General features: G+C 55.8%; 1 protein-coding gene across 1 annotated transcript; it reads right to left on the minus strand.

Moving 5' to 3' along the window:
- Positions 1 to 3,115: 3,115 nt before the first annotated feature.
- TMEM132E (transmembrane protein 132E) lies at positions 3,116 to 53,052 on the minus strand. The gene is made up of 9 exons (XM_059906427.1): positions 52,989 to 53,052; positions 13,981 to 14,914; positions 12,348 to 12,494; positions 11,894 to 12,086; positions 11,087 to 11,230; positions 8,432 to 8,637; positions 6,323 to 6,611; positions 5,154 to 5,345; positions 3,116 to 4,228 (listed from the first exon to the last, which is right to left on the minus strand). Exons 1-9 carry the CDS (start codon positions 53,050 to 53,052, stop codon positions 3,173 to 3,175), a joined length of 3,225 nt encoding a protein of 1,074 aa, XP_059762410.1. The 3' UTR covers positions 3,116 to 3,172.
- Between the last annotated feature and the right edge of the window lie 16,949 nt (positions 53,053 to 70,001).

Genomic DNA, 70,001 nt, shown 5'->3' on the forward strand with positions numbered 1-70,001 from the left:
CTCTGAGGTTCATTTGGGAAGGAGATCTTGGTGTCAGCAGCGTCTGATGTCCTCCCCTCGTTCCCACGTGGGATAACGCAGTTGGCAAATCCTGCAGTGAATGCCACTGTGTCCACCAGCTCTCTGTTGCCACTGTCCTTCTGCTGCAACATCCTCCTAACTGGTCCCCTTGCCCCTCGCATCCTTCTTTCCTTCACCCAGCAAGAGGGAAATGATCTGAATCTCAAGTCAAGCCTGATTCCCCAATCCATTTTGAACCCACCATATTCCCTCTGGCCTCCACTCTTTGGCGTATACATTTTGTGTGTTCCTCCATCATCCCTTTGGGCCAGGGACCCAAAGCCCAGGCACGGGGAAAGCACGTGCAGAGACAAGGCAGCCAAAGAAAGCCCCATGGTGTCAAGTATGCAGCCTCTGGGCCTCCGCACCCTGTATTCTCCCTTCCGGGAATGTCCTTGGCCTTGTCCTCAGCAAACTCAGTTTGAGTATGTCTCCCTCTCCCTTCTTTGCGCCCCACCAACCCAGGGCAAAGCTCTATCATCGATCATCCCAGGCGACCGTGGCCAGCCGCTATGTCCATCTTCCCCGTGGGGTTGGGACTCCTTGGCGACAAGCCCACGGTTTTGCCTCCTCTTTCCCTGGCAGGAGCCGGCACATAGTAGGAGCTTAATGCATTGAATAAATGAATTGGATCCACTTTCCAGCTTTCATACCAGCACCCCTCCTGTGCACACACACCCAAGCTGGGATGTTCATCCTTCCTTGACACACACCTATGTTCTCCTCATCTCTCTCTGGAACACTGAGCAGATAAGTGGTGAGGTGGCAGAGTATGGAAAATCACCAAGTGAAGGATAACAGGGAAGCCATTGATAGTTTGCGTCTGAACTTGAGTTAGCAAATATTCATTGAGCACTTGCCAATTCTGGGCACCACGGGTGATGAAAAGTGACTGAGGGCCCCCCTGCCCGCCCCCTAGGACCCTCTAGGAGGGCACCGTCAGGGCACATTTGAACAGCAGGTACCTGATGCCCTGGACACTCCAGGAGAGCCCTCACGCTCTGCCCTGCACGGCTTTCCAGCAGCTCCCGGCTTCCTTGCCGCTGAGCTACACTTATTCTCTGTTGCCAACACATCCTGGGCAGAGCTGGCCCATCTCAAGTCTTTCTTTCAGGCCCACGTCTTACCTGAACATTAAGACCTGGATGCAACAAACTCTATTTATTGAGCATCTCTGTGTGCCAGGGTCTGTGCCAGAAACTTTGTCTGCTTCTGGGCACCGCGCACAGCACTTTACAGACACGATCTCATCTAATCCTCACGGCAGCCCCGGGGCTGCCCCGATCGGTTGAGCAGAGAATCGTGACAGGCAGGCTTCCTTCTCTGTGGGGGCAACAGCTATTTGGGGCAGGTGCCAACGCAGCACTAGTCCTGCCCCTGGTCCCTTCTGGGGCAGATGCTGGCTGCCGTAGCCACCTGTCCAGGGCACTGGAGGCTGGCCGGGCAGCCTTGGCCGGGCTCTTCCTCCCCCCAGGTCTCCTGTGGTCCCTGGGGCTATTGCCTGTGCTGGGGAGAGGTCTCCCAGGGCCATGGGAAGCCATGAGGGGCGAGGGGCCACCCCATGGCCCACCGAGCAGGGAGGAGCCCCCCAACAGCCATTCTCTTTCCTGCCTGGCTTTCTGACTTGGAGACCCCCAGACTGTCTCCATCAATCCCTGGAGAAGAGAGGCCTCCCTGGGAGGTGGTGATGGTGACGAGGAGGGGTGCCCTCTGAGAGGTGGACTGAGGCAGGGGAGGAAACTGGAGTGAGCTCAGGTGTGCACACAACCCTCTCACCTCTCTCCTTTTTCTGTACCCTCCTACCCTTCTCCTAGAGGAGGCATCTCTTTATAAGGGCACATTTCTGGTTCAGCGAGTCCTCTATCCCCAGAGGTGAGCATCCCCCCAGCACCATAGGGTTTAAAGGGACCTGGCTGGATGTCGGAGGAGGAGGAGCAGGACCGCAGGTGGCTCAGCCATGTTTCCATCTCATGTCATTTAGCGTGACCTCCGTGTGTGTGTGTGTGTGTGTGTGTATGTGTGCATGCACGCGCCTGCACGCAAGGAAGAGACACAGAGCCAACCACCACGTACTGCCTGTTCTCCGGGAGCTGATGCCCCCCCGCCCAGTCTGGTCGCCTCCATTTACTTAAGAAAAATCCAACACAGTGGTGGGTAGAACCCGAGAGAGGGGTGGCTGGGGGATGGGGTAGGGGAGCCGCGGGCTCCCTTCTGCCTTGCTCCTCCCAGGGTCCTTCCCAGCACTGCCTGGTGCCCTCTCCCCCGCCCACCGGATTCCGCCTGGCAGGGGGGTGGGTGTCTGCCCCTGCAGAGAGGAAGGCGTGCTCGGCGGAGCGGGAGGGGCGGCTAAGGCGTAGTGTTGATCTTGCTGAGGGGTGGGCGGGAGGCACCCAGGGCTCCCGGGCACCCAGACCACAGTGCTCTGGGGTGGACCAAGGACTCCTCCCCCTTGAGGGCCTGCCCACAGCCCTTGGGGGTACAGGATGGAGTCCTGAGATCTCAGAGAGGCGCCTGGCTTGGCCCCAGACCCCTCTGGAGAGTCAGCTCCCAGGTCCTGGGAAGGAACTGGGGGGCACCCAGAAGCCAGCAGATGCTACAAATATCCCCTGCCCCCCAAATGTTTTGTCCACAGCAAGATCCTTGGCAGGGCAGGCAGCTGCCGCCTCCCCACCCTGCAGGACAGAAATCCCTGAATAGTGGTTTGAGAAGTCTTTGTGCAGCTTGTGACACAAGACCCCCCAGAGCCCCCCACACAGGGGGAAGCAGGGGACGTGGGGGGATGGGGCAGGGCATTGTGTGGCCCCTCGGCCCAAGCTTGGCCTCCTTGCCCCCGTCTTGGGGCAGGGGGGCTGTCTAAGACGGGAGGAGGGTTGGAAAGGGTAGAAGGAAGGCTGGGATTGCTCTCCTCTTAGCAAGCTCCAGGAGGAAGGCACCTCCACCTCTGGGGGTGGAGGAGGGTAAGGTGTGAGGTAAGGAGGTGGCCTTCCGGGAGGAGCAAAGCTGCAGGGGCCGAAGTATAAGATCCACTTCAGCCGGTCCACGTCAAGTGTGAGCTGGGTCCCGGCTGGGTCCCACGCAGCGCCCACGCTGTGGCGGGCAGGGGACGGCGCCCCTACGCAATCTCTTTGATTCTGCGCATGTAATTGTGCAGGTCAGGGGGCGGAGTGGGCTGCGCGGTGCCCGCCACATCTGGGCAGCCCCATCCCAGGTCCTCTTCGTCCTCCTCGTCCTCTTCGCCGGCGGGCACCGAGTCATAGGCCAGCTCCTCCGAGGGCAGCGTCGTGAAGGTGGTAAACTTGACCCGCTTGCGCTTGGAGGTGGGTGAGCTGGCGGGGTCTTCGGCCTGGTCCCGGGCCGAGCCGCCCGAGGAGCCGTCGCCCCGCCCGTGCACCTGGCTCTGGACGCTGGTCTGCGAGCTGCCGCTGCTGTGGTGGTCGCCGTGGCAGCAGGCGGGCACGGTCTCCATCGGGTTGCTGGCGGGTGGCGACAGCTCCCCCTGCCCCCGCAGCGGCTGCCCATTGCCCAGGAACACCCAATGGTGAGAGTGGTCCATGCTGGTCTGACCCTCGGGCGGGATGCGCTTGTGCCGGTAGCGCAGCACGAAGACGATGCAGTTGATGAGGAAGACCAGGATGGCGAGGCAGAAGACGCCCAGCAGCGCGTACATGCCAATCTCCAGGTCCGTCAGCCCCCTCGGCATCTGCAGGAAGCCGGTGGGCAGTGGCAGGAAATCTTCTGTGGGTGGCACCGCCGGGCTGGCGGTGCCCGGGCCCACGGCCTCGGGCGGGGACCCGGCAGTGCCCGGCGGGCCAGCTCCCTGGGCCTCGTCCTCGCCCCCGCCGGGCCCTGGCTGGCTGGGGCCGGGGTAGTCGTAGGTGGGGTCCCCCTCTTCCCGCCCAAAGTGCACCCGCAGGCCTACAGGGGTCGTGGCCAGCACACTCTTGCGCTTGGTTTTCTGGCAGCTCTCGGCGATGGTGAGCTCCGCACGGAGCAGCTCCCCGGCCCCCTCGGCCTCAGCCACCACCAGTGGGAAGGCCCGGTCCTGGGTCACTGTGGCCACGCGCTCGTCCAGACTGCTCACCAGCAGCCCGTAGTCCCGGGGGCTGTAGAGGGAGAGTGGGGCCGTGGTACCGTCGCTGTAGGAGAGCCAGAGGCTCAGGAGGGCTTCCTGGAGGAAGAGGAGGAGAGGACAGGAATCAGAGATCTACTCCTGCTGGCCTCCCTGCAGGGTCCTGAGCTCCGTGAGGGCCGAGGCGCTCTGGCTCCCTGCTGTATTCCCAGTACTGGAACAGTGCCTGGCAGGCGGTGGGTGCTCGGGAATGGTTATCTGAGGGGGAGTTCTCCCACTCAACTCAGTACAGGGAGTTATGGCCCCGTACTGCCCCGAGAACGTCCTTGCCCACTTCGCCCTTCTCCCCCGGATGAGTTGATGGTAAATTCTGCCTTGGGTCTAACTCAGATCCCTTCTGCTGCAGGAGTCACACCGTATCTCCATGCCTGATCACCCCCAGCAGGCACATGGAGACTGAGAACGCACACATACTGAACCCCAGGCCTGTCCTCTGTTTGTTAAACCTTCTGAGAGCTGACCTCCTTGCAGATGAAGAAGCAGGGCTCAGAGACAAGCAACTGGCCTGGGGTCACAAAGCACGTTGGGGCAAAGGAATCCTGTGTCCTGACCTCTGGCTCGGTGCTCAGTGCCCACCTTCTCCCTCCCTGTGCCTCCACCTGTATCATTTCCACCTTTGTCCCATAGCCAGTGCCCTGGTGTATCTGTGGGGGGGCTAGAGCTGGGGGTCCAGAGATGGGTGAGGGTAATTCCGGGGGGTGGAGGCGGAAGTGACGGGCCCTCTGAGAATGCAGGAGTGGGAACCTTCAGCAGGAGCATCTCACCATGGCAGGTGCAGGAAGTGAGACCTTGGCCAGACTCCCGGGCAGATGGTGGGGCATGGCGTAGGGCAGGCGCGCAGGGCACAAAGGGTAGATCGATCTTCCATTATCAAAGCCCTAATCTGGGGGGCTCGTGGCCAGAACCTGCAAGTCCTCCTTCCACACCCCAAGCCCCCAGGCTGGCCCGCTGGGCATCCAGTTACCTGCTTGAGGGAGCTGAGGGTCTGCTGGGCGGCCGTGGTGGCCACGATGGTGTGGCTGCTCCCGGGGCTGGGCCGCAGGGACAGGGCGAGGCTGGCCACCACCTGGGCCTGCAGCTGTGTGATGCTGACCTTCTCCTCTGTCACTGTCAACAGTGTCTCCCCAAGCACGGACTCCGTCAGGGGGGAAACCACCTGAGGCAGGGTGGGGCGGGGATGGGTGAGAGCCAGGAGAGAAGGACACCTCGCCCCCCCCCCCCCCCCCGCCAAATCCCCAAACAGGGAGGAATCTGAGCGCTGCTGGAAGAGAAGCCCAGGGGGCGGGGCAGATTGGGATGCAGGACTCCTGGGCTCTGCCTTAGGTCTGCAACCGGGAACCAGGGTCCAGAGGCCAAGCAAGGGTCAAAGGCTCACAGGAGCCAGGCAGGAAGACAGATGATTTTAAAGAAAACAACAGCCCTGCCGTAGGGTGATAAGTCACAATTGATGGTCAGCCTCAATGTCAGGGAGACAAAAGGGAGTGGTGGGCACTGGGGCAAATGGGAGAACTCGTGCTCAGGTAAAAAAAGGCAGCAGTACTGACTCCAGCTGATGATTGCCAGGCAGGAATGCAGACCCTGTGCTGCCAGATTCATATTTTCTAAAACCAGAAATTTACATCTTTTAAAAAATGAGAAACCTCCCAATTTTTAAACGGTTGGGTCAATCTTTTTACAAACAAAATATGTCTGCAGGCAGATTTCAGCCCCTGGGTCACTATTTATAGTCTCTTAGATGGATGATATCTACCCAGGCACCCAGCTATCAAGGAGGAAGGTCAAAGTTGAGTCCCCAGATCTCCAGATTTCCCTTTTCTGGCCTCTACGCTGGCTGGGCCCTCCCACCTCCTCCCCCCTCAGCCACGGCTCTCTCAGGGGCCACACTGAGCCATGCAAGGTTGATAGAGGCTGGTGAGGCCCGGAGGGAGAAGCTTCGCCAAGGTTCTTGACCTTCGATGGTAGAATTTCAAGCAGAAGGGCAGGTGGGGGAAGAAAGTGTGTTTGGGGGCCCGTCTGGGTTTGCTCCCCGAGGCCGAGGCGCTGGAAATGCTGTCTTAGGAACGTCTGTGTCAAGGCTCCCGGCACGCCGCCCCCGCCCCGCCCCCTCCCCCCCGCCCCCCACCCCGTGCTTACCTTGAAGGGCGTGGTGCCTGGCTCCAGCCCCGCCAGCGTGCTGCCGTCTACCATGCGTGCCACTCGGGGGTCACCCACCCGCATGAAGTCGCTGACCAGGTCGGTGACCTCCACCAGCCAGTCTGGGCCCAGCATGGTGACCACCTGGTCGGTGCCCTCCGACGACGTCGTGTGGAACTGGGTGAAAACCTGCAGGGTGGCGTGCTGGTACTGCAGGGTGCAGCCGCGGCTCGGGCTCTGCCGGCGCTCCTCCTCCTCCTCGTCCTCGTCCTCGCTCTCCCGGGCTGATCTGGGTGGGGGAGGCCTGGAGTCAGGGCTCCCCAGCCCGGCTCTGACCTGCACGAGTCCCTCCCTCCTTCTTGCCCTACCAGCCCCTCCCCGGCTCCCGTGGGTGGAAGGCTTTCCCTGGCCCATCCCTTCTGTCTCTGACAAGCCTGGAGGCTGAAGTCCCAGGCTTTCCTCTCCTAGAAAGGTACCTTCTTGACTCCCCACCCCACCCCGTGTCCCCTGCTTGGCTGCGCCCACACCTGTGAATAGCTGGCATCAAATCTTAGCAAATACTGGCTCTTTCTCAGCACTGAGCACTTGCTGGGCCCTGGGCTCAGCTCTAACTTGGATCAAAGGTGATCCTTGCTCAAGTGCCAGGAGGCTTAGCTACGTCGTGTCCTACAGTGGTGTGGCAGACAGAACTTGGATATTTAGCTGATGAGATTGCCAAGCAGAGTGTGGGAGGTGTGTCCTGGCTTCCTCTGGCTGCTCAGAGTAAAATGCAAGAGGAGACAGATAAATGGAGGGAGGAACTGGCAGGCAAAAGGGAACCAGGACTTGACAATTTGGGGAATTCTCAGCCTATCCAGATTGCCAAAAATGCAAAAATCAGGAGATTCACCCAGGAAAGCGGGCTGTGGAGAGAGAGAAGGGTGTGGCCAGCGCTTGGCTAGTGCTTCAGAAGGATTAACCACCAGAATATTCATTCACATAGAGGGCTCTTTTACCTGTGTTAACTAATTTAATCCTCACAGCAATCTGCTGAGCTAAGTGTTAACGTGCCCATTTTAGAGATGAGGAAACTGAGGCACAGTAGCCTAAGGTTACCCAGCTAGCAAATAGCAGTCAGGATTTCACCCCAAGCCATCTGGCTTCAGAGTTCACTATGTCCTTCACTACTCAAAGCAGCATCAACCTCACGGGGAGCTGGCCTGAAATGCAGACTCACAGGCCCCATCCCAGTTTCACAGAATCAGAATCTGCATTTTAACAGCATCCTTGGGCAAGTCGCGCACAAGTTCAAGAGGCTCTGGTTTATGCTGCCTTGCTTTTCCAAATCTCCGCAGAACTGAACTGATCCCAACTCTCACTAGGCCGCCTGCTTCTTTCTCCAGCTCCGCCCCTCCCGCTCTTAGCTGCCTGTCACTCTGCCTCTCTTCTCTTCCCTGCTGGCTTCTCTCTCCAGCAGCGATGAGTGGGTGAGTGGAGTGTCCTGAGTACACATGGACCTGCCCCACAGATGGGCACCCGGGTGTGTGAACATGTATCCCAGCGAGGGAGCCCAGTGGGGGTCACCGTGTGCCTGGCTGATGTACTCACAAGTGTGCCCCTGGTGTGCCCAGGCTGGGGCACGCGTGTACAGGTGTGTGAGCACCTGTGTTGGTGTTTCTGCTCCATTTTGTCTGCTGCTTGACTGCTCTCACCCTGTCTCCCTAGCCAACTCCTTTCCACTCATCCTTTAAGACTTAGCTCTGGAGTCACCTCTTCCAGGAAGCCTGCTTTGACTTCTTCTGGAGGAAGAGGTGGTTCTTTCCTTTGTGCCACTTGCTTCCCTGTACTCAGGGCTTCCTTCATCCACCACGCTCCATGGTATATATAAGACGGCTTCCTGATGGACCCAGAGCTCAGCTGGGTCAGGCTCTGGCCACACTTACCTGCTCCCCTCCCTGCCCCGATCCGTGCCTGGCACACAGTAGCTGCTCAATAAGTTTGTTGATTGCATAACCGACCTGCAGACTGTGTACACCTAGGGCCTTACACACACATGCAGATCAGACGTTGTGCCAGGGCTGTGTCACCCATGAGTATCCCCAGCATCTGCCGTGTTTGGAGGGGCCATACCTCCGGTCAGGAAGGATAGGTACCCTCCAGCCCTTCACTTGGCTGAGGCGGGCATCCGAGAGCTCAATGTGCAGGGGCAGCTTGGGCACCCAGACTGTCATTTCCAGGGGGGCATTGAGGACGTCGTAGCGGAAGGTGACCCTGGCGTTCATGGAACCGCGAGACTCCTTTCCGCTAACAAACACGTAGTCACAGCTGCTGGATACCTGGGGAGGGGGAGAGAGGTTGGTTGGCCTGTCTTGCCCTACAGGTCATCCTGTGGGGCAGTGCAGAGGACTTCATTCTGACAAGGAAGGCCAGAAGGCCATTGGACAGAGAAAGTGCCAGTCACAGGAGGCTGAAGGGGAAGGGCTGGGTGGGAGAAGGCCCCTAATTTAATTCCTCTGGGAGGTGTCAGCTTCCACTCCATTGCTCCAGAGATCACCTCTTAGTGGCTACCTTGGGAGGATTTTGCTCCCTGGCAAGAAGCCAGTGTGCCAGTATTTTTGTAAGGGGCTGCTTTTGATGTGCCAGGCCACACCGTGGGGGAGTCTTCAGGCTGAGGGTCCCCAGCGCTGGCTCTCCTCCCCAGCATGACCGCCTGGGCTCTGGAGCAGGTGTCTGATGGTAGAGTCCTCCACAGTACACAGGAGTAGCCTGTCCTGAGCAGGACACTGGGGTGCGACTGGGCGGGGAGGAGGTCGAGGTGGAGGGGGTGGGGAGAAGGGGCAGGCCCACAGCTCCTGCAAGGTGCCTCTGGCCCAGTGGTCCCAGGCAGATGGGCAGCTGGTTAATTTCCGGGAGGGGGCTGCTCCAGCCAGGGGTGGAACTGAGGGAAAGGGAGAGGAAATTTCAGGACCAGAGAACCCCAAGCACAGACAGGTGGACAACTGCCACCCACGGGGGCAGCTTTTGCAAATGCATGCCCACCTGGACACCGCCTTGCATTCTTCACGGCTCCCTGGATGAGCATATGCTCACTGAACACATCTTGGTGGGTAGCTGTGCCCACGCACAGCGGTGTCCCTGCTAGTACTTCAGGGCAGATGCAACGGGTGTCCGTGTAAGTGCCCACGCACACGCCTGGCATACCTGGAGTGAATCCTGTGTGCAATGCATTTAGGCGCTCCTACTGGGACACGCCCCCGGGTGCACATCCTTGAGTCTGGAGGAGGGTCTATCAGGCAGCCTATGGGCTGATGACGACCTGAAGGCTCTGGTGGGGCTGGGGAGGGGCTGGGACTGTGGTTCATCTGTGCAGATGAGCCCCTGACGGTCCCAAACTCCTTCGAGCTCTCTTAATCATCTCAGGGGGTGGGTGGAGAGGAGTGGGACGGTGGCTCTGCTAGAAATGCTCATTTCCCACTTGGGAAGGCAGAGAATTCCAGCTGAAGGCTGGCAAATCCCATTTAGAATGCTGGCAAACTCCCGGAAGAACCTGAGAGTATTTCACTGAGAACGGAAACAAATTCCATTTCGAATCTTTGCTAATTCCCTTTGGTATCAAAGCCACGGTGACTGTTCTGGTCTGCTCTGGGGCGGGGGTGTGGGGGTCTGGGTGGTAGAGGAAGGTGCTGGGTGAGGGCTCTCGGGAGCAGGCCCATTTCTCCCGGTCCCAGCCTGTCAGCAGTGGCAAGCCCCAGGGGCCTGGCAAGGCTTCTAGTCCTCAGGAGGCCGTGGGTGTGTGGTACCAAGCCGTCTGCTCTGGCTCACTCGGGTGACATTCTTCCTGGATGGGGGGATGGAGGAGGTGAGCCTCGGGCTCCAGACACCAGAAGGGATCCAGGGCAGAGCAGAGAGAGAGAGAGAGAGAGAGAGCGAGAAAGCACACACTCCCAGGGAGGGAGGAGGACACCGACATCCCCACTCCCCCTGCTGAAGGATTTACAGGAACAGGAAACAGATTCTGTTGCCCAATTATTTGATTTTGGCACCAGCTGGAGGCTGGCAAGGCAGACAGCTCACCCATCCCACAGGGACCAGGGCTGGATGCCCTCCTGCATCACTGCCCGCCCCACTGCCTCCTCCCCGCATCTGACCACTGTCCAAAGCCAGAGGAAATCTGGAGGCCCTCCTGGGGAGGTAGCAAACTGGGCCAATCAAGTCAGATCAACGTCCTGTTTGCTGGGCTGTGGAGGACCCACTGCCCAGAGGGGGCCTCTGGGGAGGAGCTCAGGGCAAGGCCTTTGGGAGGTGGAGGGCTGGGGTGGGTGTTCCTGGAGTGGGTCCTTTTACACAACCTTCACTCCTGGCCTAACTCATGAGCTTCTGGAGGCTTCCTCCCTGGGCTGGATCTCCTCCACCTGGTCACCAGCACCCAGGTTCAGGGCATGTCTCTGAGACCCCCCAGGACGCCCTCCCCTATTGCTTTGCCCGGGGTCTGCCACACAGCAAGGGCTCAGTAATGACTTGGGGATTGAATTCAAGTTGTCAATGCTGCTTTCTCCCTTCAGCCTGCCAAAAGGTCTCTTCCACATGCCTGCAGGAAGCCCTCCAGGACCTCCCCTTGCTCAGGCTGGACATGGGATGCTCTTCCCCTCACCCCCTGCCACTTCCCCTCCTCTTGCCTACCAAGGGGACCTGCCTGGGATGTGAATTCCCCTCTGGTTTGGGGTCCCACTCCCCCGGAAGGCCTGAGGCCTTCTTCCCAGGCTCCCCCACCTCCAGGAAGCTCACCTTGATGATGTCCTCATTGTCAGATTCGCATTCCACCAGGGCAGAGACATCTAGGACAAGGCCGGTCACCTCGATGGCAATGACCTTGACAGGGATGGCCACCGTCCGGCCAGTCAGGATGGCTGTGTTGATGATCTCTGTGTCCTGCAGGGAAGAGAGGAGGGCGGGGCTCTGCTGAGCTGCTTGAGGGCCCCTGCTCTCCCAGGACCACCAGCCAAGCCCCGGCAGCTCCCAGCTGTGCCCACTCCTCAGATGCGTATCCTTCCCGTGGGGACGTGGGCAGACTGATGCATCTAGCCGGTCTCGCGTGCCTTCTCAGACGCTCTGCTCACTTGGACTCCGGTGGTAGCCTTCAGGGTCTACCCCACTCTGCTGCCAGAAAACAATGCTTCCCCAATCCTCCACCATCTCCTCTCAGCATCTTCCATGCTCCTCCAGACTCAGAGTAATGTCCAGTACATTTGCCTGGCTATTCCATGTGCGCCTGGGCTGGTCCCAGGCAATCATTCCACGGCACTCTTCCTAAACCCATTGCTCCTTTGAACAAACTATTCCCATTCCCATCACCTCACCTTTGCCCAGGAGATCCCCTGCTTAAAGCACCTTCCTCATCTTCTCTGACTGTATGATCCCCTCCTCCATGGGACCTTCAAGGCTCCACTGCATGGTCACCTCGTCCAGGAAGCCCCCCCTCCCTCCCAAGTGGCCCCTCCATGGTGACTTCTCCCACCTCCGTGCCCCTCAGCAGCCGCTGTCCCACTCCAGCACCAGGCGCAGAGCTCACCTGCCTCCTGTGAGTGCACTCACCATGGCCAGGGGCAGGATGGCCTGCACATCCCGCTGGATGACCGTCAGCTCGGTGACAGCCCGCTCCAGGTCAGGCAGGGCACCGTGGCCGCGGTAGTCGATGTGCCACATGATCCTCCGCTTGACTGACTGGCTGGTGAAGTTCTCCATCTCAAAGTCCAGCTGCAGGATCTCCAGGGGCCCCTGGTCCTCCCTGCGTGGTGGGGGAAGGGAGGAGAGCCCAGGAGGAAGGGCTGGGAGCAGCTCAGGAGCTCCGAAACCCTCACTGAGGACCCTAGCCCTCCTCAGTGGCCTTTCCCCGGGGCCCTCTGAGCCTTCCCCAGCCTGGCCTCCAGGGTCCCCAGAAAGTACGCCCCAGCCCTTCCGCCGGCCTGGCCTCCTCCGTCAAGAATTCCCCCACCCCTCCCCGGTGCTGTCCTGCAAAGAGGTGGGCAGAGGAGCCACCTTGGCTCACCAGAGGGGCAGCGGTGTGCCCTGGGCCCAGGACACATCCACGGTGGCTGTTGAATGCTTTGCCCCAGTCAGCAGCTCCGAGGTCACGTGCCACTGGCCACTCCGTGACTTGGTTCCTAGAAGGGTCACGCCCTTCTTGGCCTTCACCCTGGGACAAAGCAGGAAGAAGAAGAGGGAGAGGGTCAGCTTGGGGTCCAAGGGCTGCCCACCTGCCTACCATCCTTAGGCTGGGGCTGGGAGAAGGGGGAGCAGGTGAGTAAGTTACCCTGAGTTATAGAGTCAAAGCCTGAAACTAATTTGGGAGATCTGGTCTCATGTAGCTTCAACCTCTGGCCCTAGTGGAAGCTGTAGTCCCTTCTGTTATATCTCTGCCAGATATTTACCTAACCTCTACTTGCATACCTTAGTGACAGGGGACTCACTACTTCTGCACACATCCCATTACATCTTTAGAAAGTCCCTAAAAGGAGAAACTTCTTCCCTGTATGTAGCTGAAATAGAACAGCTGTGGGTTCTGTTGGGGGAAGGGAGGACAACTCTCTTCCACCTGAATAGACACCTGGGGAGGTGAGCAGGAGTTCTCTGAGTCTTCTTTTCTCCAGGCCTAAAATCTTCAGTTCCTCCAATTTGTTGCTCTTTTGCCATAGTTTCAAGTCGCCCATATCCTAGTCACCCTCTTCTGGACATTCTGAATACATAAGGTGTAGTGTCTTATACTAAATACAACACTTCAGCTCTAATTAACACTAACTAAAGCAGATTGATTATCAACTCCTTAATTCTACATACTTTACTCCTATTAATGCAGCCCAAGATCTCTGATGACTGATTTAACCCATATTCACATTCAGGTATTAATCACTGAATTAGGTATGACTCTGTCCAGGAATACTTGAACTTTAAGGTAGTACATTCAGGACAGGAGGCAATACTTAAAGAAGTTGGAGGTTAATGGTGCTGTTTCAGGTCCCATGTATAGTGCTTGGGTTGGTGGGGAGCATTTTGGTGGGGCCTTTCTTATATCCTCAGAATCACCCAACATGGCTCAAACCATGGATTCCTACCGTGAGACATCATTATAGTTTGTGGGGATGTGATATGACTGAAGGCATTTCTGAATTTGTGAACTGTATCCTTCACAAAGAAAGAGCTAGGACTCCTGAAAATATTTCTCCCCACTCCAGGATTAGACAAATGTCCTGACACACGGACACTCTCCTGTTCATCTTTTGGCTCCCAGGCAAGGGGCTGCTCTCTGATCTCCATTTCTCCTCTTAGGCCTCAGTCTCCTCATCTGTAAAATAGGAGAGTCGCACCCGCTAATGTCTAAGGGCCCTTCCAGCCCCGATTCTATCATTCTGGATATCCATGCTTGTGAAAATGGATGTTTCCTCTTCACCATGACACCCCTTCTGTGAGATAGGGAGGACAGGGCAGACATTTTTGTGGCCATTAGGCGGATGAGAACACCGAGGCTCAGGTAAGTGAGCTGTCTTCCTGAAGCTGCTCAAGTGATAACTGGAAGAACGGGGATTAGGAGGCTGGACGGGCAGGTCTGGGCGAGCCGCCTACAAGGGGTCAGGTGCGCAGCTGACCTTGGAAGGGAAGCCAGACCCCCGCCCATGCCCCCCTACCTGAGAGTGAAGTGCTCCACGCGGGGGCTGGAGGGAGAGGAGGAGTTGGGGGCCAGGTAGAGGAGGATGCTGAGCACTTCCCCGGGCTTGAGGGGCCGGTCAGGCAGGCGGATCACCAGGTTGCCGTCCAGCCTGTGCTCCTGCAGGGTCCTTCTGGGGGGCGCGCGGAACAGGCTGATGCTCCCGATGCGCAGCAGGGGGTGCTGGGTCGGTCTCTCGGCCCGGGCCCCGCCCCCGGGCCCGGCACCCCGCCGTGTTCCTCCTCCACAGCCTCCCGACGCGTCCGGGGCGTGGAGAGTGTAGTACAGCTCGGCTTGCTGACTCTCCCCTGCCGCCTCGGGCTCCAGCCCATCTGGAGACTTGCGGCGGGCAGTGGGTGGTGCGGCCGGGGCCGGGGGCCCGAACCAAGCCAGGGGCAGCTCGGCCCGCACGAGACAGGTGGCCAGACCCCCGCTGAGGCGGCAGGAGCTCTTGACCTCCCGGGCATCCCGGAAGGCGTGCAGGCGGACGCAGGGCAGCCGCTCGGTGACGCCGAAGTCATCCCAGTCCCGGCCGGCCACGTAGAACAGCACCTGGGCCACGGGCTGCGAGGCAGGCACGCGGGGGCGGACGATGAAGGCCCGCACCTTCCAGCTGACCGTCAGGCGCTCGGGGATGTCCAGGGTGCTGGACGGCTGCAGGAGCTCCCGGGCCACCACCTGGCTGGTGCTGAAGGGTCCCAGGGAGACATTGAGGACGGGCAGCTCCTTGGTCTGGAACACCACGAAGGGCTCGGAGCGCTGCAGGGAGCCGTTGGTGACCGTGGGGGGCGTGCGCCGCGCCTCCCGCAGGAAGAAGGCCAGCCGCGTGTGTGACAGGCGGTAGCTGATCGGCAGCACCGGGCTGGCCTGCGGCCCCGGAGGACTGGGGCTGGCCGGGTGGGAGCGGCCAGAGGCTGGGGACAGACAGAAGAAAGACCCCAGAGTGGTCAGGAGAGGCTGTGCTGGGGCTCCAGGGCACCCCAGCCTCCCACCCTTACAGAGGGCCGTCCACTCCCAGCCGAGCCGAGCTCAGCCCGGCTCTCCATCCTCAAGGCTCCAGGCCGGGCTCCACCTTTGCTGGCGTGTTCGTTGCCCTCTTGCTGCTGATTCATTTCTTTATCTGCGATGCAGGGGTAAAGCTAATGCCCGTACAAAGAGTTGTGAAGCTTTAAAGAGGTTTTATCCTCTGGCATCTTCATTTGTAAAATGGGTATAAAAATTGTTTCCGCCTCGAAGAACTATTGTGGGGACTTACCAAAGTCATGTGCGTAGAGGGCTAAGAGCAAGGGTGACGCTGAGGCGATAAGTTTTCACTCTTACCATTATTAATGGTACAGTACAGTATGTATTTAACGATTTAACATTGTTTATTAAAATTAAGCTATTATTCATGCATTAGTATGACAGGCAGTGGCTTATTTGATCCTCATCAAGCCTTTGAACCAGATATTATTATGATCTCCATTGATTCACCCAGTTTTCTATCAATAACTTCTCTTTTTGGAGAGCCTATTCTTACCTCTTACAAATGAAGGTGCCGGATGCTTAAATAACTTACCCAAGTCACGTGAGTGAAAGGGGCCAGCAGCTGAAGTTGAACCTGGGGCCACCTGGCTTTCAAACCCAAGCCTCTACTCCTTTACTGCTCCAGCTGCCTCAGATGGTGCAGGGTCCCCAGGGATCCCACATCGCCCCCTACTCCCTATATGTACCACCCCACAAATACACACCGGGAAGTTGATCCTCGTCCCCCAAACCCAAACGTGGGCCTTGGGGTCTCGGGCTTGACGTCTCGCTTCTCGCGGCCACTCACCGCATCCTCGCAGGATCCCGCCAAGCTGTAGCAATTCTACCTCTTGGCTCTCTGGTCTGTCCCCGGCTGCCCCTGACCTCCATCCCCAGGCCCCTGCTCCAGCTTTGGCTTCATTCCTGTCGCTATGACAACATAACATTGTCTAAGTGGGTCTCACCTCTCCCCAGCTCTTCCCTTCCCTGGCATACCCTTCCCCCCTAGAGCAGCCAGAGGGATTTGTTTCTCCCAGACACAGATCGGACCTTGTTGGCTCCTCACTCCCAGCTCAACACCTGTTGGACATTGTTAAGGAACAGGAAGGACCCAGATGGGGAGGTCTGAGGTTTGAGAACCAGTTCTGGATCTGCTGCTTAGAAAGCAGTTGGGTTGGCTGCTGTGCCCTGGCCCAGGTCATTACCCCAGATCCCACATGTGTGCCTGCAGCCAGCCTCCCTGCAGGTGGCAGGGACATGTTCTCAGAGACTCCAGTGGACCCCTGAGCCATGTTTCTCACCTTTGATGTTGTGTTGTCATTTGTTTTCGAGAATCAAGAAATCGCTCTATGATTTGTGTAACACAATGCAAACGTGTATTATTAAAGACTCTCCCTTCTGCTTACAGAACTCACCTTGCACCTGAGCGTGGCATTCAGGGCCCTCTACAATGAGCTCCAGGCTCCCCTTTCCCCAGTATTCCTCTTCCCAGGCTCCTGCTGCCAGCATAACTGGACAACTTCTGGCTTTAGTGCTCGCCGATGCTGCCTTATCGCCCCTCCTATGCTCATGCTGTGCCCTCTGCATTGGATTCTGTCCTATCCTATCTGCACACATCCAAATCCAAATCTTCCTCTAAGGCCCTGCTCAAATGCCACTTCCTCCACGAAGCCCTCCAAGATATGACCTCTACTCCTGGGAATTTCCTCAGAGCTTTGCCCTTCTCTGAGGGAACCTCTCATCCTGCCTTGCGTGAGAGTTATCTACGAGGCCTTGCACTGAACAAGTCTTTAACAAATCACGGTTGATCTACACTGAGTGATTCGCAGAGACCTCCGTCCCAAGGAGACTCCTAATCAGTGCTATGGTGGTTACTTGCCGCTTATGCATAGTATCATGTTACCACCATCAATGAAACCTTGATGGTTCCACAAACGTTCACACCCAATTCCTCATAAATGCGATGAACTAAAAATTCCCTGCCCTTGAGGCTCTGGTGTCTATGTCTGATGTTTTTAAATTTGTGGTTTAATTTTCTCATTTAACAAATGAGGCAATTGGCTTGGGGCACAACAAAGGCCCTGGGTCAAGTGTCCTAAGAGGAGTGGCACCTGGTCTGTGTGGCTCCTTAGGGCCCCGCTTGAGCAGTCCTTAGGACCGGCTGGTCCCTGGTCCTCTAGGCAGCCCACGTTTTAACCATCAGACTGCTCCCTCTGCTCCCAGGAGAACTCCGTTCTCAGGCCACCCTCCTCCACTAGACGTCCTGCAGCCCTGCAAGGTAAGCCAGCTGCCGATGATGGGGCAGAGATGGGCAGCCTGGTCCCAGATGAGAATAGGAGGGCGTTTGGAGAGACGGGAGCCTTCCCTGCTGCTGCATGGAATCCCTGCCCCACGGTTACCACTGGAGTTTCTGAGAAGGTGTCCCTGCTGCCTGGGGCGAAGCTGGCCCAGGCACACATGTGGGGTCTGGGGTAATGACCTGGGCCAGGGCACAGCAGCCAACCAACTGCTTTCTAAGCAGCAGGAAGCAGGCAAACGGAGGCTTCAGGACTCAAGTTCAAGGCTTCTCCCTGCCACGCTCACGAGGCAACTTGCTTCCCATTTTGAGCCTCGGTTTCCATCTCTAAAATTGAGGAGGTGACATCAGCCCCCTCACGGGGATGTTGAGAGTAGCTGAAAGACCAAGGGGAGGAGGGGGTACTGCTACAGGTGGTGGGATGTCCAGGACCTGCAGGTACTGAGCCGAGATGGGGAGAGGCCACCGTGCTTGTCCTGCTGGGGTTGGAGAAGGGCACCGGCTGTCACTGAGCTGTCAGTGCTCAGGCCGGGTGGACAGGGTAGGGATGTGGATGTCAGAACCAGCGGCCCTGTCTCGTTTACCATCCCCGGGAGACCCCAGAGGCTGCTAAGTGGCACTTAGTCCCCTTTGGCCCTCTCACCGTCCCAACCTCAGGCAGGGCCAGCCATCTGGACCCCTTGGAGGCACAGTGGGGCGGGGCCACCAGATAGGCAGCAGACTCAGAGGGGCGCGGAGAAAGGGATTGGAGAAACGTGCTTGCGTGCACCCCTCCGCCCTCAGATTTTTGTTGAATGAATGCAATTGTCTGAATGAGCTGCCCAGCACTGACTTGGATGCCATGGGTAATGAAAGCGCCCTCCATGGGGCATCCCAGAGGGGACCGGATGGCCAGTCAGGGCAGGGTTGCTGGGCTGGGGGTTCTTGATCCCTCTCAGCAACCTTGCAGATAAGGAGACTGAGTTTCTGAAACAGGAAGCAACTTATATTAAGAAGGCAACTAGCATTTAGAAAAGGGAGCCAGAAAAGATGGTATTAGGGTACTACCACTTTTGTACTGATGTCATCGTGACACACAGCACCACCCCCCATCACCACTGATGAATCATTCTATCCTCTGGGGCCCTGAGACCCCTCTGTGGGCTGAGCAGGGGTGGGGGTGTTCCTGAGACCCCAGCACTAATCTCAGCTCTATGGCTCAATTTCTCTGGAGCCTGAAAGAAGTTGCTTGATGTCTCTGGGCCCCAGTTTTCCCAGGGAGGTAGGGGAGGCCCTGGAAGCCGTCTGGTGTGGTGGGGCTGCTGGGAGGAAGGGGAGACTGGGGGAGTTGCCAGCAGATCAAGTTCTTGGAGACACGATGTGTGAATGTGTGTGCACACGTGCGTGTGCTGAGGTGCACGCTGGCCGGCATCTCACAAGGAGCTCTAAGCTCCGGGCATCACGGAGCATGGCATGGGCTTGGGAAGGAAAAGCTGCTAGAAGGTTCCCTGCAGGAAGACGGATGGGGTAAGGGAGGGTCAAGCCAGAGCCGAGCTCGGCCAGTTCCAGAGGTGGAGGAGGAGTGCTGCGGGGGTGCCGCTGGGGTGGACTTGCGGGCCTGGACCCGACCCGCCTTGGAAACACCCAACACAACTCCCTCCAGTCTGAGGGGGGAGCGCACACACACACACACACACACACACACACACTCACACACTCAGGCTCATACACAGCCCGGCACACACCTGCTCGTCAGGCCCCCCACCAGGAAGCCCGTGACAGGTAGTTCTGAACCCCGGCCGCCCCCGGGCCTCTCACCTGCTCCACTCGGCTCCCCGGAGCCCAGGCTCCACCTGCTGACTTCTGTTTCAGCCCATCTCGCCCTGTGGACCAGACTTAGCACTGCCCTCCTGTCAGCAGCCTCCCCTCTCCTGGGAACAGCAGTCGGATTCTCCCTCCGTCTAGGTGGCCTTGGGCCTAAGCAATCATTTGGGTCTGGCTTCCCTGCTTCTGTCTCCCTAGGGAAGGGGCTCTCCCTGTCTCATCATGTCTCATGGTCAGCATTACATGCCCCCCTTCCAAATTCATACGTCGAAGTCCTAACCCCCAGCATCTCCTAATGTGACTGTGTTTGGAGATGGGGGTCTTTAAAGAGGTAATTAAGTTAAAATGAGGTCATACGGGTGGGTCCTAATCCAATATGACTGGTGCCCTTAAATGAGGAGACTGGGACACAGACACACACAAGAGGGAAGACCATGTGAAGACACAGGGAGAAGGCGGCCGTCTACAAGCCAAGGAGAGAGGCCTCAGAAGGAACCCACCCTGCTGTCACCTTGATCTCAGACTCCCAGCCTCCAGAACTATGAGAAAATACATTTCTGTTGTTTTTGTAGAAGTCTCTGGGACTTTGTCATGGCAGCCCCAGCGGGTTAATAATAGATGGGGATGAGCTATTTCTGTCCCTCACAGCCTCAGTTTCCCCAGTAAGATGTGGAGATACCGTATGGGGGTGGAGGAGGAAGACAGGCTGGGATCATGCAGCTTTTGTAGGCAGGGATAATGATGGAGGCTGAGGCGTTCCCAGGCCCTCCGCTGAGTGTACCTGGCATGTGACCCTTCCTAGCTGAGCTGAGCCAGCTCCTTCCTCCCTCAGCCCTGGAGGGCACATCCAGCTCTTAACAGCTTGGTAACTAAGGGTGAGGTGTCTGTGGATGTAAGAGGTCTGAACTCCCATTTCCCCCACCTCCACCCATCCCCTCTGCCACCAGCTCCCCTGGGCCCTGAACCTGCCCACCTCGGGTACCCTTGGGAGCACCATCCTGGGGCCACTTCAAGACTATGCTCAGCTGAGAGCCAGCAACCTTCATCCTTCCCTTCTTGTTCCAGAACGAGACTAAGGCAGGAAGAGAGGCTTCACTGGAGCTAAAGAAGGGCACTGGACCCACCAGCACCCAAGAGAAGATTTGCCCAGGAGGTGGGGTGTGGGGGTCCCCTCATCCTTCCATGCCTAGCTTAGGCATCACCTCCTCCCTGAAGCCTTCCCGGATACCTCCACTGCCACCATTGCTTTGTTCTGTCCAGTTCTGGCTCGGGCTGATCAGGAGCTTGACCCTGGTATAAGTGTGAGATGCAAATAATCAATGATCTGTCTCAGCCACTTCTGTGAATTTTTCCTGGGAGGCAGGATGCTGGGCCATGGGCCCCTTCGTCTCTCAAGCCACCTCCAATCCAACACCAGAAGGCAGGTACTTGTTTATGCTTTTGCTTTTCCAGCTGGCTTGGGATCTGGGCAGACACTGGGTCTGGACCAGCTTTGCATAGTGCCCGGCGTGGCACACTGTAGGTGCTTAACAAATGTCAATTCTACCCTCTTATAAGGCTGGGGGCACCTGCTCAGGGCCATTGGCTGGATAGAGGCCCTCCCTTTTCGTCTGAGGCTGGCCCTAGGTGTCTGGGAGTGCAGCAGGGGCCTTTGCCCAGCCCCAGATAAGCTTCACACCTTCTCCCCAGGCACAGAGGTCAGCCCTTCTCTCCAACCTATAGAACAGAATGAATGAATCTGCGTGGAGGCTAGGGTCAGGCAGGCTGGGGGAGGGGGCGCCTCTGGCCATCTCCCTGCTTCTAATCAAGATCAGATGCCTCCTGCTTCTATCTCTAATTGTCCCCAGATTAAAACTAATCGCTTGTAAATCAGAAAAAATAAAAGATTGTCATCAGCTTTGGTGAGTTTGAGGCTGAGGGGCACAGCAGGGCGTGCCAGCAGGGCCAGAGGGCACGGGGCTGTGCTGGGAGAGGGCTTGGCCTGCTCACCTGTGTGTGTGTGTGTGTGTGTGTGTGTGTATGTGTATGTGTGTGCGTGTGTGTGTGTGTGTGTGTGTGTGTGTGTGTGTGTGTGTGTGAAGAGCCACACCTGATGTCCGGTGTGCTTGGGGATCCTTCTGCTCTTACTCCTGAACTTGCCTGAATCTAAGAATCAGCCAGAGAAAACAAAACGCAATAGCAAACAGATTCTCGGGCTGGATCCAGGCAGACACAATCACAATGTCCAGGGGAGAGACCTGGTAATCTGTGTTTATTAAGGATCCCAGGCGTTGATATTATCATAGGAGTTTGGACCACACAGCGCTAAGCAGGAAGGGTTGGGAGATGCTGAAGGGGTCATGACCTGCACGGCATAACGTGGTGATGCTGACGGTGCAAGATGAAGCACCCAGAGCCCAGAACAGTGCTGGGCACACACTGGTGCCAATTCTACAAAGGGATGAATGAACGGGTGAGAGGAGGCGAGAGCCAGGGTTGATGCAGGTGGTGAGGATCCTGGTGAAATCGAGCAGGACCCTGGAGGGCCCTCCCGGGTACAAAAGCCTTTCCCTGTCCCCCCATTTCTTGTCTGTAGGAAAAAGGCTTCGGTCTCCTAGGCCTTCCCAGAGTTCCACAGAGCAGGCACATGCAGTTAATGATTTGGACAATAGAGTCACAGGGCTCCTAACTCCTCCTGCAGGGATGTAAATAACAATCTGATGCATATCTTTGAGTTGTTCTACTGAAACTAAGACCCCCACCCAGGTGACTACATGCTGACCACAAGCATGTAGACCTCAGAATGGCTGGAACCAGAAGGTTGAGATTCTGGAAACATCGCCCTGTTACCTCACCACCAACCAATCAGAAGAAGGTCCACAAGCTGATCACGCATCCTCTGACCCTCTCCGCTAGCAGCGTCTTAAAAAACCCTCGCCTGAAAGCCATCGGGGAGTTCAGGTCTTTTGAGTACAAGCCGCCCGTTCTCTTTGCTTGGCCCTTGCAGTAAACCTTTCTCTGCTCCACAAACTCCAACGTTTCAGTTTGTTTGGCCTCACTGGGCGTCGGGCACATGGACTTGGGTTTGACAGCACTAGGGGCCGTGCGGTCCAGGATCAAGAGGCCAGGGATGGGCTATGCACAGTGACCCCTCCCAACCCAGACCTCCAGGCCCACAGGAGGGGTGTGACCTAGGGGGTACACTCCCCTGGCCCAGGACAGTGGCAGTGGAGGAAACTCTGCACTGAGGACCCTGGAGAGGTAGAATAGGACTCTCATTGGTAGGAGGGATGCTGTGTTCCAGCCCTGCTCTTCCTTGGCTGATGGGTGGATCTGACCCAGGGCAAGCATGTTATTTCTGCACCCCAAGGCCCTATTTCTCCAACCGCAAAATGGGGAATTAGCAACCAATATACCAGTTACTCCAGAGCGGGGTGCTGAAGTGGAAAAAACCTATGTCTTGAGAAAGGTTTTATTTTTTAAATGAGTGATACCCAGTGTTAGTAAGGGTTTTAAGATATGGGGCGATCACATGACCTACTGTCGGAGGGTAAACTGGGTAAGCTTTCTAGAAAGTAATTTCAAAATATGTTTCAAAGGCCTTGAAACCGTTCATGCTCCTTGCCCCAGTAACTCTGCCTTTGGGAATCTAATAAGCAGAAATCAGCTCAAAGATTTATATGGAAGGATATTCACCAGAATGTTCTGTTTATTAGTAAAAAATTAGAAACAACCTAAATGTCCAAAGGCTGGGTATGGTTAAATACAAGCAAATGGCTAAGCATGGAGGTTTCCAAAAATTTTTTACTCAGGTTGGAAAATGCTCCCAAAATAGTTTGAACTAAACAAAGGATGGTGAGAAACTGGTTATATGGCATGATATCAGTTTTTATGTAGACACTGGGAAGAAATACATCAAAATGCTATTGGTGGTTATCTCTGGGGGGGGTGAGGATTATGCGTGATTGTTATTTTTTACTTTATGCTTTTATGTATTTCTAGTTGTCTGCAAAGAACATGTATTGCTTGTAAAATTAGAAAGAAAACAATAAATGTCATTAAAAATGAAGGAAAGTGTTTGAAGCTATTCCAAGAATTTTTTTTAAAAAAAAGGGAATTAAAATAATAGAAAGAAAGGAAGAAAGAACCTGTGTGGTTTGGGAGCCACACAAATTCATATACAAATCTCAGATCTGACACTTCTTAGCTGTGTGACCTTGGGCCAGTTACATAACCTCATCTGAGCCTCTACGTCCACACTTGTAAAATGAGAATAATAGAATCTATTTCATAGAGTTGTCATGACTAAATGAGCAAATTGCTTGGTGTAGTTCCTGGAACAGAGTCAGTGATCAGTGTTCATTCATTCATTCATTCATTCAGTCATCAATTATTGGTTATTTAGTTCTGAGAGGAGGGAAGCACTGACCTGCTTTTCTCCAGCACTTGGTGCATTGTTTAGCTCATGGTAGGTCCCCTGTCAAAGTCTGTTAAGTTAAAGAGGACAAGTACAGAGGTGACAGGCACATGAAGCAGAATGTCCCAAGGACCTCGAAAGCAGCGCTGAGGCTGGAAGGAGGGCTAGCTGTTGGGGGCTGTGAAGAACCCAGACCAGGAAGCTCTATGTGACCTTGAGAAGTTTCCTCCTCCCTCTGGGCCTCGGTTTCCTCATCTAGGAGAAGAGGCTAGTCCCTGCTCAACCTTCCATATGTGACTTAGGGCTGGGCAGGGGTCATGTCTGCAGGGAAGCCTGGTGGGTTCTGAAGCAGGCAGGGGCGGCTGGATAAAGGGGAGGTGACAGCTGGGCCCAGTGGTCCCAAACATGGCCCTCCCCGCCCCACCCCCCGCTAGGACAGGGCCTCTACGTACCGTTGAGCAGTTTGGATCTTGCACAAAGATGCTAAAACCCAGCCCCAGATCTGCTCACCAAGCCCTGCACCTAGTGTGGGGCTGCTTCTGTCTTTTTCCAAGCTGACAGAGATGCCGTATAGGCTGGTCCATACCGGCGTGTTCCCACCCAAGGCAGGACTGCGGTAATCCACCCCTTGGAGGAGGAATCCAGCCGAGGAGTGGGTGCCTCCCTGACATCCACCCCCTCCCTGAGCGTCACTGCATCTCCCTCCTCCACCTGGCTCTGCCCCTTCCCAAAGCAGCTCCGGGCAGGGCTGCATGTCCCCCATCAACCCGGTCCTCTGGCCCCTGTGTCCCCAACACTGAGGGCCGCTGTGTGCCTGCAGCCTGGGCTGGGCTTCCAGCAGCAGGAGCTGCAGGGGAGGACATCCAGCCAGTGAATACGTAAGAACCCCCTGCAGCGCGGGGGCGGGGTCAGGGCGGGCCACTGAAGGCTCCCACCACCCACAGCCCCCAGTGGCTCCTGCTGTCTCCTCGGAGGCTGTAAATCCTGCGGAGGCAGCTCTCCAATACTGTCCCCATGCCCCACCCGGCTGGAGCACGACATTGGAATGAGTAAGCTGGGGGAGGGGCCAGCGGAGGGGTCCCCTTCCCCCACTTGGCCCTAAATTCCCTCCTGCCTGTTCACTGCCAGCAGCACTGGTGATTGGCCAGGTCATTTCCTCCTATCTGCCTGGGAACTCCCCATGTCTTAGCTAAAGGGATGGCAGGGTCCCTACTCCCACATTTTACCGATAAAGAAACTGAGGGTCTGGAAGGCTCCCGTCAGACTGGCTCTGCCAGTTATTAGCTGTGTGACCTTAGGCAAGTGGCTTAGCATCCTTCTACTGGGTTTCCTAAACTGTAAAATGAGGTGGTAGTGGCCCCTCTTTGAGAAGGTTGCTTTAAGAATGATGCTCATGTTATAAGATTACCTGCAAGGCACTTCAACCATGCCTGACATCCAGTTAGCCCTCTTTAAAGGTTAGCTGATGTTTGGGTGTGATTACCACCATCATGAAACAGATCCCCACACAACCTCCTGAGTCAGGGCTCTCCCGGCCATTCCTTTTGCTTCCTCAGCCTAAAATCCTTCCCTCCACCGGACCAGATGCTACCGCTCAGCTATGCCCCCTTGTCTCGTCTTGTCTTGGAGAACAAAGGAGGAAATCAGAGAGATGTAGGTGGAGGAAGAGAGGAGGGAAGGAGCAGATACTGGCAGATGAAAGAAGGAACCGAGCTCAGCTGACTTGGGAGCTAGGGATGCTTCCCGGGGTTCAAAGGAGGACCAGGGCACTGGAAGATCAGGCTGCCACGGGTCCCCAAGAAGCTACTGCTGGGGCAGCCCCTATGTGCTGGAAATGAGCATCCTGGAGAGCACCTGGAGGGCACCTGAGGCCCCCCCGGGGGGGGTTGGGGGAAGGCCTGCTGGGTACCCAGCAAGGTAGGTCACAACCCACGGGAACAGGGCTCTCAGTTCCCTGGTCGTCCCAGGGGCACCTTCTTACCGTTCCGGAGCCTCGCTGCCAGACAGAAGCAATCCCAAGGGGAGACCGAGGAAAGGTCTTCCGGTCCTGAGAGGCTGTTTGGGCCAGGGATCACGCCCTCCTCCTCCAGTTTCTGCTCTCGTGGGATCCTGTAAGCTACATGTGACACTGGGGTGCAGAGCCTCGGGGCCCATGACACAGAGAGAGGGTGAGGAAGGGTAGCCCGGGAGGCGGTGATATAGACCTCCTGGGGGCGAGGACCTTGAGATGGACAACTCAGATGGTGTCCTTGGGCTGGAGGAGCCTGAGCTCAGAGGTAGGGCTCCTGGCGGGGGTGGGAGCGGGGAGGGGGGGGGCAGGAGAGGAGGGGCATCAGCTCCGGGGATGGAAGCTCTGCCCCTTCCAAGTGCACAGCGACCCTGCCCTTGTAAGTTGTGAGCATGTGTCTGTTAGTCCGTCTGCATTTGTGATCTCAGGATCAGGACCAGAGGCTCAAACCTGAAGACAAGGAGGCCTTGTATTTCCAGGCAAGCAGCCCTCACCCCGGGAACATCTCTTTTATAATTTATTTCTGAAAATCTGGAGGGGCCTCATCCTCACCCCTGCCCCCAGCAACAACCGGCGAGGCCAGGGCACACCCTTGGCCCCAGACCTCAGTCTGCCCAGCCTAATGGGCCAGATATGAGGCCCCTTCTGTTATGCAGAAGGCTCGGTGGGGCTCAGCGGGGGAGGGAGAGGGTCTGGTTCATCTGCTGCCAGGTCTGCCGGTGGCTATGGGACCAGGGGCAGAGGGCAGCTGTGGGAACAGCCCCTTGTCCCTGGTGGACAGAGGGCCCTGCTCCCACAGCCCTCTTGGCCCCACCTTCACCCCCCAAACACACTGGCCTCCCATGGGGCCTGGCGCAAAGCCACCTGATGTGGTCTTTTCGGGAAGGGCCTCTTTGAGACAAAGGCCTGCCTTTGCCAGTCCAGTCCTCAGGCAAACAAGGGCCAGGGACCTGGGGCAGGGAAGAGGGGTGGACAGCAGCGGGGGGCGGGCACCCTCCAAGGGGGCCGGTCTGAGGGAGGTCACCCTGTATAGGAGAACTGGCCCCGCCCCCAAGGACCTGGAAGCCCGGGCTTGACCTACTCGGCTGACCTACCTAACCAGACCGCAGGTCAGGCTGCCAGGGAGGGCTTGGGGAGGGAGAGAAAAAGAGCAGAAATAGGCAAGGATGGGGGCGGGGACTGAGAGGTACAGAGGGAAAGGAAACAGGAGGGGAGAGTCGGGGTGGGGAGAGAGGGAGAGAGAGGAGGTAACCCCGGCCTGGTGGGTGGCCAGTGGGATGAAGAGTCACTGCCCCCGTGGAGGAGGTGAGCAGAGGGAGGCTGGGGGGGTGGCCCAGGCCCCCCCAGGAACCCCTGTAAACCTGTACAGCCCAGCCTGGGAGCTGAGCGAGCTGCAGCGGGAGCAGCGGGGGAGGGGAGCGCGGGGGAGGGGAGCGCGGGAGAGGGGGCTGCTCTCTGAGTTACACTAAATGACTAATGTGCATTATCCTAATTATAGCGGAGCAAGCTGAGCCTTCCCACTGGCACAGCCGCCTGCATCTCCTAATAAACAATTAGCCGCAAACAACAGAAGAAAGTGTGTGTGTGAGAGAGAGAGAGAGATAGAGCGACGGGGTGGGGGTGGGTTTGGAGCTGGGCCTTAAGGAGGGGGGAGCTGGGGAACCACATCACTCTTCCAGCTCATTCCACCAGGTCAGGGGTCAGGGTTGCCGCAAACAGCAGGGCCCCAGAGGTGTAGGGTGGGCCAGCTCATATTTAGAGGCCGCTTATGGAGTGCAGGCACCGGGCTGGATCCCACCTTCCCACCGTCCTCACAGTAACCCCCGGAACTAGCATCCCTGTTTTTGCCAATGAAGGAACCAAAGCTCAGAGAGGTTAAGGAGCTTGCCCAAGGACACACAGCTGGGGTTAGGCCCCATCAGCCCTCCTGAGTTCCCTGAGCTCATTTATAAGGAGCCTGGAAGCTGGGAACTGACTAGGCAATCAACTAAAGTATGCTCCCAGATCGGCCCTGGAGGTGGGCGTGATTATGAAGGTAAGATTTTCTTGCTGGGCCACAGTGCGTTTTATGTGAACCATCTCTGATGTTTTGACAACAGTCCAGAGACGGGAGCCTTCTTCCGATGCCCATTTTAACTGAGGCTTAGAGATGGGCAGATATTTGTTTGAGGTCTTGGAGGTGTAGTGGCAGTTTGAGGTTTGGAAGTGACTCCTGATCCTTGGGGTGGGGTGGGGGGTGTCCCTCAGTCCTGGGCAAACTGGCACAGTTGTTCACCCTAAGAAGGAGGCCAACCATCCCTCTCTCTGACCACAGGGTGCTGATGGGGCCTGAAAGGAAGAACTGAATGTGTGCAGGGGTGACTCTGAGGCCTGGGCCAGTTTACCAGGCAGGGGGTGGGGGATGGGAGCTCCTGGAAGATGAGCTCTGCCTGCCCATTGGGGGAGAGACTCAGAGGATCAAAATCACAGCCCTGGATTCAAGTTGCTTAATCTTTGAGCCTCGACTTCCTCATCCACAAAATGGGGCTAATGAACACAGGCGTCGTGAAGGGTAAACGTGGGAATCCATGCAGAGTGCTTCACACAGACCCTGGCTCACAGGTGCCCCCCATGTCCCCCATGGAGCCCTCCCTGATCAGCTCTGTCCTGCCCTGACCACCCCTCAAAGCCTAGGCCCTGTTGTACCTGGTTTCTCTTGGCATCACATTGATTGTCTAGCTGCTGCTCCGTTGGTATTTCTAACACACTGCTGGACAGAGGTCTTCGAGACTCTGGTTCAAACTACCCACTTTACAGATGAGAAGACTGAGGTTCAGAGAGGAGAAAAGCCCCGCCCAAGGTCTCGCGTCTCCCTCCTGCTCCATTGCAGCCCATTCCTCTTCCCTGTGGGATGCTTCCCTTCCTGCTCCCCCATCCAGCGTTCCCATGAATGTTCCCTTCCTCCCACAGTACTCTGTGTTATCTGCTCTACCTCTTCCCACTCCCCAACCCACACGCCTGGGTCTGGGCAACTCCAGCCACACTCTCCCTGCCTTCCGTGCCTTCACACATGCTGTTCCCTCTGCCTGCTGTGCTGTTCCCCTCACACTCCACCTGGTAGGTGTCACTTGTCCTTTGACTTCTCCCAGGTGTCACCTCCTCCATGAAGCCTTCCTCGACCCTCCCCCAATGCTGGCTTAGGCCCTGACTTCTGAGCTGCTCACATGCATCATTCTGTACTTCTTTTCTCTGTGCCGCCACTGTTGGTTTACAGATTTTGCTTTCTCTTAGACAGAAGCCTTGCTGAGGGCGGGGAGCGGGCCTTTCACTCTGCAGCCTGACGGCCTAGTGCGATAGGAGGGCTTGTAACTAACACTCAATAAAGATTTTCAACAAATAAATATTTATTCAGCCCTTTCTCTGCTCAGGACCCTGCTGGGAACTGCCAGGGAGACAGAGATAGAGAAGATGGTTTCTGCCCTTAAGGAATTTGCTGGCTAACAGGGAGACCAGACAAGTACATAAATAACCACATAAATAAAAGGTAGGAAGTGCTGTAAGACTTTGGAGAAGAGCAGAGCTCCCTGGGTGTTTGAAGAAAAGCCAGATACCTACACAAGAACTGCTTGAAGAAGGTGGAGTGATTTGAGTGTAGGGTGTTGAAGAATGGGTGGAAATTCAACAGCTGCCCGGGTGTGATGGGACCTAGGTGGGGGTCGGGGACCTTTCAGGTAGAGAGAACAGGGTGGCAAAGGGGCCAGGGGTTAAAGGCAGCTTTGGACTGCGTGGCATGTCACAGGGAGAGCTGAGACTGAATGGGCATCAGGGGGCAAAGGGCTTCGAATGCCAGGCGAAGGCATCTGTGGATTTTACCCCAGGGGTTTTCAAACTGTTTTCTGTGGAGCCCTGGGGCTCCATGGAAGTGTCTCAGGCCCAGCAGCAGGAGGGTTCACAGCCATCCTGATCAGCTTTTGTAGTCACCTAGGCTTTTACACGAATAATAGCTCCTATGCCTTTAAAAGTCTGCCCGTCATGCCATGGGCGATGGGGAGCCACTAGGGTTCTTGAGCAGGGGAGTGACGCCAGGATGTGGTACCTGGCCTTGTCTCCCTGCCCCGCCCCAATACACACACACTACATACACTCAAGACAGTGGGGCAAAAGCAGGGGAGATGGATGGAGCTGCCGCTCTGAGGGGCTGACACGTAGCGTGAGAAGCAAGTGCTGTAATTAATTTCCCTGAGCTTATGTTACCTCAACAACCTGGCAGGTCGGCCTGGGCTCTCTGCCCCGGGCTCAGCTCCTGGCATCCTGAGGTGAAGGGGCAGAAACCCCTGTCGGGTACCTCCCCCAGCTAACCCCCGCCCCTCACCTGATAGCCCATTCTGCTCACAGTGGCCTTCCTCTTCCTCCTTCTCCCGTCCCCATCCCACTCCGCTTTAATCCACCCCTTCCTCTGGCCTTGCCCAGCACCTGTGCAGACAGCAGAGCAGCCGTAAGGCTTCTCCTCCAGCCCACGTGCAAAACTGAACACAGGATTCTCCCCAGACATCCCCCAAACTCCACACCTAGATCACGCTTTCCCCACTTCTCACTGTGATTCGCACACCATTTCAAAAGATCCTGAAATTCCACCTCTTCCAGGAAGTCTATCTGGGTTGCTATAAAAAAAATCTGAGCTGAGAATGATTCTGAATCCTCACTCAGGGGAAGAAGAGATCCATAATCGATGAATGATGTCTGCTGTGAGTGCCAGATAGGAACTGTGGCTTCTGTGTCACATCTTTATCGTCTTTACCCTCTTGATTCCCAGCCTCAGATGGGGGTATCCAACTAGACATTTCTGAGGTCGCTACAGCCCTCAGATTCTGGAAGAGGCTGCACAAAAACAGAGAATATCCTCTTCAATGCTGAGGCCACCTCCTCACCCATCTCTGCTAAAAAGGTCTGCATTAACTCTTCTGTGGTCTGACCACCCATAGCTGGGGTCTCGCCGCTGGTCCTCATTTCTGGGAGGAAGCAACGAGAAGACAGATAACAGAGTCGCCTTCCCAACAGTTCTTTGCTCACTCCAGCTTGGGGGCAGTGTAAAGTCCCACTTTGAAGGTCAGAGTTTTAACTTCATGAGTGCAGATATGCCAAATGCTCATTCCGTCTTGGGGTGTGCAATTAACAACAATAACAACTACAATGCCATTCATGGAGCTCTTCCGTGTGCCAAGTGCTTTCTGTCCTTTACCTTCCATTCTTCCATGAGAGCATGTATCCATTATCCCAATTTTATGCAGAAGGATGCTACAGCCTAGCCATGTCCAAGGTCACAGGTAACAGATAACAAATCTGGAGTTCAAACCCACGTCTGACTGGCACCAAGGCATCCTGGGGAAGAGCTGTCTATTGCCCCTGAAAGGTTAGGTGTTGTTCCCAGGACAACCATGGATCCCCTACCTGTCACCTTGCACCCTTGTCTGCCTCCCCTTGTGGTCTGCGGCCCCTTAAGCATGTGGTCGGTGACCCTCATCTCTGTATCTCTAGTCCCCAGCTGACACACAGTAAGGTTTCCCTAAATATTGATTGAATGAAGATCAGTGAACAGAATTACGGCGGAGACAGACTTGGAACTAAGAATGAGTTGGTAATTTCTTGGGATCAGAGCTGCCCAGCAATAGAAGGGGCTGCCTTGGGAGGTATCCCCGTCCCCGAGAGGATCCCAGCCACCTGAGACTGACGATCTCCATCGAGGATGCTGCACAGGGGCTTCTGTACAAGCAGAGGGTTGGCCTGGATGACCTTTCAACTGTGAGATTCTGTGAGGCTGCCGTCCTTAGGAATTGCCGTCTGCTGTGTGGAAGGCACGGGAAGAAAGAAGGAGGCAAGAAAAGGAGGAGAGAGGGCGGGGTGAGTGGGAGATGCCGAGCTGGGGAGAAGAGGGCCCCTGTGCTGTCCTTTGGGCAGGGCAGGTGTAGCCAGGGATGGCAGATGGGACTACAGCTAGAGAAAAATAGCCACATCTCTGCTTATTTGGAGAGGTCATGGGATTGGGGTGGCCCAGTCCCCCCCCCCCCCCTCTTGCCAGGGGACACAAGCACAAGCTAAGGAGGCTGGGTCCCATGGCTTCCCGGGCACACCCTCCCAGGGACCGGGCCTCATAGAAGTTCCTGAGGATGGAGAAGCAGGGCCGAGAGGCAGAACCGATCTAGAACCCTGAGTATCCAGCTCTGCCCGGCCTCTGCTGTGTGACTTGGGCATGTCCTGTCTCCTCCCTGGGCCTCAGCTTCTATGCCTGTGACCGCTCTGGCCCTTTCCACTTCTTACTGTGGACCACTCTCTTCCTGCATGGTAGACGGAATTAGCATCTCCATTCTTCTGGGCCCTGCAGTAGTATGATGCAGCCACACCCCTGCCCTGGCCTGTGGTGGGTGGGGTCTACTTCCCCACTTCCTGATTCGGGGCTTGGTCATGGGGAATTTGTTGAGCCAATGAGATTTTAGCAAATGAAACACACATAGATGCTTGAAAGGTACTTGCAGGATTGGACCTTTTCGCCAGGAGAAGAATAAGCCTCAAGTAGTGCCCGGTCCAAAGAAGATGCAAGAAACATGGACAGAAGGAATCAACCAGCAGCTTGGAGTCTTGCCAGCCAAGCCCAGTCCCGAACAGCCAAACCCCAGACACCCGCAGACTTGCAAGAAATAAATGCGCCGTGTTTTACGCCACTGACTTTTGGGGCAGTATGTTATGCGGCATTATCATGGTAGTAGCTGACTAATAAATCTTTCCTGGATGCATGGAATCCTGTGCTTTGAGGGGTTGTCTCAGCCCTTCTTCTGCCTGGAGATAAGGCCATAGCTTATTGGAGGCACGGGGCGGTTCTCTGCAGCCCAAGGGGGACAGCAGGATGGAGTCTGGCTGCTTTGAGGTTGGGGGTGTCTTTCGGGGAGGCTGGCTCAATGGGGCCTGCTCTGGATAACGAGGGAAGGGCTCCCATTGGCGCCGCTGACCCCACCACCGAGGTCAGGGTGCTGAGTACACCCGGCCTTCTTATTCCAAAAGGAGACACCTTTGCTGGACTGAGCTTTGAAGAGCCACCGTGATTCTGGAGCTGTGCTGAGCCTCACGCATCCTACGGTTCATGTTCTGAGGGCCCCAACTGCCCGTGTGAGAGTCAGGGACGAGGGACCTGAGTCTGCTCACTTAGGACTTCACGGCTGATTACATAAGGAAATACAAGCAGCTCTTTAGGCAGTGGGGGATAAGCACGTCCCTCTCAGTGCTGCCTCGGCATCTGCTGGCCCTCCAGGCTCGCCCTGGGATTCTGGGTAGCTGGGCTGTGGGCATTAGAAGTCTGCGGCTTAGCTTCCAGACTCAGATAAACCTGGCTTTGAATCCCAGGCCTGCTTCTTTCCAGCTGTGTGACCTTGAGCAAGTTGCTCACCCTGACTGAACCTCTGCCACCTCTCCTCTAAAGGGCCCACAACAGTAGTAGACACTCCACGGGGCTGCCATGAGGATGAAAGCAAGTCCTGTGCGTGCCGCCTGGCACAGAAGTGCTTGGTGATACAAGTGAGCAGGGCTATTAATAATAACTCATTCTCATTAGACTCAGGACTTTATCTTCCTCAAGATGCATTCATTCCTTTACTCGGTCCTTCAAAGGCTTTCCATGTGCCAGGCGGGGCACAGAGAGGTCACAGGTAGTCTCTGAGGGGGACGGATCCGCAGGCAGCTGACTCAGATGCGGAGGGTGTGCAGAGACAGCACCACCATCCAGCCCCCTGCAGCTGCTTCCGCTGTTTTGCACCAGCACTTCCAGAAAGATCTCCTGAGAGGTGGCTCTCATTTCTCTGCAGATAGTTCACTTACTTCCCTCCCACTTGGACCTGCTTCCCCATCTTCTGCCCTTGGCGTACATGATTCCAGTCACAAGACAGGTTAAGGCAGCCAACTGGTAGGGTCTGAAAGGGAAGCTCTGCTAATTCCATGGTGGGTGCTGGCCCTGCTGGTGCACGGCTCCCAGACTCTCTTTCCCCACAGACCTCTCCAGAAACCACTGCCCGGGCCGTGCCCTCCCTCTGCCCTGAGTGTTAGGCCCAGATTGGCTCCATGGGGATGAAACCTGAGCTTCAGGGGGCACTAGGGAGCTCTGGATCTCCCTCTTCCCTGCCAGTCTCCCAATGTGACAAGTGTCACCCCTTGGGAATGGAGATAGAGAGGGAGCACTCCGTTTCCCAGCCCCTTCCCCCTCCTCCCCCATCACCTCCAGGAGGACTCGGCAAAGGCGAGATGTAGGGTCCTAGCCTAACTTCTTCGGGCCCTGCAATACGAGAGATGGGAAATTGAGGCCCACAGGAGTGGAGGGGCCTGTCCCAGCTCACACAACTCAGGGTGAACAGAGCTGCGTGCCAGTCTGGGGATCGGGCCTCTGATTCAGTTCTCACCGAAAACGCTGCTGCTTCCGCCCCTTCTCTGGGTGAGGCCAGGCCGGGGCCCAGCCTCACTACCTCTGCTCCAGAGACAGACAGGCCCTTGACTCACAGGGCCCAGCTTCCAGGCAGCACTCCTAGCCCTGCGAGAAGACTGACCTCTGCTTGGCTGGGAGGCCCAGCAGAGGCAGCTGGCTTTTTTCTGGAGACGCCGATTTGGTCCTGCCTCCCTTTTCTTGTGGAAAGTGGAGCCTGATGGGGTAAGGGAGTGCTTTCCAAACTGTGTTCCTTGGAACCCCTTGGGGGCCGTGGCAGCAGGGCTCCCCTGGGGCCAGAGCACAGACTGAGCGCCTGGAGGAGATTGTAGAGTCCAAAGGATGCAGCGAGAGGAGCACTGGCCCAGGGCACCAAGTGCTGGGCTCAGATCACTTCTCTTCCGCTAACCTGGCGCTTCCTCCTCCCTGGAGGACCCTCAACCGCTCATCTGCGGAAGGAGTATTAACCCTGCCAGATCTGCCTTACAGGGCGGCTGCAGGGAGGACAGCTGTGGAGGCCCTCGGGCAGTGCCACGGCGGGGGCCACAGGTCCAGGAATGTCCCTGAACCCAGGGCTTTGGGACGGGGTGGGAGAGAGGCAGCCGTGTAGCCAGGGCACCGCCCCCTCCTTCCTTCCTTCCTTCCTTCCTTCCTTCCTTCCTTCCTTCCTTCCTTCCTTCCTTCCTTCCTTCCTCGGAAGTCCCAGAGGGGCCAGAGCCATTACAGAGAAGGGGCTTCAAGTCAACAAAGACAAATTGGCTTAATTGACCCAAATTAGCAGCAGGGAGGGCCCCAGTGGCCCAGCTGCTGGTACATTTAATCACTGTCACCCCTGTGTGATCAGGGACAGCCGCCCTCCCCCAAGGCTGCTAGGGTCATCTCCCCTGTGAATGCCGCCTCTCTGGAGTCCTCCATCAGCAGGAAGTCAGGCTGGGACTTTGGGGACAAAGACAGCCTTAGGCCAGAGGTCAGAGCACCCTGCGGAGCTAAGCCTGGCTTCAGGAGAGACAGCCTGATCTGGGAGGGGGGCGGCCCCGGGAGCTGGGGGTTCTTCCCAAGCCCCTCATTCTGAGCTCAATGGCCACCCCTTGGAGAAGGAGGGATCCACTGGGGCCAAATGACCAGCAAGCCTTCTCAGAAATGCTGCCCAATCCCTGCGCTTTACAGAGGCTCACGGAAGGGAAGGCGCCCCAGGCTCTGGACCGGCTTCTCTCCTCTCTTTCCGCTTTCCACCGTGATGACTGGGGTGATGCTAGGCTGGTGATCAAATCGGGGTCTCCTGCAAACCCTTAGAAGGTTTAGAGCCAGAGCCCTCCTTGGTCTCTGGTGACACCGTTACCAGGATTACTGTTGGCTGTTACTGCCAAAATCCTGTGCAGTGAGAAGGCAGGAAGGACACTCTTTCCCCCACCCCCCAATCCCCTCCTGGTGTCTGCCTGCTCCTTGGTGGGGTCCATCCCTCTTCCCTTCCCACAACACCCACTGGCAGCTGGGCCTGGGCCCAGGAGCTCCAGGTCAGCGGTCCTGTGACCTCAGGGCCTCCTGCGACCTCAACCCCTCTCCAGTTGCATCTCTATTTTTCCTGCTTGGAATCTTTGATCTGCCAGACCTGTCTTTGCATCCCCGACCAAGACCTGAGGCCATTCGAAAAGTACCCTCGCGCTCTGTGTACTTCACTGATCTGTCCTGGCCCTGGCCACAATCTAGCCCCTGCCCCTCCCACCCATGGCTCTGCTTGCCCTTATGCATCAGCCCTTCTCTGGGCTCTTCCCTCCTGCTTCTCTCCTCATCCGCCACTCAGACCCCCCTCCCTCTGACCACGTTCCTCTCTTTGTCTCCATAAATGCTCCACTGGCTTCAATCTGGGTGCTGATATTACACAGTACAGACCCCCAAGGGTGGAGTCCGTGCTAGGTTCATTGAGAGCAGAACATTCTCTCTCTCTCGCTCCAACTTATAAATGGGCCACTTATCAAAAGTTCATTGAAAATTGGCTGTTAGAACTGGGAAACACATTTCCACACCTTTCTCTATAGAGGCAATAATATCAATAACAGTTACATTCCAGGCCAGCCCACCAAAGAGACGTTACCTATAATTAATTCCATAAATATTTATGGAGCACCTACTATGTGTATAATGAGACTGAATAGTGGTTCTAAGTGTGTTACCTTGAGTTCTGGGTCCTGGGACAGAGGACTAAGTGTCCTCTCTCTGTTTCTCCTTGGGACCCACGCTCGTGTCTCCACGGTGACACTATTTCCATCTGCCTGGACGAGGCAAGGGTCTGTGGGACCTGGGATGGCGAGTCCACATCTTGGGTCAATACAGTTTGGCTGAACGTGAATATCGGAGGCTGGGGGCCCCAGGCTGTGCTCCTGCAGAAGGCGCTGGACCGGCCCGCCCTGCAGCTCTTCCCACTGTGGGGTTAGGAGCTCTGCAGGTCAACACTTCCCCACCCCATGGAAACCCTAAACTGCTGGGCCAGGGCCAGGGCCCACCCTGGGTCTCACAGGCTCACGCTGAGCGCAGGCTCCCATCCCCAAGTTGGTGGAAGGTGATTTCACATTTGTAACAATTATTCACTTAACTGGGTTCCAATTAAATCGGAGAGGAAGTGGAGGGCTGTGTCTGTGTTTGTTCCCCTCCTTCCTCCTTCTGCACATCAAAGAGAGTGCAGGGAGGATGACAAAGGGCTTTGTGGATCTGGAACAATCCCGCCTTCTGTCCTGGGCTGGGCCTCACCTGCCGGCTGCTGAGCGGCTCTCAGGCCTGCCTTTCTACTTGGGGGCTGGACTCATTCAAAGGTCCTAGGGGGTGCTGGCAAGAGCCAGTTCTTTTCACGGGCTTCCCCCGCAACTGGGAAACAGAGTGGGGTCCCAGGGAATCGGTGGCAGAAGTGAAGGGACCACCCCCCATCAACAGCACCACCCAGATTCCCCCAATGGCAGAGTGGCAGGGCCTCAGGGGTGGGCTAAGTGAACCCAGACCTTGCCAGCTAGGCTCTCTGGGGGTCTCCAGGGCTGCCACGGGGTGAGAGGGTGGGGCAGATAACTCAGTGAGACACCGCTGCTCTCCGTTCAACCAGCAGCTCTGCTTTGATCTGCATTATATATCATCTGGATTCTATATAACATATTTTGTATGCTATCATGTATTATATATTACATATATATTATGCATTTCTCTGGCCAAAAAAGAAAAAAAAAACAGAAAATCAATGATTGAGTCCAATCTTATCACATCTCAGAAAGGGAAACTGAGACCCAGAAGGGGAAAGGGACTTGCTCAAGGCCACACCACCATTTTGGGGGCTAGGTTGCTTGGATCAAGGTCTCCTGGCCCTGATCTCAGCCCCCAGTGGCCAGGAGATGGTGGAGCTCCATGGGAAGGAAGTGAGGAGGGGGCTGGATGGAAGGATGAGCCAGGCTGGGGTCTCGTAGGAAGCACCTCCCTCCCACCTCTGGCCTCTGCTCCCCAAGAGGGACCCCTCTCTGGTCCACACTGAAAAGAGGCCAGGAGATCATGATGGTGACCAGGGGCTGAGGCTGGGTTCATGTCCACAGGGCCCTTTGGCTAGATGCCCTATCCCATGGAGAACCAGGCCATGTCTGGGGGCTCTGGTCACAGGGGTGAGTGCCTCAAAGGGGCCAATTCTACAGAAGGACACACATGTCCGGTCAGCATCTGGAACACAGTAGGTATTGAGGAAAGCTGTGTAGAATGAATGAATGAATGAATGAATCAATAAAACAGATCTCAGTTTAGGAATCAGGACCAAGATTTCTAATCCGGGGTGAAGGAAATGAGGGCCTGTAAGGGAACTGGTTGCGGAACAAGGAAAGTTAGAATCAGAGGGGGCTGCCGAGTGCCCCCCGCAGCCCTGCCCAGAGAGAGTCCCCTGACTGATGGGGCAGGCACAGTCTCTCCTGGGGAAGCCCGTAGTCTGATGAGAGAGGCACAGTCTTCTCTGGAGGAGCCCTAGCGTGATGAGGGAGGCCCAGCTTCTCCTGGGAGAGTCTGCAGTCTTGGGGCTAGGGAAAGGAAGGGAAGGATGTTGCTACCCGGGGGAGCTCCCTGTCTCATGGGGGACGCACTTGACTTGGGCAGCCTCTTGCTTGAGAGAGGAGGCAAGGCTGGGTCTCAGAGGCAATGCACCCCTTCCTGGGTGTGTTGCAGAGGGGCATGCGTCTGGGTACCCAGCAGCAAGGACCTGGGAGCTGCGGCCAGGCAGGAGGAGAGCCACCGACATTCCGGTCAGGCAGCCAGTCGCTGAGTTATTATTATTTCTTTTTTTTTGAGCTACTTAGAGCAATTTACAGAAATCATTTAGGGGCCATTTAGGGAGAAGAGAAAAGATGAAGAGTTTTAAAGGCAGGGCCCGGGGATGGTTTTATGCAGATCGGCTTTGCAGGGATATGGAGAAGGAAGGAGACTCTGGATTCTGAAGGTTGTGGGTTGGGGGAGGGTTCTGGTCTGACATATCTGCCTGGGATCCCCCCCCAGGCAGCAGCCAGGGACCGAGGAAAAGGGATGGCTGGGGGGGGGATGTATCTTGGGCAGAGACAGCTGAGACACATGAGGAAGAGGGAAGGGGGCACAGGTGGGTGAGCCAGCCACCCTGCCTTGGTTTCCCCTTCTGTGATCAGGGCACCTGCATGGGTGAGTTGACCATACTGGGATCAAACGGAATGAGTGTGTCACTTCTTCTATGATATTGGGGCCTGGAGGAGGGGCTTTGGGACCCAGAGCTCCAGAGTCAGGAGATTAGGGCCCGGGGGAGTGGAAGACACAGTCTCTCTGCCTCTTCTTCTTCTGTGACCTGAGCCAATCACTTCTCCTCTCTAAGCCTCAGTTTCCTCATCCACATGATGGGCATCACGATTATCAACTTCGCAGTGAGGATTACCTGTAATAAAGTCATAAAGTGTAGCCATTTTTCAACTGCCAATGGCTCCAGATGCCTCGGTCATGGTGGGGAACAGTGGGACACTTCGAGGTTGAGAACCTGACCTTCAAATACTCACATCTCCTGCCTACCCCCCAGACAGAGAAGTCACGTTTCTAGGGCTGGACAAGGACAAAAGTGGCCTTCACTGGGCTGGTATCAGAGGCCCAAACGGGATGGCATGGGGAATGCAGGTGTGTGTGTGTGTGTACATGCGTGCATGATGTGGAAGAGGAGAGGCGGGGGTCCTAGGGAGGGGAATGTAGGGAAAATGAGAAAACCAGTCATACATTTAGCAAAGTCTTCCCCACAGTTCACATTTCGTGCTGTTTGTGATGCGATTATTGGAGATGGAATCTGGTTACTCCATGTAAACATCATGCCTGCTGGGCTCTTCCCCTGGATACGCCCCTGGGGAAGCTAACTGGGGGTTGGGGGGAGCCCCAATCTGTGACCAACCAGCTTCCTCCAGCAATAGTTGACCACGCTGCCCCCAACCTCCAACACCCTCATGCAAAACCTCTGAAAACACAACAGCAAGCCCACTGGCCTGAGAGCAGGGACCTGAGTCTCAGGTCCGGCTCTGCCACGCCTTACTGCTGTGTGCTGGGCTAAGATCGTTCCCCTGTCTGGACTTTAATCTCCCCATCTTTCAGATAAGGATGGTTCCAGGATGAGAGGGGCCTGAAGCTCCCATCTACCTCCCCTAACTTTAAGTATCTCCCCACAGTGAGTGGCCCCTCTGCGCCAAAGTCCAGGGAGAATTTCAGAGTGCAAACCAACAGGCGCTGATGGAGGGCTAGCTGCACGCAGGGCACCACTCAAGGAGGTTCACACCCTCTCTCTTCCCTTTGGCCAGTTCTTTAGCAGGGAGGGTACTGATAGCATCTCCTGTCTATCCAGCCTCTGGGCAGTGCTGGGTACTTTACACATCAGCTCATTGAATCCCCATGATCTGAGATGCAGGTGCTGTTTGTTATTATCCCACTTTACAGATAAGAAGCCTGAGGCTTAGGGAACAGAAGTGACTCCCCCCAGGTCGGTGACAGAGTAGAGGTTTCCTGGCTGCAGTGCTGTAGTCTTTCCACTGCTGTAGTGGGTGGACAAAGGTCACCCCATGTGGCTGCTCCACAAAGGTCACCCCATGTGGAGCTCAACGCACCAGGTCACAGAGATTTTGGCAGTGGTTGCCCCTTTCCGAAATCCAGGTGAGCCAGTCTCTGTTTGCCTTCCCCTCTGCCCACTGCACTGAAATTGTTTGCATCCTCGACCCACATTGGCTGGTAACCGTGTCTTCCTGCTGCATGATCAGTGTTTGTCACAGTGCTTGGCGTGGAGCAGGTGTTCAAAAACAAGAGCTGAATCAACCTGTAGCTACTTTTTACTGAGCACTTACTACAAGCCAGGCTCTGCTCCAAGCACATTCCATGCATTTATTATTTATTCACTACCCCAATCCTGTGAGGAGGGTACTCTTATTATCCCATTTTATAGATGTGGAAACTGAGCCACAGGGCAGTGACGTAATTTTTCCAAGACCGCAGAGCAAGGATATGGCAGCTGATTGTGTGACTGAAGGCAGGCAGGCGGGAAGGAATAAACATCCCCCGGCTCCGGTCCCTGTCACTCATTTAGCGCCCAGATGTTTCTTCTGGGTGGTGCCCCAGGTGGAAATGGTGAGAGGAGGGGAAGGAGCAACGTTTCTATTCATTCATTTCACACAGTAGGTACTGAGCATCTTCTCTGGCGAGGCACCGGTTCAGGAGTTGGGAATACAGCTGTGAACAGAACAGGTGCGGCCCTGCTCGTGGGGCTTCCATTCCAAGGGGAGGAGGTGTCAGTCTATGAACAAGCAGAAACATAACTATACGGTATGTCAGGGGGAGAAAAATGGAGCAGGGTCCGGGCAGAGTGAGGGGCAGGCAGGGCTGTTTTAAGTAGGGCGTGGCTGGGAGGGCCACCCTGGTAAGATGCATTTGAGCGCGAACCTGAAGGAGGTAGGGGGGCGATGAGTCATGCTTATTTGGAGGAAAAGACCAGGCAGAGGGGTTGCAAGGACCTGAGGCTCGGCGCCTGGCATGGGTGAGGACAGCAAAAAGGACAGTGTGGCCGGAGCTGAGTGGGTGACAGGGAAGATACGGCCAGAGAGGTATTGTCAGGAAAAGGGACACTCGTGTGGCCTGTCAGCCCCTGCAGGACTCTGGCTTTCCCTCTCAGTGAAGTTCAAGGTGACTTGATCGGGCCTATGGTCTACAGCACCTCCGGGAAGAGGGGGAGGGAGCGTGGCCTCTGGGGGGCATCTGGGAGCTGCTGCCTGCATGAATGGGAGTCCCCAAGGCCAGCATGAGCCATGCCAGGGCTGGGGAGGAGCTGAGAGGGCTCTAGGCTGGGCAGGGAATCTCCGAGAAGGACCCCAGAGAGTCCCCAGGGCTCACCGGTCCCCAGAGCACTAACTCCAGGGCCCCGAAAATACCTCCAAGGGGAGAATGTGGTAGGGCCCTTGGGGAGCTCCTAGCCCTGCACCTTCCAGGATGGCAGCCATTTGCCACGTGTGGCTATTGAGCAGTTGAAATGGGGCCAGTTGTGACGGAGTTGCGATGTGTTGCTGACAGTGTAAACTGCATGGGGTGTTTCGAAGATGTAACACAAAAGGGAGAAAAAAGAATGCAAAAATCTCATTAACTATTTTTACACTGATTACATGTTGAAATGATCATCTTTTGAATATTTTGGTTGAAACATACTACTAAAATTCATTTCACCTGTTTCGTTTTACTTTCCTCACGTGGTAACTAGAAAAATTGGAATTACACATGTGGCTCGTGGTACGTTTCTGTTGGACGGCACTGATCCAGCACGGCGACCCTGCTCTCGCGGGCAGGGAAACTAAACTGCAGCAGGAGGAAAAGATTTGTCTGAAGGCAAGCCGTTGGCTGAAAGAACACCCGGGACAGAGGAACCCGGTGGGAGGCTGGGGAGACGAGGGTCCTCTGGGTGGACTGGGACATTTGAGCGACTCCTAAGGGCTCACGATGAATTATAAATGGTTACAGAGACCACGCACTGAGTTCTGCCCGTTCTCCTTACCCAGCCCCCCACACCCCTACAGGATGGGCAGCGGGAGGGGTCAGCTCTGGGACCAGGGTGTCCACGAGCTTTCAGGCTGCAGGATGCAGCAGCAGAAGTGCTTCAGAGATGCCTGGGCTCCGTCAGAATCTCCCTGTATCCTTAGACCTGATTTCTGGCAATGGCACAGGCTGCCTGCCCTGATGGTGTACAGGTAGCCTTTATGCCCATCTTGGGGGCTGCCGTAGAGGAGATGCAAATATTGGGAAGCCGTGGCCTCAAGGGCCAGGTACCCACCCTGGCACTGTGTGCTCTGGGTCCAGCTGCATTCCCAGGAAGGCCTCTTCCACCCTGGGATGGAGAGACCCTGGAAAGTGGGGGAGATGCTTGAAGCTGTTTTCCTGGGAAGGGAAGGAGGGAGGCAGGGGGGGAGGGAGAGGGGTCGGCAGCTGGCCACTGCTGTTTTTAAAACAAGCAGCATGTTGCTAGGAGGCATCGAGGGTAAAAAAAAAAAAATAAGACCCCAAACAAAACCAAACCAAAAAACCCAACCACCAGAAAACAGCTCTCCGGGAACTCTTTGGCACTGTCTTAAACATGCTTCCTGGCAGCGACGCCTGGCACCGGGCAAGAAAGGAAGGAAACAAACCTGCTGATTGTTTCCTGAGCCCCTTGGGCAGGCACACAGCTTCTGTTCTGGGCACGTCCATGTACACTGGTTTCGTATCCTTGCGGCAGCACAGCAGAGAGAGGTGATGCTATTATGCCCATTCTGCAGATGGGGAAGCTGAGGCTCAGGGAGACAAGGCAGGCAAGTGCTCCCGGGTAACCTAGCGACACAGCAGCAGGGCTACGATTCCAACCTATGTTTGGTTTTGGGCGACTCGAAAACCACAGTCTGACGTGACTGGCTTCTTCTGAGGCTTTCCTGGAGCCTCAGTCACTGACAGTGACCCTGGATGGATCGGACCCCTGAGCTTCTGGCTGCCAGGGTGAGGGAAGAGGAGGGAGGCTGGGCCTCTATTAAAAATTGTGAGAGACATCCTGTCTGTCTCAGTGCTCTCACTGGGCCACCTTCCCCAGTACTCCTGACCAGACAATAAAGACATTCCCGTCCCCACCCAAGGGGGTCAGAACTGGCTGTGAGCCACAGGCAAGTCCCTTCTGCTCTCTGGGCTTTAGCTGCTAAAATAATAAAAAAGCTCCAAATACTGAGCCGTACGCTACAGGCTCCCCATTCGCCATCCTATCTTACAGAGGCAGAAACCAAGGAGTAGAAATGAGAGGTCAGGCTGCTGCTAAGTGGCAGAGCTGGCGTTCAGATTCGTCTCCCCGGTTGTCTGCCATGTGGTGGTACCTCTGATGACTTCTAATGGTCATTCCCCATCCCAAGATCCCTCACTCCCAGATCAGCTGCTGGAACAGCTTCCTTCAATATTGCTCCAATCTGCAAATTGCCCTCAGCTAAGTCATTGTTGCTAGATCCCTGCTTTGATCAAGCCACTCCCTCACTCCACGATACTCCACAGCTCCCCAGTGCTCCAGGGAGCACAGGGTCAAAGTTCTGAGAGGTCTTAAGAGATCATCCAGGTAACGCTGCATTTAGCCCCCTTGCCTGCTATTCCCTCACAGGCAGCTGTGGCTCTTCCCATGCTGGACTCAGAGCTGGTAGGCTAGGGACCATTTTTGCCCTATGTTTCTGTCTTCCTCAGGGTCTCGGACACAGAGTGGGTGCTGACTGATTAGTCTTAAGAGGCAGAATTCTTGAACCTGGGTTAAGGCCTTCTGCAGTGGCACCTCTTCCATGAAGTCTTCCTTGATTTCTCTAGCAGATACGAGATTTCTCCCTTCATAACTCTGTATCCCTTCCAACGTGTCTATGGCAGAATTTTATCACAATCTGTGGAGAAACAGCTCATCTCCCCAGGACAACGCCTTAGAAGCTCCTCGTGGGACAGGCCCTGTATTTTCTTCATTTTCACACTTAACACAGTGCCTGGCATGTGCTGATAATATTAATAACAATCATACTGAGAGCTATCATTTTCAGACACTCTGTGCCAGGCACTATTCTCAATATCTGACTTGGAATAATGACTCATCACAACAACCCTCTAAGTTGGGTATTTTTATAATCATTTGCAGATGAGGAAACATGCACAGTGGTTAAGTAACTTGCCCAGAAATCACAAGGGGATGGACAAAGCCAGGCAGGTTGGTGTTAGAGCCGAGTGCAGGGAAAAGGTGAGGGTCAAGGAGAACTATGAATGTAAGGAGAGACCGAACAGTCTGCTGGCTCCAAAGGTGCCCAGCACAGGGCATGGCACGTATTAGGTGCTCAGTTAGTAGAAGTGACTATTAAGAGAACTAGAGAGTTCAATAGCTGCTCAGACCCAGGTGGGTGGTCGGCGGGCGCTGGGTGGGGAAGGGCTTCCCAGGCAGGAGCACTGCAGCCAAGTGGGGAGCTCAGTCCTCTGCACCAAGCCAGCCCCACTCCCACCCCGGCTTCTCACCCTGCCACCTCCCCCAGCTCCAGCTCCCTTTCCTCAGCATCTCAGACCTCTCATGCACGGGGCTGGCGGTTGGCAGTTTTTCTCCTGTCGGGAACAGCCACAGAAAACTGAGATCATTTCTCTGCTGTGTTGGCAGCTGAGAAAATGGCAGTTTTTCCTATTTCCAATCCAAGAGTTCCTTCCTATTGGACAAAGGCCCCACATGCCTGTCTCTCCCCAGAAGGGACAGGGCAGGGGAGACTGGGGTGACTTGGGGAGACTCATGACAGGGCAGTGGGTCAGCTCAGGGCAGGTCACCTCGTTGGCTAAGAGGCATGGGCTGCAGTGGTCCTGTGGTGGCAGGGGGCCAGTCGTGGGAGGAAGGGGCCCCCAGCTGAGCACTTGCAGACGTAAAACAGGGACAGGCAGAGAGGTCAAAGCAACAGGTAATCCGGAGTCGCTGTGGGACTTCTCAGAGATCCAGGCAGACTGGATTTTGCTGCAGCCCCGTTTTACGTACAGGAAGCTCGAGTCCATGGAAGAGGTCTGGATGGCCAGATAGCTAATTTGGCTGGGCGGGTCTGGAAGCCAGCCTTGCAAATCCTTGGATGGTCTCTGCAGCAGTCTGCCCCCTGCACAGCCTGGTCCTGCCTCCGATGGGGTGGCCGCGCGGTGGCAGGAAAGACAGCCACAGCCAAGATTGTGCGGGGCAAGGAGCTAAAGAGAGCAGACAGAGGTCCCCTCTGTGGCACAGGGGGTGGGGTCCCTATCCCCACAGGTCTGGAGCTCTGCCAGCCTGCAGCTGCCAGCAGCTCAGGTCACTCTCGCTCCAAACCCTGCCATGGCTCCCCATTTCACTCAGTTTACCAGTTAATCTTCTAGGGCCTCCCTTCCCTACGTAATCTCCCTGCACCCTTCCAAGTCTGCACTGTGTTCCAGCCCCTCTGGCCTCCTTGCTGTCTTGAATGGTCACGCTCACCCCTGCCCTAGGACTGGTCCCAATGTGATATTCAGTTATTTGCTTAGTATGCTCCCTTGCCTCCTTCAAGTCTGCTTAATAACATTTAATGAAGTGAAGATTCATTTTAATACTGCACAACCCCTCCCAACACACACACACACACACACACACACACACACACACACGCTGGAATTCCCAATTCCCATACCCTACCTTTCTTTTATTTTCCTCAGCTCTTGTTGCCTTCTGACATATAGTTTACTTATTGTATGTATTTATTATTTACTGTGGCCTCCTCTCTGCCCCCTGCAAGAATAAAGGCTCCATGAGTGCAGGGCTTTTTGCTGTATTCGTGGATTAAGACCAAGTGCCTGGAACAGTGCCTGGCCCACAGTAGGCAACAACTGAATACTTGCTGAGAGACAGGGAAGCGGTCTGTGCGTACACGTATGTGCACAAGTGTACATTCAGCGACTCGTCTGACAAATTGTTAAATGCCTACTTTATTCCAGAGATCCCAATAGACCCCGGGGGATACAGCACCGGGAAGAGGGCACACAACTTCCAGGTCCATTCAAGTTTAATGCCAGCGAGGGGGCCAGGCAGTGCAGTTTACAAAGAGAGCAAATTGGAAATGAGTGGCAGGGGTTGGTGGGTCTTTGTTTAACTCAGAATCAGGGAAGGCTTCCAGGAGGAAGTGTGGATCCACTTGGGTCTAAAGGCTGAGTAGGAGATGGGGCAGAAGAGTGTTCTGGTCAGAGGGAACAGTACATACAGAGGCTCTGACATGGAAAAGCACGTGACCCATGTAAAGGACTGGAGAGATGAGTGCAGCCAGATGGGTGGGCATCGCTCAGGTATGCGGGCGCGTGGCTGTCAGTCCCCATCTGTGCTTATTCCCTGTGTGCATGAGACAGAGGGGTACGTCAAGGAGACCTCTGTATTCATGGTCAGAAAACCTGACCTCAAGAGCTGGTGTGGCCAGGTCTCCATTGAGCCTCAGCTTTACCCTCTGTAAAATGGGATCCTAGTTGCTGCCTTTACCTGGCGGTCACTGGTCTCCCAGTGACCAAATGAGATCATGGATCTAAACTCCAAAGAACTGCTGGGACCCTCAAGTGTACGGGTGAGTGCCCGTGACCGTGTGGGTGTGCATTTGAGTGCGCTGCACTGCCAGCTCCCACCGACACCTTTCTCCTGCCGTGACAAGTCTGCTGCATCATCTGTACCAAGCCACCAAAAATACATTTGCTCCTGGCCCTGAGCCAGGCTCCCCACCAGTCTTGGGGGCTGAGGGAGGGTGGGTGGAGGCCTGCAAGGTGCGGTCCTACAACCTCTGGGCAAAGGCGGTCATCTTGTCTCTCACCATCGGACCCTCAATGTGCAAGAGGACAAAGGCCACCTCGGAGGGCTGGGGCCGTGCCTCCCTCATCAGATTAGGGCCTCTCTGAGGATGGAAATGACTCCCTTGTCATAGCGATCCCCAAGGACAGGAACCATTTCCCCTCCACCCCTTCTCTCCCGCAGAAAAGCAGAGAGATTGTCACTCAACGTGACTCTGGCTGATTCTGTTTAAGGGCTGACCACCTCTGGGGCTGTGTTCCTGGGGAGGGGTTTGGGCTTGAGGGTGTCCTGGTTGCCTGTTCTCTCCCAGGGTTAAGGGCTCGCCCTGTAAGGTCTGATGCTGTCCAGACCTGGATCCTTGGATGGGGTGCCTCTGAGAACCTGGACCATTTTGAGTGTCATCCATTTATCCAGGTGATCCTGGGCACATCACTCTCCCAGCTCTGAGGATCCTGAGAGGTGGGCTCAGGAAACAGAGAGAAGCTGAGAAATTCCTCCTGCCCACCGCCCTTCAGTTTGAATTGAACAGGAAGTCACTCAAGAGAAGAGAGTAACCAGTTGCCCACTCTCATGGGGCAAAAAAGGTGTGGGTGAGAATGCAGCAGGAAGGATTCAAGTCTGATAAAAAGCAGAACTTTTCAAAGGCAGATAATTATCTAGATAATTTGGACCTAAAAGGGTTTTCTTCAATTACCTTTTCTACCCTTTTTTTCTTCTGCACTGAATTATTCATTCTTGCGTTCATTCATTTGTGCAACAAGCATTGAATAATCCAGGTAATTGCTTCCATTTTCCACTTCATCCTGCTTGGTTGTCTGGCAGCCAGCAGGGCCTGGGGCGGTGGAGTGGAGGGGGGGGACCTGGGGAGGAAGCGGTGGAGGAGGAGCAGAGAGGGGCAAACTTGGCAGAGGAAAGGAGATAATGACTTCTGGACCCTCAGCCTATCTCCCAAGAGTGGCTTGTCCCCTCTGTTACCACACCGGCCTCACCTGTCTTAGTGCGTGCCCCGCCCCCTCCCTGGCAGCCCGTTGGTCCTCCAGAGACTGATGCCGTAGCTGGCAGAGAGTCGGTGCTCCCCGATACACTGCCCCATCCTTGGGGACTGCTGGAGTATGGCACCGCCAGCTGAATTGATGATAAGGAGGCCCACTTTTCATTTAAAACGACAGAGCAGGAAAATAGAAAAATTAATTTATTTTCAAAAAAAAAAAAAAAAAGTCACCCCACAACCGGTTCATTAATCTCGTATTAAAATTCTGTGCTGAGCACTGGCAAGGAAGAAGTAAGGAAGACCCTGGGGAGGAAACGGGGAGGAAGAATCCTATCCATTTGCTAGCATCTGTGGCTGGCCTCTGTGGAAGGAGCATGGGTGTGGGGCGGAGAGACAAGGGAGGTGACAAGAGGCTTCTCTGTGGCAGAACAAGTGAGCTGGAAGGGGGCTTGGTGGGCATCGCCTCCTCTCACTCTGCAGAGGATGAAAACAAGACTTGGAGAGGGAGGTGACTGTCCTGTGGTTACGCAGCAAGTTGATGACAAAGTCAGGATTTGAACCTCTAAATGATGGATCCCAGGGATCCAGAACGCCTTGAATTTCAGAATGGGGGCCTTTTTCTCATCTCCCCAACTGCACTTCAAGCTCATGAAAAGGAGTCGAAGATCAGGTTTTGAGCCCCTCCATGTGCCCTCTGTAGTGCTTGGCAAGGTTTATTAACCCTACTGGTGATTGATTACCTCGACTGCTTGGGACCCGAGGCTAGCTTGAGGCCAGAGATCTTTGTATGAAGCCGAAGCCTCAGACAGAGGGGATGACAGAGGTAGTGGAATCTCTGCCGAGGGGCCTGGAGCAGACTGCCAATCTAGGAAACCCCTTTGGGCTCCGGTGCTAGTCCTGGTTCCAGAATGAACTGACAGGATGACCTTGGCCGGTCCCTTTCCTTCTCCGAGTGTCCATTTCCACATCCGCACAAAGGTAGGATTTGCAGGTTCTGTGATCTCTTTTAGTTTCGGTGTTGTGAATGGCCATCATTGTGGGTAGGGCAACGAAGAGAGACCACCGCGCCCCCCATCCCCTCTGCCCCAGGTTGGAGTTGGTGCCTCTCCAGTTCTCAGATTCTGCAGCATCACAAGCACTCACTACCGATCTCAGGCCTGGGGTCTATCACTTTCAGACAAGCCCCCAGGGAGGGCTTAGGAGATGCCCGGGTCCCGTCCTGGTGTTCCAAAGTGGCCTTACCTCCTTCAGCCAAGCACTATCCTCAGAATGGATTCCAATACAGCTCATTTTCTGCCACCAAGTTTATAACACATCCCCACCTACTGGTCTTAAACATTAACAAGGCTGTGTTGTGGCATAGGGCTCCATGTGGCCAGGAAGATGGGTGTGTGTAGAGGGGGAAGGGGGAAGCATCATTCCTCACTCCCAGTGGTGAGGGAGCCTCCCAAGGCCAGCACTGACCCTGTCCTCCTGCTGTGTCCTCCCTCCATCTCCAAAGGAGCCCAGAACTTGGGTAATCGGTGGGCTGGGGAGAGCACGGACACAACCTGGAAGAGAAGCCAGGCTGGTGACCACAAAGGTGAGGACACATACATTTGAGATCACGTATTTGGAGCAAGATGGGACACTACATTCACATCCGTGTTACAACACGTCACCCCAGACATGTATATCCTGTACGGGCCACTCGAGGGGTATGGCACGGCTCTGCCCCATCCCCTTGCTCTCTTCCTGGTGTCTCCATCTGTCTCCTTCCCCTCCCCTCTTCTGCCTCACACTCCAGAGCTCCCTTTTCAACTGACACTGCGAGGGTCCCCAACAGAGTTATCTTCACACCCCATTCATTTCTTTTGAGTGCCTACTATGTGTCAAGCACTGGAGAGTGGGGCAAAACCGAAGAAGCCATGGCTCTTGCCCTAAATGCAAGTGTGTGGGGATCAGGAGGGGTACATGTATAGATATGCCCATAAATATGCCCACACATACCCTTCACACACACACTGCTGTCCTTGAGGAGTGCTGGGAAGGCAGCATGAAGGGCCAAGGCAGCACAGGAAAGAGACCAATTACTTCTGTTGGGGGTTAGGAGCTGCTGATGAGCAGCCAAGGGGTAATCTAGGCAGACTCCCTGGAGGAGGTGATGTTTCAGTTGGGCTTTGAAGGCAAGGTAAGGATTTCTGGAGGCAAGGTATTCCAGATGAAGGGGCTGGTGGGTGCAAAAGCAGGAAGGCAGGAAGGTGAAAGGAGCAATATCTCATAAGATGCACAGAGGATGGAGAGGGGACAGTACCACAAAAGTGAAGATGTAGATTGAGACAAGATCACAGAGGGCCTTGTATGTTGAGGGGGCAAAGAGTGTATTCTTGATCCTACAGGCAGTGGGGAGCCAGTGAAGGTTACTGAGTAGGAAGCTGACATAATCAGTCCTCTAACAGGTTAAACAACCACCATGCCTTGCTAAACTCCTATCCAAACTAGAAATGGAGCAGAACACCTCCCCAGAGACCAGATGAAGGAAAGTGGCCTTCTCAGATGGTTTCTAGCCGAAGCCTTGAGACTGACAGCAGTGTAGGGCCTGCCACCCCAGAGGCTGAGCTGGGCCCTGAAAGGTAGTGGGGCTCCGTTCACACATGGTATCTGTCCATCAGTCCTGGCAGAGAGTGAGAAGGGGAGGGATGGGCCAGGGGCCACACTGCTTGGGGAAGATGGGGAACATGAGGGAGGCAGCCCGAGGTCACCCTGCCCGATGGCGCCAGAGTCAGAAACCCAGGCTATTTGGCTCCCGGTCTGGCTGTGTGGTCAGAGCCCTGTGGCCTCGGTAGCCTGCCAGGCACGAAAAAGTGCAACTGTACTCCCGCTCCAGCATCTTTGAAGAGCCCAGAAAACCCTACCAAGAGTTAGCTTGAAATGAGACTAAATCCATGTACCCTTTTCCTGATAAAGGCATGGTTTGGGTGGGTGGGTGTTAGGTATTCCTGAAGGGGAAACCTAGGCGAGATGGTATTTTTGCGGGAGGAACTTCTTTGGCCTTATCCATCTGGGAGGGGGGTCCCCAAGCTTTGAGCATCTGCTGGTACCCTTCCCTAAGGAAGGGGAGTCTGAGGCATGGGCTGGGGATTCAGGGAAGAAACTTGGAAAGGGAGACAGATAATCAGGAGGGGGAAATGCCTGCCCAGTGGGGGACCCATGCTCCACCTCCTCAAATAGCTTCCTTCTAATCACCAGCCAATCCTGGGCCCTGGGTGTCCGGCGCACTGTGCTAAGCGCTGGCTGTGTGGGGGACAGAGCAGAATAAGCCCACTAGCTGCCTCCACCACTCCAGGACTAACTGGGTACAGAGAAGACACCGACATCTAAGGAGAAGAGGAGGCAGATTTATTCCAAGAGAAGCAATGTCAGGACAGCAAGGCCCTACTGGGGCTGGGTTTTAGGATGCCGACAAGATTCTGGCAGGTGAGGGAGGGGAAAGGATCCTTAATTGGAGGCTGAGGGGTCAGAAAGGTGGGCCGTCGGAACCCAATAAGAGTGTCTGAGCTGCCTGGAGGTGAGGCCATGGTTGGGCTTTTGGAAGGGAGCTCTGGGAGCAAGACGCAGGGGATGGGGGCAGAACCATGCCTAGACCCAGGCCTGAGCTGGGTTTCCTCCTGCTGCGCCCCCAAACTCCCTGCTCACTGGGTCCGGGTCACAAGCCTAGCCCCTGCAGTTCCAGTGCGCAGACATCCAGAGTCCCCTCTCCCCACCTCCTCCCCGCCCTCAGTCTTGCACACGGAGCCCGAGATTTCTGGTTCCCAGCAGCACTCCCCCTGCCCAGTCTTCTGATAAAGAACTGAGGTTGGCTGTGCCTGGTGAAATGAACGCAAAACAGCCCCCCAACCCCGAGCCACCCCCTCCCTGAAGCCGGGGAGAACCAATCTACTCGTAGAGGGAGGTCAGCCTGTTCCCCACCCCATCCTAGCCTCAGGACCCTAGCTTCCCTGAACCCATCCTTCTCCTTATTCTTTCAACCTTGAGAAGGCGCCTTGGTCTGGGTGAGAGAGGCCGCTGGTTAGAGACCTTGGGCGCGCTCACGGCCCGCCGGGCAGGCTCCTAGGGACCGGGCAGCCGTGGGCAAAAGCTGAGCAGGGCACATGGAAGGTCCTCCGCCAACGCGGAGAGCCCACTGCCCCCTCCATGCTAGCCCCTCTCCAGGCTGTCCAGGCTCATCCCTCGGCGTGGGGCAGCCAAGTCCCCCATCCCTTGCTGGTTGGGGAACTATGTGCCCGCTCCGTTCGTTTCCCGTGGGGAGGGGGCAGAGAGCCTCTCTTTCTCCATTCTCCCCTCCCCCCCCCCCCCAGCTCTCTCCCTCCCTCCTCGGTCAGCGCCCCTCGCCTCCTGGAGCGCCTCCAGCTTGCGGAAGGCCCGCTGCAGCCTCCTCCCGTCGGATCTGAGTTCCCACTCTGGGGGGCTGTTCCGCGACCCTAGGTCCCCCACCCATATCGCTGCTGTCCCAGTGCCAAAGCGCGCCAACCCCGGCTCCTCCCTCTCCCACCCCCTTTACCGCGGAGCCCGGGGCGAGCCCGGGGAGCAGACGCAACAGATTGCAGAACGCGAGAGCGCGGAGCCCGCTCGCTCCGCCCGCGGCCCGCCGCCCGGGCCTGCGCCCGCTGCCCAGACCCCCGCCCTCTGGCTCGGCTAAGCCGGCCATTTAGATGCAGCTCACAGGACGGCGGGCAGGCGATCCCCGGGCCCCTGTCCACTTCCCTTCTCCAGGACCGCCGCAGGAAGCGAGGCAGCGGGCGGCGCGGCCCCGCACCGGCCTGCGCGCCAGGGGCGGGGGTAGACACGATCCCCGCGGTCCCCAGCAGCCCTCAGCCCCGCCGGCTGCCGGGCTGGGAGTGGCAGGAGGGGCGGCCCGGACGCGATCCAGCGGATCCCTCGGGTTCCTTTAGATTTCCGTGGGCGGACACGCCCCCAGACTCCCGGGTTTGGACCCTGCTCTCTAACCAGGAGGAGGTTGGAGCGGTACCCCCTCTCGCCCTTTTCCGGGGCCGGATTCGGTCCGCAGGGCGGGCCTCGCAGCCTCCGCTCCCGCCGAAGGGTTTGGGGGCTGGAGGTAACTCGAGCTGCCGCCCGAGATGCTAAGCTGGGAGCGGCGGCTGCGAGTCCGGGGGTGGAGGTTCTCCTTCTCCAGGCTCCTCTCTGCCCCCTCCAGCGGCTCCCGCCGCATCTTCACTCCCGAGTCCGCGCCGCGATACTCACCGTGGGCAAGCAGCGCCGAGAGGCAGAGCAGGGCGGCGCCGCGGCCCGGCATCCCTGGGGCCATGGCCGAGGAGGGAGCGGGAGGGGGCCGAGGGGGCAACGGTCGACGACGACTTGGGCCCAGGCTGGGCTTGGTCACATCCAACTTAGGGTGGCCGTGGCGCCCGGCTGTCTCTGCTGAGGTTCTGGGGGCCAGGGAGTGCAATTCGGGGACACTTTGAGGGGAGGGGGCGTCCCGGGCGCCGCCGGCTACACCCTCGGAACTGGTGGGGTCGCAGCACCAGGCGGGAGGAGCTCCACCTCCCGGCTGGTGCCCCCTGCCGGATCTGTGCGGCTAGGGGGGAGCCGCACGTGCGGCCCTGGGGCCGGGTGGCCACTGGCGTCTCGCGGGTTGCCTAGGGCCAAGTGTCGGTTTCCACAGCCCCGCGGTCCGGCTCGAATCCGAACTCGTTCGAGGGTGCAGATTTCCGATGCAAACCCCAGTTTCTTCGGTTTCGGTAGTAACCCCACATGGATAGCGCGGCTTCCTTCCTCTGAGCGCCCTGCAGCAGCAGCTCCAGCATAAAAATCCCAGGTTAGGTGCAAATGAATGATTTCTTTCGCAGAGAAAGAGAAAATCCAGGCAACTTTAACCCATCTGGAGAAGGAAAAGTTTCCGTGCAGTGATGAGACCGGCGACGCGGGTCGCCACGACCCGAGGCAACGCCCGGACCGAATGCCCGAGATGGGCAGCCCGCGGCTTGTCCCCTCGCCGAGCTCCCTGCTTGGCTCCAGCGCGCTATCGCCAGTCTCGATCAGGGCCCGGGCTCCACGAAGGCAGGCTCAGCGCCGCCTGCCTGGGCAGCGGCACCGCGGCTGGCGCGAGGGTGGCGCGGCCGGAACGGGCTGCCCCATGGAGATGGGGTGTGGAGAAGCGAGTGAGCGGGAAACCCGGCTATTGCGCCTGACCCCAGCCCTTCCTGCCCCGTGCGCCGACTCCAGCCTCCTGGCCGTGAGCGTCGTAGGATGGAGAGGGGCTCGGCCAGCCCGCGGCAGCCCCGGGTCGCCCCCCTCTCCTCCCAGGTCTCGCTGTCTCAGCAGAGGGCCACGCTGCTCCGCCTCGCTCCTCGCCTTCCCCGGGGGAACCTGAACAAACCTTGAACTTTTCCGGGGTTCAGAGTCTCCGATGTCTCCTCCTCCCCGCCGCCCCCGCCCTGCCCCCGGATGCCCGATGTCTCGGTGCAGCCGGGCATCTGCTCGCTCGCTCTCTCTCTCGGAGTCAGTTTGGGTGAGCGGAGCGCCGCGCCTGCCTGGGCTGCGGGCAGCGAGACCCGGGCGCCACGCCAGGGGCCGGGGCACCGGGCGCCCGCGCAGCCCGCGGCCAGGGAGGCGGCAGCTGGTTCCTACGGAGCCGAGTGGAGAGGAGGTGCCAGCAGGGGGGCCGGCTCCCCATGGACCAGTGTGAGGGGAGAAGAAGAATCAAGGAGCAAAAAGGAAGAGGAGGTGGGGGGAGCCACAGTTGCACGAAGCAGCCGCTGCCGCCGCCGCCTCCTCGGCGATCGCGCCGGCTGCTCCGCCGTAAATGACTCGAGAGAAACACACACACTCGCGCTCGCCCGCCCTCCTCCCTCGTCCGGGATTCAGCGCCCACCCCGGCAGTAGCGGGCGCCGAGCCTGGCGCGCTCGCTCCCTTCCCCTCCCCTCCCCGATTCCCCGTGGTCACGTGGCCCCGGAGCGCGCGGCCCACAACTCGCGCGCCACGGAGACGCCCCCCACCCCCCGCCCGGCCCTGCCTCGCGCCCCAGCTCCCCCTCCTCTGTCCACGTGTCCATTCCGCATTCCCAGCCTGGGAGTGCGCGCGTCTCCTTAACGAGACTTGGGCAAGGGCCGACCTCACGATTCCGCTAACCCCTGTTTCATGTTTTATTTTTCCTCCCCAGAGCAGGCTAGCGCTGGGGCCCCAGTGGGGCCGGCCGGCTGCGGCGGCCGCATTTCCCCCCGGGTAGACGCCACCGCAGCCACTGCTGTCCCTTTTCAAAGGATGCTCTCTCCTCGCCAGGCGCCAGAGGTGTTTTACAGCCTCTCAGATAGAGGCGCGCATAGAGAGTACCCTATCCCCACCCCCAGAGTCTGCATGGGGCTCTTCGGAGCCCTGGGTGGGAATCAGCCGAGCTGCCGCGCCCAGCCCCTCTCGGGCCGCGCTCTCCGGCTCAGCTCCGTTTGGGGATGGGTCTGGGACGCAGCTCCTGGAAAACCTGTCCGCTGCTGGGGGTGGAAGGACACGGAGAGGAGGGGACATGCCTTCCTACAAGTTGTTTTGCCAGCCTTTAAAGGGACATGGGGTGGGGGTGGGGAACTGTCCTCTTGCACACTCACCCAGGCACCTGCTGCCGAGGGGGAGGGGTGTGTGGGGGGGGTGGCGTTCTTTCCCACCGTCAGGCCCATTCTGTTCGAGCGCAACCCAGATCAGACCAGACGAGTCAACCGTCAACTGTCAGCCAGGCATTGGATCAATAAAAATGATTTTATAGCATCGTTGGGTATCACGCCCCAACCCCCAAGGACCGGCTCTCAATCCCACTCTACTCTGGAGGAAGAGGGTCTTCAATCCTATGGACATAGCTCTTATGGCGGGGGTGGGGGTGGGTGTATGGATCTTGAAGGTCACCCCTCCGCCCCCCATATCTCTTCACTCAACCAGACAGAGTGTGGGAAGAGGTAGGTCAGAGCAAGGCCAGCTGGGGCGCTTCGTCTCTGTCCCTCATCTGCCTGTCTCGGTCCTAGAACTCTCGACACTGTGAGTTTCCTTTTCATCTAGAAAAGTGACATTTTCTTTTTGGAAAATGGGCTTGGAGCCTTCCCGGAAGCCTCCCTCCTCCCCGGCTGCTGGCTGTTGCCGCCTCAGCTTGGCACGGGGGCCTGCGGAGAGCGGCTCTCGCCCCTCCCCATACCCCACGTCTGTCTGGAGCTCAGAGGTGCAGCGTGGGGAGGGCTGGCCGGGCTCTTGGCGGCCCTGGGGATGGAAGGTGCTGGAGTCGTCAAGGAAGATGATTCTCATTAGGCCTCTAATGCCTGATGGCAATTAGTGTCACCCAAGGGCTTATTCACCATTCCACTGAGAGGCGAGCCAGCCATCAGGCCCTGTGTGGGAGAAAGGGGGAAAGAAACCACCTCCTGAGACCGGCCTGGGGTGGGGGGGTGGTGTCCAGGAGGAGGAGGAGGGAAGCAGGAAGGTCTCCTACCTCTGCCCACCTCCCCACAAGGAAGGGGCACAGGGCTTGGAAAGAGTAAGTCCAGAGGACAGACACAAGTTTGCTTTTCTGAGCTGAGGACCCACTGCTCCAGTGATGTGGGTCAGCGATTTCAGTCCACTCTCCCAGCTTCCTCTGGAGACTGGGCACAGTGTTCCGGTTCTTCTCTCTACCCCTGCCCCCGTAACCCACAGCCCTTAGGTAATAGGAATCCAGTCTCCCTTTGCCCACTCAGTTTCCCCTCCTCCCTCCCTCCCTCCCTTTCACAACAGTATGGTGAATATTTCTGATATCACAGCCACTGCTCACAACCGACCTAGCCTGTCCTCGTGGAACTTCCATTCTAGAGGGGAAGACAGACACTAAACTTGTGATTGATTACAAGCTGTCATAAGTTGTGATAAGTATGTGGCATAAAAATGCATGCATTTTTGCTCATCTTATGGAGAAGACTGAGACCCAGAGTCAGGAAGGGTTGGGGGGCGGGGGCAGCCTGCTATCATTAGGGAATATGTAATTTCAGCCTCAGATTCTTCCGGTACCTTCAATGTGGATCCACCTTCATGGACCCTGGAACAGCCCCAGCCTTCTGCCAGGCGGCCGGGCGGAAGTTGGGCCCTGTTCCCTGCATGGAGGCCCATCAGGGACCCACACAGAAACTGCCTGACCTGCCACGACGGTGGAATCCGTGACATCTGCCCCTGTTTTTCAGGACCCCTGCCCACAGAAGAAGATAGGACAGGTCAATGTGGGCCTTCACTAAGGGGAGCTCACTGTGTGTGTGTGTGTGTGTGTGTGTGGGGGGGTGCTCCTGGGATCCCCCCGGAATCCTAGTCTGGCTCAGCTGGGGAGGGGTTCAGAGATTTCCTAAGCTAGCCCTCTCATTTTACAGCTGCAAATACTGAGGCCTGTTAATTCAGTCATTGTCTTAAATACTTTGACTTTTTTTTTTTTAACCAAAATTTTTTTTTTAATTATTATTATTTTTTAAATTTTATTTATTTATTTATTTATTTATGGCTGTGTTGGGTCTTCGTTTCTGTGCGAGGGCTTTCTCTAGTTGCGGCAAGTGGGGGCCACTCCTCATCACGGCGCGCGGGCCTCTCACTATCGCGGCCTCTCGTTGCCGAGCACAGGCTCCAGACGCGCAGGCTCAGTAGTTGTGGCTCACGGGCCTAGTTGCTCTGCGGCATGTGGGATCCTCCCAGACCAGGGCTCGAACCCGCGTCCCCTGCATTGGCAGGCAGATTCTCAACCACTGCGCCACCAGGGAAGCCCTACTTTGACTTTTTTATTGAGCTCTAAAATGTGTGTGAAGCATTGTGCTAGGTACTAGAATACATAGGTTGAATAGGCAGACAAGACCCAGACGGGGAAATTCAAGAGTTTAGTTCCACAAACCCATATTGAGCATCTAGTCGTATTAATAGCTAATATTTACTGAGTGCTTTTTAACATGCCAGGCACTGTGCTGGGCATTTTGCACGCATTATCTGGGCCCTGTTAAGTAGATACTACTACTACTATTATTATTATTATTATTATTGCGATTTTCCGGATGAGAAAACTGAGCTTAGGGAAGGTAAGTTTCTTGCCTAGGGTCTCACAGGTGGAAGGCAGCAGAGCCACAGCTCAGATATGTCACCCACTTAACAACTTTACTGTGAGGTGTAAGTTCCCAGGATTACACAGATGAGAAAGCTACTGCTCCTGGCTGGAGACGCTTATGGTGAGTGGGGCACCAGGCATAACCAGGCCGTTCCGTGCAGGGTGGGACAATGCTGTGGAGGCCAGCACGGGGGTTCTTGGGGGTCACAGGAGCCTGTGATGAGAGGGTGTTCTTCCTGCAGCCTCCCCTTCTTCAACACGCAGACTCAAACCTACATGCTGTTAGATATACACCCAGTTAACACACAGTCAAGCATTGCATACGTGTAGCTATTACAATAACCTCCTGCCTCAACCCTGCAGCTGGACCACCTTGCCTCCCCCTGCAGGCTGACCTCCCAACTCAGGACCCATACTGATCCTCAAGCCAGGAGAATGTCAGCAGCTAAGGGCAAGTGCTCAGGGCCTTACCTCTCCAAGCCTCCATTTCTTCACCGATTAAGCATGGATATCACACCAACCCCCAGCCACTTACAGCTAATGCATACTGATTGCCCAACAGTACTGGGCAAAATGCGTGCTCTGTAATGTTGACTGTTGTTATTATTGAAACCACGCTACTCACTATGGTATACAAGGCCCTAGATGATATGACCCCTAGCTGCTTTTCCAAACTCATTTTTACCACTCTCCTTCTATTTTACTACACTGGAGCTACAAAGGCCTCCCTGCAGTAATATGTCAAGCCCATCCCGGCCTCAGGGCCTTTGTACTTGCTGTTCCCTCCACCTGGCACGCCTTTCCCCTAGACCTCATGTTTTGCTCCTTTACTTCATTCAGGTCACCGCTCGACTATCACCTCCTCTGAGATACCTCCCCTGACCACCTGATTTAAAATAACACAACTCTCACTCTGCCCCGTTGCTCTGTCCTCATGCTTTGCTATAGTTTGATCCATAGCAGATGACATTTAATTTTACAATTTGTTTATTTACTCCATCTCCCTTGATAGAATGTAAGCTCCCCAGAGGCCAAGATTCTTCTATATGAACCGTTCACCAGTGTACCCCAGTGCCCAGAATGGTGCCTGGCATATGTGTTCAACAAAATAGACTGTTGGGATTATTTATCCATATTCGTTTATTTCTGTACCTGGGTCGTTGATCCTACCCGGTCCTTATAATCAGGTTTGGGGTCTGAGTTCGCTCAAGGGCTCTGCCTGGAACCTCACTCCCCTGATCTTCCGGAGCCTGGGAGGCCACAGCACAGGCCACCTTTGCCCCTGATGCGCCTCTTGGTTGTCCCAACTCCTACCGTGCCCTATTCCCTGGTGAGGCTGGAGTCCCCTCAGCTGCCATGCCAATCTCACCATAACTGGTGGGGGCGGGGTTGGGACCCAAGAGACTAGAGGACAGAGCCATCTGCGTCTCCTACTATTCCCCAGCCTGAACCCTCTGCCCCAGCCAGGCCAGGCCAGCTAGAGCATCACCAGGGATGTCCCTCTTCATGCCAGGTTCATTCCTCCCTCCACACTTTTGCTTGTGCTGTACTCCCTGTTTCATTAGTGCTCTTCTCCACCAATTAAAATCCTGCCCATCTTAACTTTTCAGCTCAGGAGTCTTCCCAGACTCGATGTGATATGGTTATATGAACTCATGGAAAAAAGGAACGAACAGAGGCTATGGATTCAGGTTCAAGGGTTCAAGTCCAGATCGCATTGCCCTCTGCCCAATTTCTCCCTGCATCTTGAGCACCCAGTCGTCACTACACAGTAAATCCTCTGAGATGAGGTCATGTTCTCGATTAGGTCAGAATCTACCCCCTTCCTATCTGATAGATTAAAAAAACTCGAGGCCCAGAGAGAGCCGGTGACTGGCCCAAGGTTACCCAGCCAGTTACTGACGCAGACAGGAGTATACCCCAGGTAAGGATGGGCCCAGCTTCCTCCCCACAGTGTTCCCATCCCCAAAGTCTCAACACCTGGCTCAGTGCCACCATGGACTTGGGAATCAATCTTCCCTTTGATGGAGGGAATGAGGCTCCCCAGGTCATTATTTCGGGGGTTCAGTCCTGATTCACTGTGGCTACTGGTTTAACCCAGACCTTGGCCTCCAGTTTTAGTAATTGCCTTTACATCCTCATTCACTCATTCCATCTCACTTTGGATATTTCTTCTTCGCTGAAGCCTTCCCCGACACTGCCCACACCCCATCCATCCCTATTCTGTGCACCTCTAAGGCCCTGATTCCTGCATCTAAGCACACATCAGAGTGTGTTGATTTGTCTACCTCTTCCTTTAAAGGGGAGACCCAAGAGAGGTTGTCCCCATGGTATGCCCCTCACCTGACATCAGTTAATGGTGCTCAGTTAATGGTTATTGAATAAATGAATTATTAATCAGCTACTATGTGTCTGGAGCTATGCTAGCCGAATAAAATGGTCTCTGCCCTCAAGGAGCTCACCATTGTGTGGAAGAGGTCACTGGGCAGACGCACGGGATTATGACACTGGGTGGCTGTGAGTGCTGCCATAGAGGGAAGCACAGTGGCTGTGGGGGCTGCAAAGAGGGACAGGAAAAGGGAGGGCTTCCTGGAGGAGGTGAGCTTTGAGCTGCGCTGAAGGAAAGACAAGTTGGTGTGGGCCAGGGGAGTGGGGAGAAGAGAGAGGAGAGGAGGCTGTTACAGAAAGGGGGAGCAGCTTTTATAAGGGTGCGGCGTCAGGGTGGGGATACAGTGTGATCAGGAAACGGCAGGCTGGAGCATGGAGAGCTGGGACGGGGGGGCACTGGGGAGGGATGCTGGAGAGGCAAGTGGGCACACGGCCTCTGCCCACAAAGGTATATGCCTGTGATGACATGCACTCCCAGGGTTATTATGTTCAGTTACACACAACTTCACATGTACATGGTCACAGACTCGGAGATGCTTGTAAAGCATCTTATCAGCTTATGCGGGTGCACAGACACACACACACCCCCACACACACACACACACAAACTCTTTGCAAAATGAGTTGGCCCCTGAACTGTCTGTTTAGGGTCTTTCTACTCTCATTTCCCTAGGGCACTCCACCTTGAGTTCCTCGGCAGGTAGCACACTCTCTCCAACCCTCACCCTCTGCCAAACCCTGATCTAGGCGTCCCCCATCCCTCCTCCCTCTGGCACACAGGCACAGTAAGCTAGGACCACCCCTGGGCACGCAGCCAAGGGAGGATTTGGACTCAGGCCATGCTGGCTGGGCTCTGCTCTCCCATCCTTTCCTCCCCACCCCCAACAGAGCTTCCCTTAATTCCAGGGCAGAGCTCTGATCAAATGTGAAGCAGAGAAGTAGAGAGCCAGAGCCAGAGAGAGAGAAAAATACAAAGTGAGCAAGCATGCGCTTTTTGCCACAGCCCAGCAGCTAAATGGCAGTCAACTCGTGACGTTCCTACAACTTACTCAACTTCTCTCTCATTAGCCAACTTGGCTGCCAGGTGCAGGTGGAAGAGGAGGAACCAGGGGCCCGACTTCTCCCCAGAGCCTCCCCAACTGTCGCCTGCAAGCCCACAGAGTCTTCGAGCCAGCTCCGCTTGGCTCCTGGGGTTGGCAGTGCCCAGGATTCTTGCTTTGGGTGGAGACTGCCCAAAGCTGCTGGGGAAGATGAGAGGGGAGCCACGAAAGGGGGAGGAAGCCCTTACACCACAGATTTGTATGATCTTCAGAGGCCATCCAGGAAATCCATGAGTGTTACAGGTGGGAACGAGACCAGAGCAGTGGGTGATTTGCTTGACTTCACAGAGGGAACTCACTTCAGAGCTGGGATCAAAACCCAGGTTCTCCTTCCTGCTCCCTTAACATGGGAATCCTTGCTTTAATTTCCCACCCCACCTCCCAACTCTGATTCTCAGTTTCTTCCTGTCTCACTCTCTCTATAAAACCATCTCTGGCTCCCCACTGCCTATAGGATTAATTCCCAATTCTTCAGGTTTGCATTTATTGCTTGATACATACATTTTCCCCCTTTGGCCACTCTCCCCCAAACAGGCTGTACATTTTTCTGCCTTGGTGCCTTTTGCCTGTGGTTGTCTCTGCTTGGAATACCTGTTCCTCCTTCCTCACTTCCTTATGGAGCCTTTTCTGCAAAGCCTTATTCATCAGTCCAGAGGGAATTAATCACTGTCTGCCTTGTATTTGGAATTCACCCGCTCTCTTAGCTTCTCCTTATAAAATCCTTAAGGACGAAGATTATGTCTTATTCATCTTTCAGTCTTCCACAACATTGAACACAGTCCCATACATGCCTTAAGTGTTTAATAAATGTTTACTGAATGAACGAACAAATGAGCAAACGAACGAATGAATGAATGAAGGGCAGAAAAGGCAATAGTTTGGACACCAGCGTCCTGCAGTGTCTCCCTATCCATTACCTTTTTGAATCTTCACTATAATCCTGAGCAGTACGTAAATATTATCTCCATTTAGTGATGAGGAAGCTGAGGCTCAGAGAGGCAAAGCAACTTGCTCAAAGTCACACAGCTTGAAAGTGAGAGAGCTGGGATTTGATTCTGTCTGCCCGTAAAGCCTGTGTTCCTTTCACCTGCTCAGAGCACATGGAATTAAAAATGCCCTCTCAAGATAATCTCCCCAGGACTCCTTAAGTCCACCTTGGAATCCAGCAGCAGGGGACACTCAAAGAGAGTCTGGGGCCACCGCAGTGTTTTCCTCGCTTGGAGATTCCGCCCCCCACCCCATCCTCAGGCTAAGTGAAAGCATCTTTGTTTCCACCTCCCCATCTGTCTCTCAGAATCTCACGGACAGTTACCAGGGGCTGTCTATAGGTGGTTCGGGGTCTAATTCCTGGAGCCAAACTGCCTGGGTTCAAATCCCAGCTCTGCTGTCTACTACCTATGTGACCTTGGGCAACTTACTTAATGTCTCCTGTCCAGTTCCTCAACTGTAAAATGAGGATAGTGATAGTACCTACCTGGCAGTGTTGCAAAGTACCTGGGAGCAGTAACTGGAGAGTACTCCGTGCGTGTTTTGTATCATTATTATCAGTATCAAGTTCCTCCCTGGGAGGCAAACCCCAAAGGGTTTGCCTTCTCCTTTCTCTGTCTGTGAAGAGTGGTCTCTGGTTTTATCTGTGTGTTCTTGATGGGCCCCCTAAACTTCCTAGGCGTCCTATGTAAGATAAGCAAGCGAAACTGGGCAGGGAGAACAGCTCCAAGGAAAGCCAAATCAAAGTGACTTTTGTGGTGACAAATGCTTAATAATAACTTTACAAATCCAGTTGAATTACTATGAATAAAAACCCTCTTTTTTTTTTTTTTTTGTATGAATACCACTCCCATCTCCCAGAGAGCACACAGCTACAACCCTGAAATCCACCCAAAAGAATCATTACTGAGAAAACAAGCTAAAAATAACCCCGAAGGAAGCAGTGCCAGCACAGAAGCAGTTCCTTGGAGATGGGTGCGTCCAAGGAAACTCTTCTGTTGCTTCTGGGGTAATAGATTCTAATTTTAAATCTGGAGTTGCTTTGGGTGGTGGGTCCTGGCCCCCGACCCCGCAGTCTAAGCCTCTAGGTCATATTCAGTAAACTTCCTGGGCATCCGGTCTTGCACAATCTGCTGGTGCCCAAGGAGGGCTGCGGTAGGTTGGGGCCCCCTTCCTGGTCCCACCGCTGGCTCGGTTACTACCTTGTGGGATCTGGGCTCCTTTCCCCTCTCGAGGGCCAGGCTTCCTGAGCTGGCTGGGCTGCTTCTCTGCCCGGTCCTGTGAGTTAGCCTGCCCTGGAGGCTGCTGCCCTCCACTGAGGGTCCCCGTGTGCCAGACACTCTGCTAGACGCTTTACATACACAGCCTCACCACCTTCTCTGCAAGGCAGGTCCTATTTTCCAGGTAAAGAAAGGAGGCTCAGAGAGGCTGAGTCACTGGTTCAAGGACGCACAGGAAAGAAAGCATAGAGTTAGAATTTGAACTCAGGTCAAGTCTGCCTGATGCCAAAGATCCTTTGGGCAGCCCTGAATTGAGGGGCTCTCCATCCCCAGGGTCCACAAGGTGGAGGTCCCGGGGGGATGTTCATGTGGCAGAAACTGCATTTGCCCTTTAGAATGAGTTTCTCAAGGCAGGTGCTGTGTCTGCCCTTTAAGTCTGGGAGCAGGGGTCGGGGGGTGGAGGGCAGGTCCCCTGGGCAGAGACTGTATCTCTCAGACTGGGCTTTCCACGAGGCAGGGCTATGTCCCCCCCGCTCCCATCAGAAAGGGGGTTCCCGAGGGCAGGCCTCCCTGCTTAGTCTGGGACTTGCCCCAACAAGACTGCCCTCAGTCCGGGAGAGGCCCTGGGGCAGGACCCCTATTTCCCCTCTCGAATTGGGGGCTGCTTTATGGAAGGGCTGAAGCTGCCCCATCAGGCAAGGGCACCCCTCCCAGGGGCCCCACACTCCTCAAATTAAGTCCCATCAGACGCTGTCCTTGGTCTCCCATCCCCCCACTTGCCACTTCCCTGGAGTCCAGAGTTCCCGGCTGGCCGGCTGGCTGGTGACAGCGCGACAAATGGGAAGGGCAGAGGCATAAACATGGGGCTCCCCTTGGCAGGGGCCAAGCTGTTTTTCTCCTCCTGGGGAGATGAATGCTTGTCCCTGGGAAGGCTGACAGCTTTTCTTCCTAAAGTGCCGCAGTTCCTTGTGATTGAAATGTGTCCCTGTTGTGATGAGGCTTTCTCCAGGGGGTGGGGCACTTCTGTCCCCCCGGCCTGGCCTGTGGGCTCCGTCCATCTAGGGAAGATAGATGACGTTATTCCAAGCCGAGATGATGCAACCAAGGTCAGAGTGAAGTGCTTAATTGGAATGTCAGGGGCTGGGGCCTGGCTCTGCTGGGATGATTGATTTCCCGGTGGTGCTTGTCAAAGGAGCAGCCAAGGCGGGGAAGGAGGTGCGGGGGAGTCTGCCAGTGACCCTGGGGAGGCCAGGGTGGTATGAGGCTGCCAGCCCCTGTCTATATCTTCAGGGAGGACACCCAGCTGGCTTCTGCCTACTGCAAAGGGGAAACTGAGGCACCAGGTGAGAGAGGGTGACACGGTGGGAGGCATTATGGGGATGAGGATGCCAGAGCTTCAAACCTCAGCCTTCATTTCTGGCTGACAGCTCTGTTTCCCTCCTGCTCTCCATCCCTTCTGGTCCCCTCCCTGTGCTGAGAGGAGGGCCGTGGGAGAGGGCATGGTCGTCCCAGGACACAGATAGGACACAGCCCATCCTACAGCCTCCCATCACCCCGCTGGCTCCGGCCTGCTGAGGACTGGCAGGGTGGCAACTGAGTTCAGAAACCATTGCCCCTCACCTGTGCTGGGCAGGAAACTCTTCTCATCGCTTCCAGAGACTGAGGTCACTTCCTTGTGGGGAAACTGAGGCAGGGAGCTGGGCTTGGCGCCATCTCATGATCATCCCTCTTCTACCCCACATGGTCCTGTCCCAGGGGTTGAGGAAGAGCTGGGGGTGGGCAGCAGGCGGGGCCCTGTCCATCTTACCTCCCGTCTTAGAAAGCTGACCGCAGGCCAGTGGGGAATGGAAGGAGGCCAAGGCAGGAGAGATGTGAGGTGTTCCCGGGTATAAAGAGCTACGGCGAGTGTGGTCCCTCTCCTTGCCTGGGCGTAGGAGTGAGTCGAGGGAAAGAACAGGCTGGGGAGGTGGCTGGGGAAGGGGAGCCAAGGCTGCAGAGAGAGAGGTGACACACAGGCTTGGGCTAGAGTGGCAACGGCGGGGGAGGGACTGGAGGAGATGAGAAGGCTGGAGCCTGGATCTACAGTTTGGGGTGACTTAAAGGAGAAGGTGGGATTGGAGGGGGTTGCTCTCTGCAAAGAATACCCGCTGTTTTTCACCTCAGCCTCAGAAGGCTGAATCCAAGACATTACGTTTGGTTGCTGTCAACGTAATCCCCATCATCACCACCATGACCACCAGAGTCACTCTCATCACAGCTCTCATCACCACCATCGCCATTGTCACCATCATTACTACCATCACCATCATCCCCATCCCCATCATCACTTTCCTGACCGTTATCACCACCACTCTCACCATCACCATTATCACCATCATCATTATCAACTCCCATCAACACCATCACTACGGTCACCGTCATCACAATAATCAGCACCCTCACCATCGTCACTCTCATTACCATCATCATCACCACTCTCACCAGCATCACTGTCATCATCACCATCACCATCATCACTCTCATTACCATCATCATCACCACTCTCACCAGCATTACCGTCATCACCACCATCACCATCATCACTCTCATTACCATCATCATCACCACTCTCACCAGCATCACTGTCATCACCACCATCACCATCATCGCCACTGTCACCATCCCCATCAAGGGCCATCATTATCATCAGTCATCGGTCATTGTCCTCGTCCTGCCCTCCATTCCTGCCTGATGCTTTACAGTTTATTTCGAAGCACTTCCATATCCTTCCTCTAATAAAAAATTAATCAGAGGCTGGTGAAGCAGACAGGGTTGCTCTGATTATCTCCATTTCACAGCAGAGGAAACTGAGGCTCAGTGACGGTAAGTGACATGCCCAAGGTTCAACGGCATGCTCACGGACAAGCTATTACTAGAGCTGGGTTCTGGACACTGGCTCAAAGCTCTTCCTGCCCCCACTTCCTGCTGCTGTAGAATCATCATCGTCCTCTGTCTCCTGTGTGTCCTCCTCCTGCTTGGCATCAACGTGAACTGGGGAGGGAGACTCTAGCTTTGTTACAACAAGAAAGGCTTTGGCCATAATAGTAGAAGCCCAGGTGTCTGCCCAGGGCCACCTCCCTTCCCCTTGTCGGGCTCCGGTTTCCTCATTTCCATAAGTACATTTCGGGCCTGATGACATCTATGGGCTCTTTCTACCCTGCTAGTCTGTGATGGTGCTGCAGAAAAAAGTCATCGAAACAGAGGAAGAGATAGAAAAAGACAGTGAAATGGAGACATAGACGCATATAGACCAAGACAGACAGAGACCCAGAGAGACCAAGGAAGACCTAGCTGAAAGACTCATTAAGATCCAGGAATATACCGAAATAGAGACAGAGACAGAAAGCAGGAAAGCAACCAAGAACATGTCAGAGGAGATGTAGGAGGCCAAAGCCCAGGAGGAAAAGCAGGATGGAACGGCTACTTCTCTGCCTGGTGGTCTGTCCGCCTGCCCTGCCCTGTTTCAGAGTGAGAACTGCCTAAAGAAGGGACAGCCAGGGCCACCTCGAGGTGCTTCTGAAAGGCTGTGGCTGTGAGGGCAGCTCCTGGGTGTTTCTGTGTCTGTGTGCACGTCCCCGCGTGTGGAGTTTTGGGTCGTGGAATTCTTCTATTTGGATACCAGGAAGGATGCTGGAACTCCCACCATGGCTTCGTACCTCTTTATAGCCCGGTCCTTGCGGCAGCAATGATGCTGATTTGGCTGCCACTGCCCTTGTCACATTAAGTCCGGAAAAATGGGATGCAGCGGAAGTGGGGTGGCAGGTTCAGGCTGCGTTCATAAGGGAGCTGGGGTGGGACTTGTGAAGGCTCTCCACGCCCTCTCAGAGGGTTGGGGATGGCTTCTTCCCTCCCGTAAGGCTCTCATGTCAGTTCTCGGCCACAGAGGTTCTGCTACCCTGGGGTGGAGGCTGGGCTCAAGCTCAGCTTGTGTACACCCTGCTGAGTGTCCCCCAGCCTCTACTCGGCCACGTACTCATTGCGGCCATGACTCACATCTTCCCATCATCTGTTTCATTCACAAATCCAGCATTGTCACTTCCCTCTTCGGAATCTCTCTACGGCTTCCCATGGCCCGCAGAGTCCAAGTGCTTGGAATTGCTGCAGCACTAGACTTGGAGGTACCTGGGCTGCTCATTCCTGCCTCCACCCACGTCAGTGTCGTCTCTGCAAAGCCCCCACTGAAGGAGCAGCCACAGGACCCCCTAGGTTTCAGCTGGCTGTACCTGGGGCGGACCTAACCCAAGGGCAGGCCACCCAAGGCTGCAGGGGACTGGAGAGCATGAAAGGGGCCAGAAATATGAGGCAGACGCAGAGCGTGAAGGGGTCACGGCAAGCACAGGCTAGGAGGAAGCAGCAGCGCAGGTGGGAGGTTTGGGTGGCCCCGGGCTCTGCTAGGAGATCCCCAGAGAGCTCCAGCTCCCAGGCGAGACCACCTGTCTCACGTGTTTCCTACTAACAACGCCCCCGTTGGTGGAGGGAGGGACCCAGCAAGGCAACACGTGAGTGACCCTGCTTGTCTGCACCCTCGTTTCCCACACTCACTCCTTTCCTCCAGCTTTGCACCTAATGCTTTAGCCACAGAGGACTGTATTCTTTGAATGCATCATGCTGTTTAACATTGTGCTATCCCCTTTGCCTGGAACGCCCCCTCCCAGACAGTCCCAGGACGCTCATCCCTCAGGCTGTCTCTGCTAGGAAGTTTTACTGGCCATCCCCTGCCTCGCCTGCAAAGTCGGTCACACCTTTGCCTGCCCAGCGTGCCCCTACAATTGCCCTGTGGTGCTTGGTCCCGGTCTGTCTTCCCCTTTAGACTGAGAACTTGCCAGGGGCGGAGACCATGTCTTTCATCTCAGCATCCCCAGCTCCTGGCACGGGGCCTGGCCTGCAGGCAGCATTAGAGCCGTGTTGACCGAATGAATAGCTTCAAAAGTTCCTGCATGGACAGCGGGAATGTGGGAGGAAGACCAGGTTGGGGTGGGCTGGGGACAGACAACGAATGAGGTTGGCGGGTTTCACTGGGGCTGTCTGTGGACTCGGACATGGGGGTGTCCAGGACAAAAAGGGCATATGAGCCTGGAGCTCGGGAGAAAGCATAGAGAGAGAAGATAAGGAAGCTGAGCAGGGATGGACTTGCAGAGGACAGGCTCCCCCCGTCTCTGGCTACCTGAGCTGGGGGTTTCCCAGCTTCTGTGGAGGTCCTTCTGTGGAGGTCAAGATGCTCAAGATCGGGTATCTGTGCCGCTTGGAACATCTTTCTCCCTCTCCAGTCCCCAGGTTTCAGTGATGACTGTTTTCCTCATTAATGAGCAAGCAGACCAGTCACTGAGCTTTCCTTTGGATTACCCTCTGTCGGGTAGCCAGCATCGCCCTTTCTCCTTCCACGGGGTCTGGTACCACCGGCGGGGAATGGGTCAGCCTCACTACAAAGCATGATGGGACTGTGGAAACCCATGACAGCAGGGGGAATACGTGGGCGGGGGGGGGGGGGGATGGTGCAAAGCCAGGCTCAGAGACTGGAGCCAGGGTGGAGGGTGGGTCTTTCCAGTACCTTAGTCCTTGGGAGAATCAGCCACCATTTGTCGAGTGTCCTCTGTGTTCCAGGCAGGGTGGCAGGCACAGTATAGGTGCTGTCTTCATGCTATTCTTTCTGGCAGGGAGTTTACCCTGCTTTTCAGATGAGGAAACTGATACACACAGGGCATCACTGATATAACAGTCCTGCAGTCACACAGAGCCAGCATTCAAATCCAGGCCTCTGGGACTCCACAGCCCATGTCCTTCTGGAAAGTCACTGGGAGGGAATGAGTCACAGGACTGGGCCTGCTTACCACAGAGGCTGGATCCCCCCGGGAGCTGTGGGTGCAGAGCACGGCCCACCCTGGCGTTGTCACAGCTGCTGCCTCCTTCCTCCTCCATCAGAACTGCTATCCAGTTATTCCCAGCGTCCCCATCTACATGGTAGGATTGCACTGCCTGGTCCCCTCGCATGGGGCTCTGTGTTTGTTCTGACTCCTGCCTTGTGAGCAGAATTGACACCTGTCCCTTACAGGCCAAGCACTTAATTGCCAGAGTGAGACCTAGAGCTCTCTTTTCCTTCAGGTAGAGTGACTGGCAACAGGAGAGACGGTAGCTGCTCTATCAGTCTTGTCCAGTGATGATCAAGAGCAGAGCCCCCTGCTGACCGGGGATGGATATTAATGTGAGCAAGAAACAATGTGGTTTCAACCAGTGAGATTGGAGGGCTATTTGTTACTACGGTGTAATGTGACCCATCCTGCCTGAGACATACCTTTTCCTCATTGCTGTAAAAAGGCATGTAGGCCAGTTTGCTTCCAAGGCACCTGTTGGTCCTGGGATGTCGCTCCCTAAGCACTTCTTAGAAAGACCTCAGGATATGTGGACATTCCCACCAAAGTTAAATTGAGAGCCTGAATCTGAGAG

This window comes from Balaenoptera ricei, chromosome 20 (genome assembly GCF_028023285.1).
Source record: "Balaenoptera ricei isolate mBalRic1 chromosome 20, mBalRic1.hap2, whole genome shotgun sequence".
NCBI lineage: Eukaryota > Metazoa > Chordata > Mammalia > Artiodactyla > Balaenopteridae > Balaenoptera > Balaenoptera ricei.

Excerpts from the sequence above, each read along its gene's own strand:
- TMEM132E (XM_059906427.1), bottom strand. The coding sequence starts at position 53,052 with ATGGCCCCAGGGATGCCGGGCCGCGGCGCCGCCCTGCTCTGCCTCTCG. Across the intron at positions 12,495-13,980 it reads GTGGAGCACTTCACTCTCAG|GGTGAAGGCCAAGAAGGGCG; the intron begins GTAGGGGGGCAT and ends GCTTTGTCCCAG. Across the intron at positions 4,229-5,153 it reads CCCTCAGCTCCCTCAAGCAG|GAAGCCCTCCTGAGCCTCTG; the intron begins GTAACTGGATGC and ends CTCTTCCTCCAG.